Consider the following 72089-nt stretch of genomic DNA (forward strand, 5'->3'; position numbering starts at 1 on the left):
TATCTGTGAGAAAAACATGACTTACATCCAACTAAAACATGGAAAGAAGACAATATATACAAGGCACAAAACATTTCTGAAACCTTATCACCCGTATCGGCAATTGAAGAAAGCATTTAATGGAAACCATGAGATTGAAAGTGTGTCAAAACCTTTAGTTGGACATGAAGTTTATGATCAAATGAAAGACATTGTAACTATCTTTGGTAAGACACAAAAGAAGGATGCATCTGAGAAGAACATTTGGAACAAATGGTCAATATTCTTTGATCTTCCTTACTGGTGCAATCTAGACGTACAACATTGTTTGGACGTTATGCATGTCGAGAAAAATGTGTGTGATAGTTTAATGGGCACCCCTCTTAACATTAAAGGCAAGACAAATGATGGTTTGAAATGTCGTTAAGATTTGGTTAACATGGGTATACAAGAGCAGTTGTATCCACAATCACAAGGTGCATAAACAATTTTCCCCCCAGCATGTCACACAATGTCAACGAAGGAGTTTTTTTTTTTGTCGTTGTCTCAAAAATCTGAAAGTCCCATAAGGATACTCTCCAAATATCAAGAGCCTTATGTCAGTTAATGATTTGAAATTGGTTGGCTTCAAATCTCATGATTGTCATGTCTTAATGCGACAACGGTTGATATTGGCCGTTCGTGGTATCTTGCCTAAAAAAGTTAGGCTTGCCATAACTTGCTTGTGTTTTTTCTTTAATGCTATCTATAGCAAGGTTATTGACCCTCAAAAATTGGATGATTTAGAGAATGAGGCTTCCATTATCCTTTGTGAATTGGAGATGTATTTTCCGCCATCATTTTTTGACATCATGATTCACTTAATTGTTCATCTTGTACAGGAGATTCATTTGTGTAGGCCTATCTTTTTATGTTGGATGTATCTAGTTGAGCGCTACATGAAGGTGTTGAAAGGATATACAAAGAATCAATGTCGAACAAAGGCAAGCATTGTTGAAAGATACGTTGTTGAAGAAGCTATTGAGTTTTATTCAGAGTATATAAATACCATTACACCAGTGGGGCTTCCTCAAAGTCGTCATGACTCCACGATTCAAGGTAGGGGTACACGAGGATTCAATGTTGTAACCATGGATCGATAGCAGCTATCACAAGCTCATCTATACGTATTAAACAACACAGTAGAGGTGATCTCGTACATAGATGCTCACAAACAACATGCCACAGATACTTACCCAAAAATGAGCATGATGAAGTTGTGGCAAGAGCACAATAGAACTTTCATCAATTGGTTTAGACAAACAATCTTCGTAGATGACAATGCTTCAAACACGTTAAGATTGTTAGTTGTTGGTCCAAAGGGTTCATTGTATGTAATTAGAAAGAGGTATGAAGGACTTTCTTTTGTAAATAAAAAAATAGTTTCATAGTCATCAATAATTTTTTTATTGCTTTTGAACTAAATTAATCCATTTTACAAGTTTCTTTTGGTTCCTTGGTAGGATTTCTGCCATACCATAATCTTGCTTCCAAGTGGAAGTTCTTAGCTTTTGAGTCATGGTTAAAACAGAAGGCTTAGATCCATCAATATACAAGCAAAACTCAGGCAGTATTACAAGTTTTGATGCTGAAATTAAGAATTTGTCTCCTGATTCTCCATCATCTCTGGAGATTGATGGTAAAGTTGAAGATTAAATTTGCTCCCTTGATTGAAATTGGAAGATCTTCTAAGGATTTATGACAAAGCGAAAGTTAAGTTCTTATCTTCATTTGTTGGGCAGGTTTGGTATTCAAAACATAAATTCACTGCCAAAATATATTCCTTAAGTTTTACCATAAAATATGGAACTTGAATATTATCGATTTAAGGTGTATGGTCTAGATTAGTTCCTCTGAGAGCATGTCCTCAATTCGGTATCTTTCTAAACTCTTATGTATTTTCCTTTATATCTTTGGTTGCTTATAAGAGAGTGTGTTTTTGTAGCTGTTGTAGTACCTAAAAACAATTTTATTTTTTAGTAGAATCTAGTCTATGTGCCTCGTTATAATTCCATTAAAGCTTTGCAGTAGGGGGGCCTACCAAGTGTGAGTATGAAAAATGAAAAGTAAGAAAGGTTAATCTTGATTATACAATCATACACAACTTGCCCAAATTGGTTTTACTTGAAACTAATCCTGACCATCCATGGAAGATTTAATTGTTGGAACAAGTGGCCTCAGAATAATTAAGAAGGGGGGTTGAATTAATTATGAACGTGTCTTGACTAATTAAAAATTAATCCTTCTTAATGTTACTAGATTCAATTAGGTTTTACTACTAAGTTATGAAAAAGTAAAGAACAGAAACAATAACTTAGACAAAAGTAAAGCGGAAATAAAAAGTGCACAGCGGAAAAGTAAGGAGTGAAGGGAAGAAGAAAGCAAACACAAGTTTTATACTGGTTCGACAACAACCCGTGCCTACATCCAGTCCTCAAGCAACCTCTTGAGATTTCCTTTCCTTGTAAAAATCCTTTACAAGCAAAGAGCCACAAAGGATGTACCCTCACTTGTTCTCTTTGAACAACCAAGTAGATGTACCCTCTACTTGAAGCGAACCACAAAGGATGTACCCTCCCTTGTGTTCACTATTACAACCAAGAAGCTACCCGTTTCTTACACAGAATTCTCAGACGGTTAGTTCTTTAAATTCAGTGTTTGGGCAAAGAATTCTCATACGGTTAGTTCTTTGAATTCTTTGTTTGAGGAATCAAAAGAATTCTCAAATGGTTAGTTCTTTGAATTCTTTTGGCAAGAGGGAGAAGGAAAGAAGAAGAAGAGAAAAACAGAAGGATAACACAGTTTTTGTTTTTGCAGAATTTTCCTTCCTTCAAGGAAAGATTGAACAAACACTTAGAATGAATTTGGCAAAGGTTTTGCAAGAGAAAAACAGTGGAAAGTTCTGTGTAATCAAATGTTTTTCTGTGTTATTGTATATTGTATTGTATTGTATTTAAAATGCATGCCAAGGTCTTATATTTATAGAACCTTGATACCTTTTGAGAAAACCATGTTAAGAGTTATAACTCTTCACATTTTCTTCAAAAACATTCACTGGTAATCGATTACCATAATGGTGTAATTGATTACATAATGTATTTTATGAAAAGTTGTGACTCTTCACAATTGGATTTGAATTTCAACGTTCAGATTCACTTGTAATCGATTACTAATATAGTGTAATCGATTACACTATTTGAAAATCATTTTGGAACATTGCAAAGTATTGAAACCAGTTTGAAAACCATCCTGGTCACTAGTAATCGATTACTACCAAATGGTAATCGATTACCAGAGAGTATAAAAACTCTGGTAACTTAGAAGATTTTAGAAAATCCTTTTTAAAACAAAAAATGTGCTATTTGATGTTTTTTTGAAAAATACTTTTTACTACCTACTTTGACTTGGCTTGATGCTTCTTGATTTCTTCATTTGATTCTTGAATCTTTGAGTGGAATCTTGAATGCTTGATTCTTTAATCTCGAAACAACTCTTTGAGCTTTAGCATCATCAAAACATCTTGGTGAATCATCATGGTAGCTTTGCTTCCACATTAATGGTTAACATTGGCTTTTCTTTTGCTTTTACACTCCACATTCAACTAGAATTTAAATCATCATCTAATTAATTATTTATTTATGGTAAATCTATGATGAAACCTTCCTCTTATTTTCTATTACCTTATGCTGGTAACTGCAGGAAAAGCTTTGGAAGACTTGAGAGCTTCTCTCTTTAATCAATTTCGTTCCTCTGAAGGTGCAAAGTGTCAACAACAGTGCATATATGGTCCAGGCATTGCACTTTCATTCAATTTTCTGGTTGCAGTTGGTACTATTTTCATGAACAAAATGGTTTGTTTACTCTCTTTTTACCTCATATCTGGTTAAGCTGTGTTTTCTGTTGAAATTTAAAAGTATTATGATTTTTATTTGCTGACTTTCTTGGGTTTTTCTTGTTTTGTTTCAGGTGCTTCAAACTGTTTAGTTCAAATTCCCTATACTTTTTACACTAATTCACTATGTATTGAGCTGGTTCTTAATGGCAATACTAAAAGCATTTTCTTTTCTTCCAGCTGCTCCTTTCTCAAAATTAACTTGATTGTCTACTTTATTTACTCTTGGATTTGTTATGTCTCTATCCACTGGCTTTGCTAATGTCAGCTTGAAATATAATAGGTAACCCAAACTATTCACATTTATTATTTGAAATATTTTTTTATACTCTCAATTTAATTTCTATATCTTCAGCATTGGTTTCTATCAGATGGCAAAGATTGCAGTGACACCATCAATAGTTTTAGCAGAATTTGTATTGTATTGTATAAGAAGAAAGTTTCTTTCGCAAAGGTATATGCACTCACTTGGTTTTGCATGCATTTCTAATAATAATAAGTAGAATTGTACGATTCTAGCAGGAATACAAACTTTTATATAATAAAAACATATGAAATATGGACATGTTTTGTACTATGAACTTCTTTAATTATAACATGGATCAAGTTGTTGATGAAATCCTTCGATATGAGGCAAATTGTGCAACCTATTTATAAAGTTTGTCTGTTTAGTGAACACCCTCCTTTATGCTGACATATATATTACACCTGCATATTTGTGGAAGGTAAGTAAATCTGATAGTAGATTTAATGTGATTTCACACGTGACATGATATTATATGTGCTTCTGAGATCCTATGAATGCATTTCAAAATTATGGTTGACTAAAGGAGTCTTGCCACTGGACCATATTATACTGTTTGTGATTTATTAAGCTATATTGTATTGCTTTAGGAACCCTTAGCTTCATCCTTTTCAAATGCTTTGCTTGATTTAGTTGGCCTATGCTTTCTGGCTACAAATGATATGTGAACTCTATATTTCAGGGCAATTGACTTATGAAGTTTTGTGATGTATCGTTTATATAGAGCCGGGGGGGGGGGGGGTCAATTAATTTGTGGTTTTGTGATTTTCTCCTTAGGTTTCGATGCTTGCTAGAATTTTAAAACTTTACAGGCATTAGCATTAACAGTGGTATCTATTGGTGTTGATATGGCAATTGTGACTGATCTTCAGTTCCATGTATTTCTTGCTTGTGTAGCATTGGCTTGGATTGTTCTCAGTATTGTAAACAAAATCTTGTGGTCTAACTGTAGCAGCAAGAGAACTGGACTGCTTTGTTGTGAGTAATTATTACAACCTTTATAACTTTCCTCCTCATCTCCCTTGTCACTCTTTGGTTCTTATGTACATCAAAGGATTTCTTTCTATCAGAACCACACCTATTACTTTGATTTTTCTGGCTGCTATGTTACCCTACCTAGACCATCCAGGTGTTCTCTCCTTCGATTGGAACTTCAGCAATAGTATGGTGATTTTTGCATAAGCTATTCTTGGATTATTGCTTCAATGGTCTGGTGCTTTAGTACTAGGGTAAGTCAGATTTCTAGTTGTTGAATAATTTTGATTTTATTTGGGAGAAGAATTTCAATTTCTTGTAGAGTAGATAGAACCTATTCTGTTGAATTTTATAAATGGGGATCCGACATGATTATCATTTTATTTGTTGTGTGTATTATGGAACACATTGTTGATGTTTGTATTAAGAATGTACTAACCTCCAAAGGCCTAACCAAGCATAAAGTGGCCACTCTTGTTCTATTATAGACTAAGATACATTAATGCTGAAAAAGAAATTAGCTTTCTTCCCCCCCTTTTTAGGGCAGGGCGGGGTGGGTTACAATTAATTAGCTGAGCCCAAAGAGTTGAACCAAGAAACCATGATATGCATTTGATACAACCTTTGTTTCTTCTCCTATCTTTATAATTTCTTGAGGCCTTGTGAATGTAGTACATTTCTCATTCACTTGGAAGCTAAGAGTCTAAATCACTGTTATGGTGGGTTACATTACTGGTTACTTTTACAGTTTTATGAAATATTTAAACCATGAAACTTTTTTTTTTGTTTGGGCCATCAGTATTTGGCTTATAGTTCTAAATATTCTTAACTCAAACATAGTTGCTCTTTTTTTCAACTGCTATTTTTTCTTTTCATTCAAGTTTAGCTCAACAACATCTCCAAGTTACATATTGTTTTAAATTCATTGAACCATCTACCTAAGATCCCAATGAGTAAAAATATTTTTTCAATTTGTATTATATTTTAGTAGTACTGTAGACTACTAATGTTTTCCAAATGTCAGAAGTACTCTTGCAACCTGATAATTACTAATAGAGTGATGACCCATTTACTTTCAACTAAAGTTTACACTAAATGCCTTGCATGATTATCTGCTGAAATTAGTTACTAACATTGTACTTTATGGCCAAGTTTACAACACCCGAATTAAGAGTCAAAACCTTGTAAACTTTTTCATTTTTATAATTTGACAATATTATGATAGATTGTTTACTGAGAATTTTGGAGTAGCAAATTTATTCAAGTCATTCATCATGTGTATTTAAGTGTTATGTTTTGGATGCTATTTCTAGGTAACATTCAGAACGTTATTGCATCTGGCTTATGTTTGGCTTAATTCATTGTGGTTTACTAATCTTTTTGAGGGTTGGTTTTACCCTGCAATTTGCAGAGCTACATCTGCCATCTCCCACGTCGTCCTGGGGTAGTTTAAGACCTGCGTCCTCCTTCTAGGAAACTATTATCTCTTTGGATCCCATCTTGGCAAAATCGGTATTTGTGGTGCATTCACAACTATTGTTGGTATGTTTGTTTACACTTACTTCAATATGAGGCAACAATCAAACAAGCCATCTCCTCGACAGGCTTCTGTTTCGCCAAAATCTAAACTTGCCAATATGAAGCATGTTACTTCTTCATTAGTTGTTTTGATAAATTCACTATTGCTAGGTTGTGGTGTATGTACTTTGTTTATTTTTAATTTTGGCCATCCTTGGAGGAGAAAATAAGGAAAGTGCCATTATCATGTGCTCAAATATCCATGTTGATGTCATTTTTAGCTCTAGCTTGTATATATAGGGCTTTCTTTAATTACACATGACTAAAAAGTTTGAACATTTTCGAAATTATTACGTGGCAATTAATGTAAATGTATTGGTTTGAATTTGTAATATAGGTGGTGTTGAAAATAAATAAATGACTTGTAAAAAAAACAACACTTTCTAGGAAGGTTTTGTCGAAAAAACATCTTAAAATGTGATACATTCTAAGACGGTTTTCGAGATAGAACCGTGTTAGAATGTGATACATTTTAAGACGATTTTTGAATAAGACCATCTTAGAATGTGACACATTCTAAGACGGGTAGGGAACCGTTGTCGTAGATGCGTCGATATTCTACGATGTCCACTACGACGACAGTTAATAATCGATGTCATATCACTATTATATAGTAGTGTATAGACCAAATGGAAGCAAAGCAATGACAAAATTTGGAATAATCATGATATTCCACCAACAATCGCAGTGCAACTTGCTCTCCTTCATCTACAAGAATGGCAGCAAGCACGTGGCTCCAATCATCATCGTCCTCAATTTCCTAATTCATTGGTGAGTTTTGTAAGGAGGCAAGCAAATTTTGTTGCGTATTCTTTGACTAGGATATCAACTTTGTATGTTAGCTCTGAGGTCTTTATTCATGTTTTTTCTAGTTTGTGTCTCTTTTATTATTATGATTTAAATAACATAAGTATCTTTATATAGAAAAAAACATAATTTTCTTGTTTATTATTTTTTAAATGTTTTTTTAATGAAAACACGACCTCTCCTGTTGTGAAGTAATTGAAGCTCCCCGCTCTTGTAGAAGAAAAATTAAGTCACCAGATCGGGCTAATGTCGTATCATGGTATGAAGGAATTTGAGTAAAAATAATTGAAATTAAGGTATGCCATCTTCAAAATCACGATTTTTCTTGAAAAAAAAAACAAAAGTTGTGTAGTAAAATACGACTCCAATTCAAGGTCGTGTATCAATACAAGAATTCTTTAAAATTAAATTAAAAAGTAAAAAAATAAAATTCATATTTTAATTTATGACTTTAGTTTAAAGTCGTGAATTAAAACATCACTTCAACAAAATTAAATTAAAAAAAATAGAAAATTATATTTTAAAACAGGGTTTTTTCATTCAAATTCGTATGTGTAAAATATGACTTATGACTTATTTATTTATGTAATTTTTTGAAATTTACTATTTTTTTAATTTTTGAGAAATAAGTTACCCCTTTTGTGTAAGAAAATCGCTGGGACAAGATCCTTTTATACGGATTAATTCCATGTGTCTTTTGGCTTAGGTAAACCTTACACTATAATGATCCATGGGATTGGGTAACCTAATTTATCTTCCATCATTATAATATAGAACTCAAGAGAACCCCAACAGCTAATTACCCATCAATGGGGGACCTTATTATTGAATTATTGTGACCACCTGTTTTTTGACAGGCTTAGGCTGCTTCGCATAAGCCACAAAAATTAAGAATATAAAGCACAAAAATGTTGACTTAAATACAGAAAGAAACTATAATATATCAGTTTTTTGATCATTCAGAAAGTAGATATATATATATATATATATATATATATATATATATATATATATATATATATATATATATATATATATATATATATATATATATATATAAACTTTGGATTTTTCACTTAAATTTATAAAATTTTGCAAATTAAAATTTTAATTTACCAGAACCGATCACATGTCGATGGGATGTTATCATATTTTAATAAATATTGATATATTTAATTCCTGCACACATTTTTTATGATTATTTTTACAATTTATTTATTTTTATCTATTTTTGTTATGTCATCTATTTTATTTGATACTTTTTTTCTTTTATCTTTCTTTTAATTGTAAAAATTAATAATTGTAAAAAAAGAGTTGAAAGAATAGATTTTTTGTTTTGTTAACCTGGCGCTTTCAGAATCCAGATCAGAAATACCGACTTAGCACATCCAATAGTTGGTGAATTCCTCACTTGAATCACCTTAAAAGCCCAACTTCTCTCATAGTTATATAATCATATATATTTTGGATGTGTTCTTATATACCTAAACCATTTTACGACTGATCTCCCCCACAATTTATTTATATTAACATGCAATATTTGTCTCTTTCGAACGAAGGTTTGTGGCGGGCTTTCATAAATAACAAACTTTACATCAAGAATAATTAAAAATTAAAACAAGTTGTCATTATAAGTGACTATGCAATGCTATAATATTTGTTTATCATGTAGTTTAATATTGTATTTTAAACGGAAAAAGTTCCATGATAATTACAGTCTAATCATTTTACGCATAAATATTATACATTTAAAAAGAAGTCGTTTTTTTATTGCGTGAAAATAGATCAGGTTAGACTTTGGTGGGCTTAAGCCTAATCTATATCATAATTACTAAGTTTGTGCCTAACCTATTTACTTGTTATATGTTAAGGGTTTAGCTTTGATCTAACTTGTTTAAAAGTCTATTTACATGGTATGTTTTATAAAAGGCCTATAAACTAGCCAATAAGCCTAATAGAACCTAAATAGACAAATACACTTATCAAAGTTATTATTAATGTTAATATTAAGAATTATATATATATATATATATATATATATATATATATATATATTATAATATTATATTTATTATTATATAAACAACTCAGGCCAGGCCTTTAGCAAACCAGATCGTAGGCCCCTAACAGGTCACCTAGCTTATTTCCTCCCTTATAATTTATTCAACTAATTAAACATGCATTTTTTTTAAGGGGAGTTGAGTTTAATAAAACATGTTAGGTAATTAAACATGTCACTAAAAGAGGATATTCTCTCCTTGTGAGATGTTTTTCTCTCCCTGGCAAGGTTTCTTTGGGCATGTGAGACGTGTTTTTCTATCTTGATTGTGAGGCAATTGCTTTTCTCGACGATCATGGAAGAAGTCAACATGGAAAACCTATCATTTGAGGCTAAGGAAGATCTGGTTATGACAATGAGGAAGATTGAGGATGTGCAAAATCTATCCCTTTGTCTAGTAGGGCGTTTCCTCACAGAGAGAGCCATTTATGTCCCCATCATGAAGGAACGAATGGCAGAAGTTTGGCAACCTCTTCGTGGAGTCTCTATTAGAGATATGGGAGTCATCACCTTTCTCTTCCAATTTTCCCACCTATAGATATCCAAAATGTCATCAAAGGGAGTCCTTGGTCTTTTGACAAACACTTGATGCTTCTAAGTGCTATCAAAGATGGTGAAATCCCAAACGATATTTCTCTCTTCTGTTAGGTCTGGATGACCACTCTTCTCATCTATCTTGGATTTTGATGAATAATAATAAACATAAATTATTGATGTTCTAATGAGTTTTTGAAAAATGGATAGGATTAACGTGTTAAAGGATTTAACAATGATCGGCACGTATCATCCACACTCCAAGAGAAAATGTTTTGTTAATTATTTAACTAGTGTCCAACGCGCTAAAACCAAAGAGCATTCACTCATTATGACAATTAGTGTTATACAATGTGTTTTGTTAACTTTCGCATATAGCTAGTAAGAGACTCACACATTCTTTTTGAAATGATCAACATTGATCAAAAAGTCTGTGATAGCTGAAAAAAGGAAGTACACGTGTTCTATCTTATACAAATTCATTTTGACTCTCTTTATTTTGAATTGCTAACATTTGAATTTAAGGAAATGACATAATATAAGATATTCATAGAATATTCCTTTGAGGTTGCTTTCGTCTAGGACAAGGAGCACATGACGATGTTTGTACTATCGCTCATTTCCTTGCAAATTAGAGCATGATATGTAGCCTTATCTTCTAGTGTAAGGCAATGGTCTTTTCAAGAAATCAACACTGATCCCAAAATAGATCTTTCACTGAAGTCTATAAAAGACAGTCCCTACTAAAAAAGATGTAAGCAAAAATCATTACAAAAAAAAATGAGAGACTAATTTAAAGTTTTCATTTATTTATCTGTTTCGAAGCAAAGTTATCATGTATTTGAGCTTTATTGTTTATTCGCTCATTGAGTGTTATTGAATCCTTGTATTCATTCAAACTATTGTTTGTGAAAGACATGAGTGACTTAGTGTTAAACAATACTTTGGTTTCTTAGATTTAAGTGGTATAAATAATACTTGTATAGCTAGGAGTGACAAGTTAGAATACTTGTTTGATAATCAAGTTTTGATTAGTGGAACCCTTTACCGTTGAGTAAAGGAGAACTCAACATATCTCAGGTTCAGTGAACCAATATAAACCAAGTCTTTCTACTTCTCGCCTTAAAAGTTTATAAACGTTCTAGTAGTACTCTCTGTCACTTCTTTTATACCAAGTATTTATTTGAAAAGTCATTTTAAAAAAAAATTATTATTAAGTCACTGGACGATCAAACTTGTCTTTATTAAAACTTGTCTTCTCTTTAGTGGACAACTTATCATACATATACATATCTTTCTATATATGTGCTAAAAGTTACAAAAAAAGTTATTATCTTTGATATACACACTACTCAACCCCCCCTTCTAGTGTGATTGTTGTTATTTTAGTTGGTATCAAAGTTTGGCCTTAAGGGTTGAGTATTTGACAATACTAAGGAAAAGATCCAGAATATCAAAGATATGGAAGAAGGATTTTCTACCAATAAACCACCGTTGTTTAGAGGTATAAAATATGATTACTAGAAGGAGTTTATGATAGCTCACTTTGAATCCATTCATATAGATCTATGGGACGTGGTGAAAAATGAAAATTATATTCCATCTGATGATTAGCTGAATGAAATTCTTAGAGGCCAATGAAGTGAGGAGCAAAAACTCAGATTCCTGCTCAGTTCCAAGGCTCAAAATGTGATGTTGTGTGCTTTATTAGAAGAGGAGTACCCCAAGGTATACAACTTCAGAAGTGTCAAACAAATGTGGGACACTCTGGCTGTAACATATGAAGGAACGTCACAAGTAAAGAGGATCAAACTTAGTCTCCTCACTCGTAAGTATGAACTCTTCTCTATGAAAGAAGACACACAAAGTATGTTCGGGCACTTTCAAACCATTCTCAATGAACTAAGATCCTTAGGCATAACTTATGATAATTATGATCATATTGATAGAATTTTGAGAAGTCTGTCTAGAAAGTGGAAACCGCCGGTAATATTGCTAATAACCTTAAAGAATCTTGATTCTATGTTCCTTTAGGAACTTGTTGGTACCCTTAATGTTCATGAACAAGAACTTCAACAGGACAAGGGACAAAAAAAATTCTTTTGTTTTCAACTATCAGAAGAAAAAGAAGACGTCATTGTCCAAAAAACAAGTCTTGAAAAGTTCGTTCAAAGCTCTTAAAGTTGATGATTCTTCTAATGATGAATATGAGGAAGACTTTGATGGAGATGAGCTCGCCTTCATTTCACGAAAGATCTGCAAAATTCTTTCTCTCTCCACAAGAACGTGACATGTTGCATTTTCTCTAGTTGTGAGACAACGATCATATCAAGGCAAGCACAAATCCCATAACAAATCTATTCTATAAAGCTATAAAAGGCGACCCAAGCTATGCTATCAAATGTAAGAATATGAAGAGAAATACGAGCAAGAGCATTTGAAATGCAAATCATTCAAGTCATTGGAAGATATATTACAATGCTTAATTAGTTAATCATTTGCCTAACAAAGTTATGCATTGTATTTGAGCTTAAGTGTTTATCCACTTTATTGAGTGATTTGAATCTGTGTATTCATTTGGCATATTTCATATTATGATCATAAACCTTGTCCGTGCACACAACATATGGAAAAAAAAGGTTCATCTTTGTAGTCATTAGACTCTTACCAATTTAATCCAAGCATCTTGATCTAAGCACCAAACAGACTAGACCTACTAATCTTTTCTCTTTTGAAATGATTGTGAAAAAAATATATCAACTGATCAAGTTTAACATAGTTTCCTTTACCATTTATAGGGAAACAAATTAAGCTTGAATGTGAATTAAAATTGAAGTTACTATTCAGACATAAAACATAGTTTACTTTTTCATTTAATTGTATTGGAAGCCATTTTTATGGACGAATTTGGAAGATCACTTGTTTACTACCACAGTTAAACTAAACTAAGGATCTCTAGTTGTACAACATTCTTACAATTAGTTAGTGCAAGAATTTTAGCAAATGGAATAATGATTGTTATAAAGAGGTTAGACATGATAAATATACACAAAGACGAAAAACTAAAAATAGAAAATAGATATGCACAAAGGCATAGAACTGAACAAAAGTTTGCTTGTACATGACAAATATGCCTAAGGAATAATTGAACAACAATGTGCTTATACATGATAAATATGTATAAGGATGTAGTCTCAGATGTTTGTAAAGGTATTTTCCATTATCAATAGTTTTGACATATGTAACTATGTTCGAACACTTGTACTCAATACAATTTATAATATTATAAATCAGAATTAACACCTATATTGTTATGTTGTAATTACTTAACATAAAAAATGAGTTTATTTGTTTTGATTCTAGTTACACAAAATATCATAACTTTCAACTACAAAAGAAATGCACAAAACAATTTCAATTTATAATTCTTCAAATAGTAGCATATGCACAAAATTCTTCAAACAATAGCAAATGCATAAAGTAGTTATAGCTTCAAATTCTTCCAAATAAAAGCATATGCACGAAATAGTTATAACTTCTAATTCTTTAAGCAATTTATGAAAAAAATGAAATATTTCATTAATATTCATTCATCACTAAGTGACTCCTATAAAATAAAAGTAAAGACAAAATAATATCATAAGCTGCACATAAAGATAATTTTTTGGTTGATAAAAAATATCATACAATCAACTATCTAGTGAAACTAAATTGATTTTCAGTTTCTTGATTGAATTCATGTGGTAGATGTGTCAAATTGAATGTTGCACAATCCACTTGACTTAAAAACTCAATTTCCTTAAATAGTAAACATTAAAAGTTAAAATAATACTTGTAATCAAGGAAAAAGAAAAGTTGTTATAAATATAACTTTATATATCTCAAATCTTTGACTTGGTAAATGTTTCTCAATTTGATTTCTTCATATTATTTAGACGAAACAAAACTCAACCCAACTCTTTATTTGTTTGTCTCTTTAACCCAAGCCAATTTTTTAGACCTCTTTATTTATGTCACATGTTCTCTTGTTAATGTTGGAACATCATCTTTATCAATGATCATTATTTTTTTCTTGTAATTGAATCTTTTATACCAACTTACTCAAGTCACCCGCTCTTTTATCTACAAGTTTGTACTCACTTGTAGAACTTGATACATTGGCTTCCTATTGGAGTACAAGTATGAGGTAAAGTCACATATCATATAGGAATGAGAAGATTGAACATCATATAAGTGAAGACAAGACCTATAAACCTAAGCCTTAAGATTTTGGGTTAAGGTGTGGTAAGTTCACATATATGGTTGCTCATGACCCATTGGTGATAGGCTCGGACGAGTAAGATGGTGACAGTGGATCCTTGGGTTGAGAATCCCTTGTATTGAAAGTCTTCTTGACGGTGGGTCCAAACGGCATGCTCTGTGAGTGAAGCGACGGTGCAAGTATCTAGAGCATGTGAGCTTTAATGACTACCATGAAAATACTCGTGGATGAAAATGACTTCCGCTCGAGGGGACCGAAGACTACCATGTGGATGAGACTCACACTTAAGGCGGGGGGGATGTTGAAGTAAATGTGTGAGATGAAGTCCCACATCGTATAAGAATGAGAAAATTGAACACTATATAAGTGAAGAAAAGACCCATAAACTTGACCTTAAGGTGTTGGGTTAGGATGTGGTGTTAGATGCATTAGCATCGGAGAATGTTCAGATTTCAACTTTGGTATGGTCTTTATGTATGCCTTAAAATTTAAATTCATAAACTTTCACTAAGTTGAATGCTTAACATGTCAATGATAAATGCCTTCCTTCATGTAACATTAACATGCTACCCGTTTTTGCTAGATAACATACATCTATTTCATCCAATTATTTTCATTGACATTAAAATTAACAATCAACTTGCTCTAAACTACCTTAAACATCATTTTCATAATTGTATATACACCTCTCGAAGTCAGTTAAGAAATGCCTCTCTTTTCATCAAGTTACTAAGGTGTTTGATTTCATTTTGCATCAAGTGCCACATACATAACCCATGTATAGTCTTTGACATCACTTTAGTTAGTGCTTTAGTCATTGTTGGTCCTAATTGGTGAATGAAGTTTAAGGTTATTCCCATGTGCTTCAAGGAATGTTTGAAATAACCATTTGAATTATTAAACTATTTCATCATATTAACAATGCAACAACAAAAATGATTGTGCCTCGTAATGGTTGAAGCCTGAAAAACAATTTTAAATGATTAGCGCGGTTGGTACACTATGTTGTATCCAAAGAAAAACACTACCAAAATATCCATAGTCTAAGATTTTTTTTGTGTTAGCCCAAAATACATTTGTGATTTGTTCATCACAATCCATTTGATATGCATGGTAAAATGATGGATTGCCCAATAATAATTTTTGAAAATATTGCATGAGACTACCAACTTCCCACATATCATGGTATGTTGTCTTCTTGCTTGGGGATAATTCTTTGCATCCAATAACCAAATAGTAGCTCTACCTCTCGTGTGTGCACTCACACTGAAATGAATCCTTTTGTATCATTCCAGAGTCCTCTGCCATTTCACTCTCATAGGCTTGGAACTTTTAGATATTTTTTTATATGACGTTGACATTTGTTGTTTCTGCAAGTTGTAAAGGGTGGGTATAGATCTCCATGAACTCATGGAATAAACTTTCCATTCTTTTCAATAAATGCAATTATTGCTTCGCACCCAGTTCTTGGCTCACCATCTGGATTCTTAACCCAGAAGGATCTCTTGTTTGCCATTGGATTACCCTTCTTGCAACAAACAAACTTGTCCGATCAAATAATCGAGCCATCTTTCCTTTTGTTTGGGTAATACTTTCTAACTCCAAAACCATTTTCTTAATACCATATTCAATCCAAAATTCCCAGATTACGTTTACATTGTCAAATTCCCAGATTACATCTACATTGTTAAATTCCATTCAAACACTTGGTATTTTACCCATGGTCATTGTTGGATCAAATTTGTAATGTTCAGCATAAAACCATAAAACTAATGGAAATCTATGACAAAGAAGTAAGCCATTGAAAAAAAATATCTAAGACATCGAATATTCATAAACAAACTCAACTAAACTAAGAAGAAATGGTTTCAATATAAATTAGCCAGTAAAGTAAAACCAGACAAAAAAAAACAAGAAAAAGTTATAGCTTGTAACCTCTCTGTGTTGCAATAGTAGAGTGTGAAAACTGTAAAAAGAATGAAGAAGATTGATTAACAAGATGATTGAATATGAAAAAGATGAATGGAAGCATAAACGATTGATGGATGGTGCTAAAAAGCAAGTTTTATGTGTATGTGTTTGCTAGGTCTGTGGGGTCATTACTTCCTTTTAACTAAAACAAGCGACGTCATTTGACTCTCAAAATTGGAAAGTAAAAATAAACTATTTTGGACCATAAGATTCATCCAATGTTTAGGAATTAATTGACTACGTGTGATTGCATTGAACCCCGATAATAGGGAATCCGAATCCATACATTTATTAGGGTATTTATTACGTGAGGGTATTATTGGAAAATAATTAATACTTAATTTCTTGATATTTTAAAATGAGAAATAAATTTAATTAAATTTTCTAAAAGTGACAATTGACAAATAGAGTGAGATGGGAGAGGAAGCTTCCTGTGCATTTCACAAGTATTTTTTTTTTATTTTAAGTAAAATATAAATTAAAAGAGGAGTACTTGAAATTATAAGAAAAATGTACACAACTTAATTATTCAAATAAATAACTAGGATATATATAAATTTGGTGTAGATTTTTTTCTCCTTCCCGTAGCTTCATTTTTGGGCGTTTGTTTCACCATAAAATGGCCATTGATGTTGCTCTTAAGGTCCGAGGATGTGTTGTTATTTCAGCTTGCAGCCTGTGTGGGGTTACAACTGAGGATTCTGATAAATTGTTTTTGTTGTGTCCTTTTGCTCGAGTCCTTTGGGAGTGGTTGCAAGAGATTGCTCATTTAAACTTGGACTGCTCATCCCTTGTTTCTTTACTAAACTCGGTGGGGACTAGGAATCGTAGCCAGCAGGTTAAGGAGGTGTTGATTTCGACCATAGTCCACATCCTATGGGTGATCTGGTTTTGTCGAAATAGCTTGAGGTTTAGAGACACTAAGATATCTTTGTCCCAAGGTCAAATAATGGTGGTGTTTTCGGTTTCATTGTCAGGTTTCTTGGCAAGCCGAAGCACTTCTAATTCTATTACCGAATTCACTATCTTAAAGACGTTTAAGGTTGATGCACGTCCACCTACAAGTGTTATGATCAAGCAAATAAATTGACACTTTCCAATATGTGGTCATATGAAGTGCAATACTGATGGAGCAACTCTGCTTGTGGTGGCATATTTCGTGATAAATTTGGTGCATTTAGGGTCTATTTTGCTTATTATTTTGGAGTGAAATCAACTCTACATGCATAATTGTTTGCAGTTATTCTGGCTATTGAGCATGCTTTTTTCGTGGGTTTGTCAAAATTGTGGTTGGAGTGTGATTCAACTTTGGTCTTGAAGGCTTTTAAAAATCCTCATCTTGTTACCTGGGAGATTAGGAGCCATTGGAATAGATGTGTCACTCTCACTTCTTGGATGTTTTTTCAGATATCTCATATTTTTAGAGAAGGCGCGAACAAGATTGTTAATTTTGGTATAGAACATAGATTAGAATTGACTTGGTGAGATTCTTTACCTCCTTTCATTCGTAGTATTTTTCATCACGATCGATGTGGTTTACTTGCTTTTAGGTGTTGTTAGTTTTCATCCCTGAGTTTTGACTTAGTCCCCCATGTTCTTCTTGTTTCTTTTTATTTTTCATTTAAATAAATGATAGGACGACATTGCTAATGATCTTTAAGAGGAGGGATACGAACATAATCGGGATGTCTCTTTCCTATTTTGAAGCATTGCCTTTATATAAAAAAATTAGTTTCATTTTATGTTCCTAAATTTTGCCTTTAAAAAAAAGTTCCTAAATTTTAACATTCGTTTGAACCCGGCCCATGAGTTATCATATCAGTCCAATACTCCGCTGCACGTGTTTCCAGCTCCGCCGCCGCGCTCCTTTTTATTTTTGAGTTTATGTTGACTGTATTCATTAATCAAAATATATAAAAATTAAATTAATAGAGGGACGTTAGATATTTCAAAGGGTCCTATCTGCAATTGCAACAACAAGGGGTTAATTAAGTTTCATTGATTAAGAATTATAAGAGGTATTGACTTTGGTGGGGTTCTGTATAACATTCTTTTTTAAAATAATAGCTTTATGTTGAAATTAGAAAGATAATTTAGTATTAAAAAAATTAAACCAATTAAATATTTAACCCTGATTTTCCAAGAACAATATTTGACGGCCTTTAATTAATCAATTAAATTAATTAACAATCTTACATTTGCATATGATTTTGGTGGTGAAAGAAAAATAGAAACTTCTAGTAGGAATATTTTATATAATTTCTCATGACATTCGGTTACTAATTAATCTTCAAATATCATTAGGCGACTGCTATCTATAGGTGTGGAAGTGAAAACTGTTACGATCAGAGGACAATGCTACCTATGTTAAACTACACTAATAGTTACCTTCATAATTCTTTCCTCCCTTCTTATTTCATTACTGTCATTATAAATTTCAACAAAAGATAAGATATGTCATTCCAAAACAGAAAAGGAAATATCCTAATAACAAAATTGCAACAATATCCTAATTGGCTATAACTACTGTGCTGAGCTGTCCAAAGAAAGGAATATCCTAAGGGAAGGAATATCAAGCTTAGTCAAGGAGGTAGGTTGGTGTCGTATTGCTATCATTATCCACCTCTGAAAAACCAACCTTGTCTTTAATGTTGGGCAATAAAAACAAGCAAATACAGGGGGTAGGTGTAGAAAAAATAGGTATGTGAGTGAAATTGCTGGTTTGGGCCCTGCCAATGATAACCTCGAGGGTTTGCAACACATGAAGGTCGAGAGGGTGGGGTTGTGGCTTGCGCCGCAGAGCAAAGAGACAAACCCAGTAGCCATAACAACAGCTAAATTTCTGCGACATAGAGCGAAAAGGGATGTCAAACCATGAATCACACCACCAGGATCAAAAATGAAAATGTTCTTCTCAGCATAATTAATGGCCTTCTTGTCAAGCCCATAAACAATGGCAGCCGTGGTAGACACGTGAATAGTTCGCATCACGTTGAGCCCATAAATGACACTAACATCCTTGGTGGTTTGACGTTGTGGGTCATTGAAGTAAACAGGCACAGGGACAACCATATTCCTTATGGTGGTTTCTGGATACGCCTCTGCGATCTCCTTCATCTTCATAAGAATGGTTGAGTGCTTAGCGGCTTGGTCCTTCACCGCAACGTTGATCAGTTGTTCTGTGTCGAGGAAAGGCACGTCGGGTGGGGTAGTTCGGTGACCCTGATTGTTGGCCATGCTTTCAACACAATCGTGTTGCCAAACGCCGATGCAAGGGTACGTCGCTCGCACAATGACATTGCTAGGAGGATCATCTTCTTTACTAGGCATTGGCATGTGGGGCTTGCTGTTGGCGGGTAGGTGGATGGTGGAGGAAGTGCTTGTATTTTGGTGTTCCAGCGTTTCCGTTGGCACTGCAAAATCCATGGAAGGCAGAGTCGGCATGGTTTGCACAGTTTGCAAAGTCGTGGTACCGCACAAGGCTAGCAAGCGGATCCGGGTACTCTCAAAATCAATCCCAAGAGATTGAGCTGGATGTACATAAGGAGAAGATGTGTGCTGAAACGGAAGGGATGGATCCGATAGAGGTAGTTGCTGATGGATGGCTGTGTGGAGAGAATGCAATGGGAAGAGGTGGGCTGGTGGGTGGTGTGGTCTAGCATGGTCGGAGGCAGCCATGGACGACATGTTGGACCAAATTGTTACAAACAGAGGACAATGCTAGCTATGCTAAACTACACTAATAGTTACCTTCATAATTCTTTCCTTCCTTCTTATTTCATTAGTGTCATATTTATAATGATTTCAACAAAAGATAAGATATGACATTCCAAATGGCCATAACATAAAAGGAAAATATCCTAATAACAGAATTGAAACAATATCCTAATTGGTTATACCTACTGTGCTGAGCTATCTAAAGAAAGGAATATCCTAAGGGAAGGAATATCAAGCATAGTCACAGAGGTAGGTTGGTGTCGTATTGCTATCAAAAACATAATGAGTATGATCTCTGTGGGCAAATTGACCTAACGGGGTCACTTTTACAAACAATTTACCAAATAGGGTCCCTTCCTAAACTATTTACGCACGGGGTCTGTTTTTACATGCATCCCGTCACTTGCATTGGCAATACAGGTAAGCCGCCACTGGCATTGGGGACGTACTGGCTGACGTGGAGGGTGTTTCACCATTGACATTGGTGAAACACATGAAAACTAGATTTAGCCAGCAACATTGACAAAACAGCTACTGGTGTTAGAAGAACGTAGCAGAGCAGGCATGGTCTCGCTACCATGGCTGGCAAAATAGCAGCAGAGGAGGCATGGTCTCGCTAGCATGGCTGGTGAAATAGTTGCCTTGCACTTTTTTTTTAAAATTTTTTTTCTTGTTTTGTGGAACAGTGAATGAAAACACAAAAAAAACAAACATGCACTACAAAATGAAAGGGGCTGGTTGGAAGAGTGGTGGCTCCTTAAATTCACTTGGATTCTTTCTGCAAAATCATTCTCTTTCTCTCTTTGATACTGTGTGATGCCAAAATGAAAAGCAAAAAAATTTTAATCAGAAAGAGAAAGAATGGCAAATGAAAGGACACCGAGCTTATTTTCAGGCCCTACTAACAAAAGCACAGCAGAATACAAAAATAGATTTTTTTGTTTTTAAATTTTTTTTGCTAATGATTACACGTTTTAATTGTAATTTCATAATTTACGTCGGTGAAATTTCATATGGTTTGGTTTCATTTATTTTGAAAAAAAAAATTATTTGTCTTTCTTACTTATGAAAATTTCTTGTGAAAAACAGTATATGATGGTTCTCCTTTGCATTTTATTAGTTTGGAACTTTTAAACTAAGATCTTATTTTTTTATTCTAAAGAAAAACTGAGTTTGATAAAATAATTAATGTGATACACAATATAGGAGTCTTGTAGAAAGAATAGAATCAAAATTAATAAAATGTTCTTATATAAGAAACTTTCATAAATAAGAAAGACAAATATTCTTTTTTTTTTCAAAATAAATGAAACCAAACCATATGAAATTTCACCGACGTAAATTACGAAATTACAATTAAAACATGTAATCATTAGTAAAAAAATTATAAAAACAAAAAAAATCTGTTTTTGTATTTTGCTGTGCTTTTGTTGGTAGGACCTAAAAATAGGTTTCGTGTCCTTTCATTTTTCATTCTTTTTCTCTCTAATTAATAAATTGTTGTTTTTCATTTTGGCATCACATAGTATCAAAGAGAGAAAGAGAGTGGTTTTGCAGAAAGAATCTAAGTGAATTTAAGGAGCCACCACTCTTCCAACCAGCCCCTTTCATTTTGTAGTGCCTGTTTGTTTTTTCGTGTTTGCATTCACGATTCCACAGAACAAGAAAAAAAATTTAAAAAAAGTGCAAGGCAACTATTTCGCCAGCCATGCTAGCGAGACCATGCCTCCTTTGCTGCTATTTCGCCAGCCATGGTAGCGAGACCATGCCTGCTCTGCTGCGCTCTTCTGACACCAGCAGCTGTTTCGCCAATGTTGTTGGCTAAATCTAGTTTTCACGTGTTTCGCCAATGTCAATGGCGAAACACCCTCCACGTCAACCGGTATGTCGCCAATGCCAGTGACGGCTTACCTGTATTGCCAATGCGAGTGGCGGGATGCATATAAAAACATACCTCGTGCATAAATAATTTAGGAAGAAACCCTATTTTAGTAAATTGTTTGTAAGAGTGACCCTGTTAGGTCAATTTGCCGATCTCTGTGCCTTGAAAATTTGTTGGGAAATTGTGAAGTTTTGTTATCCAACATATTATTTATTTTATTCCTTTCCAAAGTCAATTTTATCTAAGTTTAGAGCAATGCTAAATTAAAGTATTTTCAACCATATCCACCATGTAGAGATAGCTTACGTCTGCAAGCTAGTTTCTTATGACTGCAATTATTCTATAATATTCCTCAATCTTAAAAACGACTTATATGATTCAACTTGTGACAAATTATTTTTCAAAATCAAGGAAGATCATTCTGGAATTTATTCAATGACTTAATTTACAAGACATCTGCGAATATAATTTAATATCTACGTTGAAATCATTAAGGTTTGCGAATGTTAATTACCTCTCCAAGATAACAAAAGACTACGAGGAGTAAAAAAATACGCAATTAATGTTAGTATTATTTATTAGCTATAAAGAAAATATTCTTAAAAAAAGAGGACACAAGAATAAAATGCCAAAAACATAGAAATCTTTAAAAATAGAGGGACAGAGAAGTCAAAAACAAGAGAAGGCAGACAAATGTATTTAAAACAAAATTGGGTAAGTTATGATCCAATGGACAGAGCTGCCTCAAGGAACTACGTGTATGTTTGCATGGAAACGTCAATAGTAAAAGTTGTACACAATGGAAGACTTTTTTTGGTCATTTCACCAATAAAATTAGAGGACTACCCAAGAAAGCCATTGCTGGTTTTCCATTCCACATAATCTCCTTCTTAACTCAAACTTGTTTTTTCTATAAAAGAAAATATTTTTTCAGCCACGTGGATAAATGAATATAAGATTATTTTGATTTAACCAATAATTTTTAGTTGAAAATTATATATATATATATATATATATTAAATTAAATATACGAAAGAAATTTTTTGTAAGTAAATTATCCCATTAACAGGGTTGTCTCATAGGATGATACATGAACTTTCATTTAAAAAATTAGGAAGCTAAACAGTTAATTAATTAAGAGTGCATTAATTCTAAACAGCTTTCTCAGAATAATAAAATTGCAACAGTAAAAAAGATGAGAGAGAAAAGGGTGAGATAGCTGGAGATGTAAAAGATCAGAGAGAAAAAGAAGCTTTGTCTTTTGTTTCCAAGCATTCAATTCTATTTTCTCTCTTCAATTACACCACTCTCTCCTCTTCAATTGCTATTTGATCACAACACAAGTTTTAATTATCACCGACTCTCCCATATCCCCTTCTTCTCTCTATATCTCTTTGCGTGGACAAAAGAAATGGTTTTAAGCGGAAAAAACAGAAGGCGGTTTCACCATTAATATGGGGTTCTCCATAGCTGTTGATAAATTAGAAGAAGAAGCACAACAACAACAACAAGAGCAAGAGACAAAGTCTTTAGGTTCCTCTTTGAATATCGTCATGGCTTCTTCAAGTGTTAAGAGCAATACCAACTCAACAACTCAACTTGAACCATTCCTCCCACCTTTACATCTTCATCATCAACAACAACCACCACAACATCATTTTCATCATCATCAAATACCAGACCAACAAATCTCTTTTGGGATGATGCCATCTTCCTCATTAGCTTCTATCCCAGGAAATTTCTTGTGAGTAATAATAATCACTGATAAAAATTAGTGCATGCACTTTCTACAAATTAGCTAAGGGGTATATATCATCCAAATTTACAAGAGAAAATTTTTTATACCAATTATATTATATTGTTTATTTTAATTGATTTTTTTTTCATTTTCTTTATGATTATATTAATACATGTGTTTATGTTATGTGAACAGAAGCAAAGATTCTGGAGCTTATGATTTGGGGGAATTGGATCAAGCCTTTTTTTTGTATCTTGAAGGTCAGGCTGACCCTTCTAGTGTTCAAGACCAAAAACGTGAGCTTGCTCTCTCTCTCTCTCTCTAATACTCACACATAAAGGAATAGAAAAAAAAACTTCTTTTTCCTTTCAACGATCTTCTTCGAAATCAGAAAGAGGGCACTTTCTCTTGCTTTTTTTTTTCATCATTTCAGTTTGAAAGATTCTCTAAGGCCAGGTTTGTTTTGATAACAGCAAAAGCATGTTACAGGAGATCCATATCTTATCTACCGTATAGTACTTTGTTTGACCGGATCCTTGGAGAGAAGAAAAAAAAAACAAAAGGGTGGCAAAAAAAAACAAAAAAAAAATTGATCCTCTCCCGGCCTCTCACTCACTTAGTTTTCTTGATTTTATTCATGATCTCCACATGTACTGAAAAAGGGTACACATAGGGCATGGGTTCTTTTCACCCTTTTTACTTTTTCCACTCTCCTTCTGGCAGAGCTACAAATGCATGACAATTTCCCACACCTCTCTTGCTTCTTATTTGTTTTGTTTAGTAATCATTTTGTCTCTTGTAAGACATCTCTTATTTTTCATTTCCCACAATTTGTCTTTGATCACATGTGTGATGTATATAAGTTAATTTTTTATTCATATAATTTTACATATAGTTGATGATGCTGAATTTTCTTCATGTATGTGCCTCGGCAGAGAACTCATCATCAGGAATGAGGCCACCACCAACTCTCAACATTTTCCCATCTCAACCTATGCACGCAGTGCCACCATCCAATTCCAAGGTATCATAATTAATAATTAATAACAATAATAATCATAATCATATCCCACTCTCAATTGTATATTGTTAATTAAGGCTATATATATATATATATATATATATATATATTATATTATTATCTCATGTGTTAGCAAGCTTCTAATACTTAAGAAACATTTTAATATAATTTTATTTTTTTAATTTGGCAGGTTAACATGGGATTACCCTCCACACAAACCAGCACTGGCTCAAAGAGACAACCAGAGTCATCCATGGCCAAGCCCAATCCACACACTGAAGCCCCTTCTGCACCTGAGCCACCCAAAGCTGTAAAGGTTCACAACCTATATAGTATCTTGAAACATTAAGACAAGAATTTAATGCATTAGCAACAAAATTTTTATCACTAATAATAGTTTTTGTGGTTAATATTAACGTCACTAAAATTTCAGTGATGAATTTTTAAAAATTACATATAAATTGTGTCGTCACTATTATTAAATTCTTTTGTCAATTCTATATAGCAATAAAATTTTCATTGCTAATAATAATTTTTGTCATTACCATTGACGTTACTAAAATTTCATTGATGAATTTTTAAAAATTACATGAAAATTGTGTCTATTAATAAATTCTTTTGTCAATTTTATGTATGTACGTAAAAATATTTAACCATTTTTCTTTCACTAATAATCAACTCTTTAATATGCTCTTGCTATTTCAGCGAGAGGGCAATCGCAAGGGAACAACATCAAGCTCTGAGCAGGAAGCACCCAAAACACCAGATCCTAAGGTTGATTACTCTGATAATTAATTTCATTTCTTTAATAATGTTACACTTTTTTGTTTTGGATTTTGGTAATTAAAGTTGAATAATGTGTTGGTTTCAAAATGGTGTGCAAAGACACTAAGAAGACTTGCTCAGAATAGAGAAGCAGCAAGGAAAAGCAGGCTCAGGAAAAAGGTACATTGAATTCCCCTGAAAGACTATTTTATCTCAGTATTTTGTGTTTCTTCTTGGCAAGACTTGTCAACGGGTCTCTCTTTCTATTTAAATTTTGAGCTATAAATTGCTATAACCAATTTATTTCTCTCTCTCTCTCTCTCTCTCTCTCTCTCTCTCTCTCTCTCTCTCCATTTCAGGCGTACGTTCAGCAACTAGAGTCAAGTAGGATTAAGCTTAATCAGATAGAACAAGAGTTACAACGTTCTAGAGCTCAAGTAAGGAAGAACCTCTTATCTACGGCAAAGACTTGGTGCATTCTTTGAATACATTATTTTTGGAAAAGTATTTTTTTGTTAAAATATGCTCAAAAAGTTGACGAAGGAACGATTATTTATCTTAAATACATTAGACTAGACAAACACACGCATTTAGTATTAAGTATACATTTACAAAGTTTTGAAAAGAAAACCATTATTATTTTTAAAAGAAATTAAATTATCGTTTCTCATAGAAAATGTTATAAATGCGTATGACATGACGGTGTTGCAATAATGCAACATCAAACACTAACACAGTAATGCGTGTTTCTATTTTAGGGCATATTAATGGGCGGAAATACACTTCTGGGTGGGGAGCAAGGCTTTCCTATGGCCATGAGTGGAATTAGCTCAGGTGATCTTTCTAATGCTTATAGAGTTTAATATTTTTATATATTGTAATTATAAATATTTTAAATTATTAATTTAATTTTTAATGTAGTTATTATGAAAATCAACAAATATTTATTATATTTATAATTAAACGAAAATGTAAATACGAGTACTGCATATACTATTTATTTGTAATTATAAATAAAACATGCATTTCTAATATATATTATCTTCTATATATGAATATGACATTTGTTTGTGCCTATGTTATATATAGTTTTGTGCATTTACCAATTAATTTCAGAGGCTGCAATGTTCGACGTGGAATATGCGAGATGGTTAGAGGAGCACCACCGCATAGTGTGCGAGCTAAGAGCTGCACTCCAAGAACACCTTCATGAGAACGAGCTTCGTTTATATGTGGACAATTGCCTGGCTCACTATGACCAAGTAATGAGCCTTAAGAGCATGGTGGCCAAAATCGACGTATTCCACCTTGTTTTTGGCATGTGGAAGACCCCAGCTGAACGTTGCTTCATGTGGATTGGTGGCTTCAGGCCATCTGAACTCATCAAGGTATGAATAAGTGACTATTTTTAAACTCTCCAATTCAGAAAAAATAAACCATTATTAATATGGAGTTTGACCGGTATATTATGTGAATTTTAATGTGTCCCACTTAATAATTTTTTTATGACTTAAATATATTTTTATTTTCTTAAATTTAGAAGTCTGACTTTTTTAGTCCCAAATTAAAATTTATTTTTTTAGTCTCTTAAATTTATAAAATATTTTTTAGTTATAGTTACCGTTGAAAATGATCATAAATTATATATTTAAATTGCTAAAACTTAGTCCAGACTTAGTAGGGACTAAAAATATATTTTCACGAATTTGAAAGATTAAATAAATAAATATTAATTTGAGAAACTAAAAATAATATACTTTAAATTTGTGAGATTAAAAATATATATAAACCTTATTTTTTAAAATTTTTTTGGATTGAAAATTAAATGTTGGTTTTTAAACGGATAGATTTGGAGGACAATTCAAGGAAAGGACAAAGTTGAACAAACTTTGATTGAACATGCATATTATATAGTAAATTGTAAGATTATTAAATATTTTGCTATAAATGAAGTAGACTCCACATATATTTTTTTTTATAAAATAAAAAAAGATGGGCTTCCTTGGGTTCATTCCTAATTTTAGATAACTTTCGAAGAAGATGATCATATGAATCCATTGACTTGTCGGTGGGGGCTTCCAAAGAAAATTTAAGGGCGATGAATTTAATGTCATCAATGAATGGATATGGAGTTAAAGGTACCATAATATCATGAAGGGTTTCCGATATTGGGTATAGTAGGCTTCATTCCCGTTATGCCATAGCTTTCACTTCAATTTCTGGTTGGAATCAGAGACTGACTAAGCAAGGAAATTAAGAGCATAGCAAAGTGGCACGGGTCTTTATCTATCATTGTCTTCTTCCTCTCTAGTTGATGGGAATGAAGTTCCTCAATTTCCATAACACCTTTTTCTTTCTAATGTGGCTAATCAGCAAACAATCCTCCATTGACCATAAAATTGTGTGTCACACATGTGAACAAAATGAACCTAACTTTTAGACAATGACATTATCTTATTATATAAATCTTTTATTTTAATTTGGGGGTAATTGATATATGTTTCATTGATTAATTAATTAATGCGTGTTTATTATTTAGATTATTCTGGGTCAAATTGAGCCTCTTACGGAGCAACAAATACTTGGGATATGTGGGTTGCAACAATCTACACAAGAGGCAGAAGAGGCTCTTTCCCAAGGGCTTGATGCTCTTAACCAATCTCTCTCAGAGACTATAACATCGGACTCTTTGTGGTGTCCTCCAAATATGAATAACTACATGGGACAAATGGTTGTGGCAATGAACAAACTCTCCACTCTTGAAAGCTTTGTGAGACAGGTACGTTACATATATGCTTTGACTATATATATATATATATAGAGAGAGAGAGGGTGTGTTTAAATTTCCATCGAAATTACGTTAAATGAAGAAACTGCACACTTTAATTAATACAAAAATTTCAAAATAATTATATTGTAATTTTCATCTGAAAGTCTGTTAGTGTTAGATTCAACTACTTCCGAAACACATATACTATAACCATATTTTATGGTAACTATTTGAATGTGTGCACATATATAAAATCTTCTAGATGAAAAACCAACTAATGTTAATCATTGCAAGTTGAATTTGTGGTGGTGGTGATTTGGGTAAGTTTTGTGAGCGTGTGATCTTGGTTAACTAGTTTTTGTGGTCCCCGGTGACATTTTTACTAAGTTTAATTCCGTAACAGATCTCGTGGGTGGTAAGGAACGAGAATTTGTTCCTCTTTGAATGGGTAGGGAGACCTACTCCAACCCCTTTTGATGAACAACGCATTGCATGCATGTCTCACCATCTCATGAGGTGGTTACATGGAATCTATATATAAGTGGTGAAAGGAGGCCAGGGGGTGGCGTTGACAATGTTTTATTTTCTCAAAATTTGTTCGTTTAGTTCATTTTATTTGGTTTGCGTTCTTATATTATCGATATATAATTATAATCATATAGTATTACCAAAATTATGTAATAACTCAATAATAATAATAATAATAATAATAATAATAATAATAATAATAATAATAATAATAATAGTTTTAAGTTTTATATATTTTTAAAACAATTATTACATTAATTTTGATATGTATATCAGTAAAGTGTAAAGCATTAAATAATGTTAATTAATCTAAAATTTTACATTTATATATACTGTGTAAGTTGATTTTTCCATTCTGTATGTGTTTGTGTGTGTCCATATATATCTATTGTTTATATTTGTAGTTTAGCTTGAAAGTAGTAGAAAAATCAATGCCCTATTTTAGTTCTTCAGAATCAGGATTAAACACTAATTTATACACCAAGTTTGCAAAAACATATATAGGTTAGTACTTCATTGTTTTAAGAAATGTTTTTGCAAAGGCATCATAGTAAGGATTTATATATATATATGGACGGCCTGTAAGATATTCACAATTTGTTTTGATAAGTAAAATGTGACGATATTAATTGATTACTGCATTTAAGATTGAATTCCTAAGGTTAGTTCTAATCAGCATGTCTACCACATTGGTCACATACACGTACGTGAGTCTATGGAAAATTGTGGTCCCTCTTTGATATGTTCCTCGTGGAAACATAAGTTTAGAATTCCATACCTTTATGATGTCATGGTCGTAACCGTAACTTGAAGACACAACATATATATAGAGCCCTCACCATAGCTTGCTGCTTGGCTATTTCTAACAACTCACACATATATATTTATGGTCTAGCATAATATTAAGTTAAAAATATATTATATTAATTTGGGATTTGCTTGTTTATTTTGGTAATTAAGTAAATACTCTTCTATTTGAACTTCATTATCTTTACATTGATTACGGAATGGATTACTGTCTGAGCTGTTTTAAAATATATTTAAAATTATTATTTGAAAAATGTTTCATATCATATGGTATAGTTTAATATACCGAAAGTAATCTATAAGTGTGAACATGTTTGATCCAAAACTTTCCACTACAAACACTCACCCAAGGAAAACGAAAAAAAAAGAAAAGAAAAGTGGAAATAGATGACTGCAATGGTAAGATGTCTTAAATTTCTTTATGACGTTCATGGTACTAGGTCGGTTCACCAACTATGCTTAATTTCTATGATTAATAATTAATTTTAAGTACAAGTCTCCGAAGAATACGTTTGAAACTATGATAAGTAAGCAATCAAAATAATATCAACAGAAACTAGAGGAATCCTTAGGTAGCCAACATCATCGCAATGATTATAATATGGATTTTATCACAAGAAACCTTTCCCATTATTAATTAGTCTTAAAACTAGTTGTGTCTCAATTTGACCAAGTTGTAGTTTCTGTTTAGTTATGACTAAAAAATTTGTTGTCTACATATTCTGTTCAATCTTGTCTCAACTATAAAACTGTCAATTAATTAAATAAAAATGATCTCTCATGTCTCAACTTTAAAAATATTAATTAATTAAACAAAAAATTATCTCTCTTTTCTTTTCTTATCTTTTTTCTTAGTTGACCGTGGTTTTTTTTTCTTAATTAATAACATTTAATAGGGGATGAGAAGATATAATTGTCCATTTAACACTGGCCACAAAGTTGACTTGAAAATCCTCTTGATGGTCCACGATTTTAGTGTCACTGATTGATTATATATCATTCTTCTTATCATTTAGGATTCAGAAATTAATACAATGTTTTAATAAGATCCTGTCACAAAGTTGAAAAATAACATTCAGCTTCTTTATGTTTCTACTTGCTACTGGCTGCTTTAAATGAAGGAGGTCCCAATCCAACGTTGTCCATATGCTAAAATTTCTCTATGTATAGTTTTATTTGTTTCTAAATTAAACTAGCTAGCTATAGCTAAATTTAATCAATAAATCAGTGGGGACATAGTTAATTTGCACTTTGCAAGTTCGGTTCTAGTTTCAGAACCAGACAAGAAAAGAAGCCACCATTCTAGTATCCCCTACCAGGCTTCTAACAAATTTATCAGTTCATTAGCTCCTAAATTTCATGTAGCTCATATAGTACTTTAATTGCAACATATATCGTGCGATATATGACTATAATCACTTGCATATTTTCACCTAAGCCTATACTTCTCACCAGGTTTTGTGGTCGGATTTTTTACACATCCACATAGTTAGGGCATTAATGAATATTATTAAATGAATCTTAGATGAATCATTTTATTTGGATAAATTTAATTTAAAATTTAAAATACCATACATATGAGATTAAACTGTTTTTGCTTTTTTTTTTTTTTTACAAAAGAGATTTAAACTGCTCAATTTTTATTTATTAGTTTTGACTCATTCACTGTGTGAATGGATGAAAAAAAAATTAATTAATCCAATTTCAAGGTTGATTATCTATTACATAAAATAAATTTATAACTTTTTTTCTATTTCGAACTTCTTTATTAGTTTTACTAATAAAGAATTTAATGAACAAAATCTGAAGAGTGATGAAATTATTTTATGTAATTACTTACAGGCTGATAACCTCAGGCACCAGACAATTCACCGTCTGCACCAACTTCTAACAACACGCCAAGCTGCAAGGTGCTTGGTGGCCATTTCTGAGTACTTCCATCGTCTCAGAGCCCTAAGTTCTTTGTGGTCGACTCATCCTCGCCAAGATCAGTAGTGAGTGGTGGTGGTGATGATAATAACGACATTCCATAACTCAAGCTATGGCTAGATAGCTATATATATATATATATATATATATATATATATATATATATATGGCCTTGTAACTTCTTAATTTCTCTTAAATCATAAGTTAAATATTTCCTTAATTTCATTTTGGTACCACCCTCTTGATTTCTCTCCCTCATGTCTTTCCCATTTGTGTGTATATAGATAAACATTAACAACTTAAAATAAAAGTAACTGTAATGTTGAAGATTTCACATCACACTACAAAAAAAAATAATTTTTTGCGATGTGCTTTTGACACAGTTCCCCAATAACCGTCTTAGTATATAGAGCGATGACAATTTTGTAAATACGAGTTTTTTCAACAAGATGGTTGTATGAAAACTGTCTTGGAAACTACCACTCTACGACGGTTTCACGAAAATTGTTTTAAAATGATTGTCATTCCAAGATGATTTTCAATCGACTAATTATATGACTAAAATAAAGTATCTAAATGGATATTCACTACTAGAAAATAGACTTTTAACATCGATTATTAAGGACTTTCAATACCGTTTATGAACCGATGTTGAAACTACCAACGTTAAAAGTATCAATGTTAACATCGATTATGAAAACCAATGTTAAACTAAACTATACAATATCGGTTTTCCAAAAAACCGATATCGTATCATTAGAAATAAACAAAAAAAAATATAAAATATGTAAATACATATGTCAATTTTAAGAAAAATCGATCTTGTGCTTCACTGGCAACATCGATTTTTTGTAAAACCGGTGTTATATCATTAGAAATAAACAAAAAAATGTAAACTATGTAAAAACCAACATCGGTTCTAAGAAAGATCGATGTTGTGCTTCATTGACAGTATTAGTTTTTCGTAAGATCAATGTTGTAAATGCGCATCAACATCGGCTTTTAGAAAAACCAATGTTGCTTTTTTGGTGAACATTGGTTTTTCGAAGAATCGATGTTTTGTGAACACACGAAAACATCAATTTTTGAAGAATCGATGTTGTTTTCTGCTTTTTTTAAATATCTTGTCTGTTATTTAATTACCCCAAAACTGCAAATTGAAAAGTAGAACCACTCCAGACCAAGCAGTTCAAATTTTGTCCATAATAATTGAATAATTATTATCAATTAAAATAAATATTTAATGTAATGAAAACAATAATGTCAATACATAAAACCATTTGTAACCTAATCTAAATTAACATAACTCTATAATTGTAAAATTATTCAAACACCTAGTGTTTCATTTTTAACTTTTAGATAATATCTTGCCCATTGAATGCGAATTACCTTCATTGTCTCTAGTTCCAATGCTCTTGGATCAGCAAAATACTGCATGATATAATAAAACATAAGTTAATATGTATAAATAATTGCAATTATAACAAATTGAATTATTTTTGAAGTAAACAATTACCATTTTCCAATTATCCTCGAAACCTCCTAGGACTATCGTTGACATCCAATGCACTACGTAGTACCTGTACTCAATGCTTACTTTTTGCTTATTACACTAAATTGAATAGGATATTTAGATATTCAAAGTTAACCAAAAATTAGTGTATAGGGTAATAAAATTTAATTTTAAAGGCATCAAACATTGTTTAAATGACTTACTTTAACTAGAATCCATCTAGTAATAACCTTGGATTTACTTCCTTGACTATCGTTGAATCCCTTCAAAGCACTGATCAAGAGAGACATGCATGTGTATTATACAATTAAAATATTGATGTCAAATACTAATGATAAAGTAAATGTATTATAAAATATAACTGACCTATTAATAATTCCTTTCAAGCAGTTGTCGGGCCTATTGTGCAAGGAACAAAACCATATGGCAGCATTGTCCTTAGGACATAGCGACCATTTGCCAATGTGCACTGCATTGGAGAAAATTTAGTTATTATAGTGCATACATGATTTAAATTGATTTGTTTAGTTTTACTTACCCATTCAAGTAGGCTCCTAGGTAGACATATCTCCGTGAATTCTACATCCATTTTTTAATATAATCTTCTTATTCAAATTATGATTTCTCAAATCTCTGTATGGATTGTGGCTCGAGGAATCCATACATAGAGGCATTCTGTTAATTGCTATTCATGAGTATTAAATGCATTAAAAATAGGAGAAAAAGTAGCAATGTACCTCTAATTTATGGTTTCTTTTGCGAGATTTGTAAATAATTTATTCTTGTGTGAATTTATACAGTGCAAACTCCATTTTTGATGACTAATGTTGAACTTAATTAGATTTTTAGGCTAAAGAAGAGAAGATTTTGAAATGTTGCTGAAGAAGGGATCGCTCAACGAGGAGGATTGGCTAAGCAAGGCTCAACCGCTTAGTGAGGAAGTCAGCTCGCTAAGCGAGTACAAAACCCTAGAGAATGTTGAGCCAAAGAGCAGCAAACTTAGCGCGCAGCCAGCCCGCCTAGCGAGGACGTTGTCTCTTCTCACGCTTAGCGCGTCCAAGCCCGCTTAGCGCACAACCACTAACTCTCGCTCAGTGAGACATGCTCGTTGAGCGTGCCTTCGTAAGCTAAGAAACCCAAAAGTCTTTAAAATATTGAGAAAGGAAGGGAAATGAGGAGAAAAGCAACATGTGAAAGAAGGAAGAAGGCACCAAGGCTGAAGAGAAGATATTTTCTTCACATCTTTACCATTTTCTTTCATTCCTACATCATTTTCACCCTTGTATTAAGCCCTCCTTGCTAATGGAGGGCTAAACACTTCATTGTTGGGGAGTTTTTCTACTGAGCACTCTTGATGTAAAACTTCTAACTATCTATTTAATGTTATTGCTAGTGTTCTCTGCTTCTATCTGTGTTTATTTTAGATATTTATGGCTTGATTACCCATTTATATGCTTTGTTAGGTTTTGAGTATTGGAAAATGCTTAAAGTCCTTAGAACTTGGTAGAGCAACTAGAAGTTTGTATTTCTAGGAATAATGTGCAGTAATCTAGTAAATATTGCATCTTGTGCATTGTGCAACTCGCTTAGAATGAGTTTGTTAAGGAATCAAGAACGAAACTAGGAGGGTTAGGCTCTTTCATGTGAGGAATTACGGTTAGAGTAATTTAACGGTGCAAGAACATTAGAGTAATATTAAATAGAGAAAAACTTATTTAGTTACGTCAAGAGAAAGTTCAGTAGAATACTCCCCAACGTTTTCATCTTGATATTTGTTCGATTATATAGCTCTGTGTTTGTCTTGTTATGCGTTTTAAATTTCAAAAAACTAATTCAAGAAATTGAAACATGAATGAGTTCCTCTAATTTATTTTATTGCAATTGAAATTGTTACAAACTGAATATGCAGCATCTAAGTATAACAAATTCTCTGTGGACACGATACTCGGACTTACCGTTTTAATTACTACTTGTGCAAATTGGTACACTTGACAATTGATTTTGAACAAGTTTTTGGCATCGTTGCTGGTGAATTTCTTTTTACTTGGTGTGTATGTTACAGTTTGGAAATAATTATTCTTTATTCATTAATTATTTTTATACTGTCAACTATTTTCAATTTGATTTAATCTCTTGTCTTGGTTAACTACTCTGTAGTAGCTTGCTTCTTGTATGCGAGGTAAAACTCCAGCAGGGGACTTATCTCCATTGGACTTGGAGATTGAAGCTACTTGTAGAAAAAACAACGCAAAAGAGAAAATAAGAAAGTTATAGGATAAGACAGTTAACCTCAGTGGCGAGAGAATTCTGTCATCTGAATCTTCTTCATCATTCCCTACTGAGTTGAGAGAAACTAACGTTGGTGCATCTGAAGCAAACATAATGGCAGAAGATCAACCACCAAGGGTCACTCTTGAAGATTATTCTAGTTCTACTATGCCGCAGTTAATCACTAGTATAGCATGGCCAGAAGTTCAAGTAACAAACATTTTATACCTGCATTCCTTAATTCAGATCATTCAAGGAAACCTCTTTCATGGTTTGCCAAATGAAGACCCCTATGCTCATTTAGCCACATACATTGAGATATGCAACACTGTCAAGATAGCAGGAGTTCCGGAAGATGCCATCAGACTGAATTTATTTTCATTTCCTTTAGCTGGTGAAGCCAAGAGATGGCTACAGTCATTTAAAGGAAATAGTTTGAAGACTTGGGAAGAGGTGGTTGAGAAATTCTTGAAGAAGTATTTTCCTGAATTGAAGACAGCTGAAGGAAAGGCAGCGATTTCCTCATTCCATCAGTTCCCTAATGAATCTTTAAGTGAAGCCTTGGAGCGCTTTCGTGGTTTGCTTTGGTTGACTCCAACTCATGGGTTGACTGAGCCTATTCGGTTTAATATATTCATTGATGGTCTGCACCCCCAATCTAAACAATTGTTGGATGCTTCAGCTGGAGGAAAGATAAAATTGAAGACCCCTAAGGAAGCAATGGAACTGATTGAGAACATGGAAGCCAGTGACCATGCCATCTTGCGTGATAGAACGCACATTCCCATAAAAAGAAGTTTATTAGAGCTCACATCACAGGATGCTTTGCTGATGCAGAATAAACTGTTAGCTAAACAACTTTAATCACTCACAGAGACTTTAAGCAAATTGCCAACACAGTTGCAGGCAGCTCAACCTACTCATTCAACAATTATGCAAATTGGAGGTTGCAGTATATGCGGAGAAGCTCATGAGTCTGGTGGCTGTATGACTCAAGATGATACATCCAAAGAAGTTAATTATATGGCAAATCAGAATAGGCAAGGATTTCATCTAGGAGGTTTTGCAGGATATCAGCAGGGAGGAAACTTTTCTCAGAATCAAGGTCAAGGTTGGCGGTCACACCCTAGAAATCAGTTTAACAAAGACCAAGGAGGTTCTTCTAATCGGTCTCCCCATCAAGGGCCTAATCTATATGAGTGGACCACCAAATTAGAAGACACACTGACTCAATTCCTGCAGGTTTCAATGTCCAATCATAAGAGCACAGAGTCAACAATCAAGAATCTGGAAATTCAAGTGGGACAACTGGCTAAACAGTAAGCAGAAAATTCCTTAAGAAATTTTAGAGCAAACACTGAGAAAAACCCAAAGGAGGAATGTAAGGCTGTGATCACTAGAAGTCAAGGAAGAGTGCTTGTGGATGATGAGAGTAAAAACAGTGAAGGAGAGCTAGAAGCAGAGGAAAAACAGGAGGGAGAAGGAGAACAAATGAAAGAAAAAGAAATAAGTGAGAATGAGGAAACATAAAATGAAGAAAAAAAAAAGAGAGAGATCGAAAGAGTGGAGAGAAAAGAGACTGGAGAAAGGAGGACCAAAAATGAGTAGGTTAGAGAGTGAAAGAGAGAGGCAATCCCCAACACGGTTAAGGAGGCTCCATACCCTTTGGTGCCATCAAAGAAGGACAAGGAGCGATACTTTGCTCGCTTCCATGATATTTTCAAGAAGCTGGAGATTACATTCCCTTTTGGAGAAGCCTTGTAGCAAATGCCACTTTATACTAAGTTCTTGAAGGATCTCCTGACCAAAAAGAGCAAATATATCAATAATGAAAGTATAGTGGTGGAAGGAAATTGTAGTGTTGTTATTCAAAGAATTCTACCACCAAAGTTCAAGGATCTAGGAAGTGTAACTATTCCATGTTCAATAGGGGTTGTGTCAGTGGGAAAAACACTGATTGATTTGGGAGCTAGCATCAATTTGATGCCACTTTCTATGTGTAGAAGAATTGGGAATTTGGAAATTGCACCCACAAGAATGACACTTTAGCTTGCAGACCGCTCAATCACACGACCTTATGGCATTGTGGAGGATGTGTTAGTCAAAGTCCGTCAATTTACATTTCCTGTAGATTTTTTCATAATGGACATTGAAGAGGATGCAGACATTCCATTGATTTTAGGCCGTCCCTTCATGTTGACAGCGAAATGTGTAGTTGATGTGGGCAACGGTAACTTGGAAATGAGTGTTGATGATCAGAAGGTTACCTTTAACCTATTCGACACAATCAAGCATCCAAATGACCACAGGGCATGTTTCAAGGTGGAAGCAGTTAAGCATGGAGTTGCCATGGTGGTTCAAGGTATGACATCTCAATCTCTATTGGAAAAAGCACTGATAAATGCCATTGATTGTCTCACAAAAGAGGAAGAGAAAGATTTGAGAAAGTGTCTAGAAGAGTTGGATGGCTTAAAAGTAAGCCCATCAGAGGAATATTCATTTGAAGAGCTAAAGAAAGACCCTCATGCACAGAAAGCCAAGGTGGATTTGAAGGTCCTTCTAGAGCATTTGAAGTATGTATTTTTGGAGGACAATGAAGCAAAACCGATTGTGATCAGCAACTCCTTGTCTCATGAGGAGGAATCTCGATTAGTGGAAATCCTGAAGAAACATAGGGCTGATATTGCATGGCATATATCCGACCTCAAGGGAATCAACCCTTCATATTGTATGCATAAGATCATGATGGAAGCTGAGTACAAGCCAGTAAGACAGCCACAACAAAGGCTCAATCCTTCGATGAAGGAAGAGGTGTGTAAAGAGGTTCTCATGTTGATGGAGGTAGGACTCATTTATCCGATTTCTAATAGTGCTTGGGTGAGTCCAATGCAAGTAGTTCCTAAGAAGGGTGGAATGACTATGGTGAGAAATGAGAAGAACGATCTTATCCCAACAAGAACAGTCACAGGCTAGCACATGTGCATTGATTATAGAAAGCTAAATGATGCAACAAGAAAAGATCATTTCCCTCTTCCATTTATGGATTATATGCTTGAGCGATTGGCTAGACAATCATTACACTATTTCTTGGATGGCTATTCAGGGTACAATCAAATTGTTGTTGAGCCCAATGATCAAGAAAAGACTGCATTCACTTTCCCATTTGGCGTATTTGCTTATAGAAGAATGCCCTTTGGGCTGTGCAACGCACCAGCTACATTCCAGAGATGCATGATGGCGATGTTTGTTGATATGGTAGAGAAATGTATTGAAGTATTCATGGATGGCTTTTCAGTGTTTGGATCATCATTTGATTGCTGTCTGACTAACTTGGAGCTGGTATTACAACGTTATGAGGAGACAAATCTATTACTCAACTGGGAGAAATGCCATTTTATGGTCCAAGAAGGGATCATTTTGGGGCACAAGATTTCTTTCAAGGGAATTGAGGTGGACAAGGCCAAGATCGATGTTATTGAGAAATTGCCTCCACCGATCAATGTAAAAGGAGTAAGGAGTTTTTTAGGACATGCTGGATTCTATCGGCGATTCATTAAGGACTTTTCAAAGATTGCCAAGCCACTGAGTAACCTACTCAACAAGGATGTTTTGTTTTTATTTGATGAAGAGTGCTTAAGGGCATCCAACACTCTAAAAGCCAAACTAGTATCTGCTCCTGTGATTACAGCACCAGATTGGAGTTAGGAATTTAAGCTAATGTGTGATGCAAGCGATTATGCAGTGTGCGGTGCTGGGATAGAGAAAAGACAGGGTATTTCTTTCCATTTACTATGCAAGCAAGGTCTTGAATGATGCTCAATTGAATTATGCTACTACTGAGAAAGAAATGCTTGCCATAATTTATGCACTGGAGAAATTTCGATCATACTTGGTGGGATCAAAAGTCATTGTGTATACAGATCATGCAACTATCAAGTATATGCTAACAAAGGCGGACTCTAAGCCAAGGCTAATTAGATGGATCTTGTTGCTTCAAGAATTTGATCTAGTCATTAAAGACAATAAGGGATTAGAAAATTTGGTAGCTGACCACCTATCAAGACTAGTTAATGAAGAAGTCACACTGAAGGAACTAGAAATCCGTGATGAGTTCTCAAATGAATTGCTGCTGGTTGTAAATGAGAGACCATGGTTTGCTGACCTTGCTAATTATAAGGCTGCAGGAATCCTTCCTAAGGATCTTAATTGGCAGCAGAAAAAAAAAATCATGCATGATGCTTGCTTCTATATTTGGGATGACCCTCATTTGTTCAAAATTGGAGTTGATAATTTACTGAGAAGATGTGTGACCAAGGAGGAGTCTAGAAGCATACTGTGGCATTGCCATAACTCTCCATGTGGGGGTCACTATAGTGGGGACAAAACAACAACAAAGGTTTTGCAATCGGGTTTCTTTTGGCCTTCAATTTTCAAGGATGCACATAAGAATGTAACTCAATGTGACCAATGCCAGAGGACAGGAAGCATATCAAGGAGAAATGAGATGCCTCTGCAAAATATCATCGAGGTAAAAGTTTTTGATTTCTGGGGTGTTAGTGCTTAGCTCTACTGAGTTTTAAAAGATTGGCTAAGATTTTGTTAAAACATAAGCACTTAGACAATGAAGGAAAGCTGGAGTTGCTGCACATGATGTCCAACGTTATGTCAAGGAATCAGATCGGGCTGCACAATGCACAAGGCAAGATGAAATGTCAAATGAAGAATTGAAGCTGCAGGATTCACGATGTCGGATACAATGTCCAGGACATCCTGCCCGAAAATACTGGAGTTGCTGCACAATGCACAATGCAGGATCCACGATGTCGGATACAATGTCCAGGACATCCTGCCCGAAAATACTGGACACATAAATCTGTTATATCTTTAACAGATTATTGTGCAGTTAGCAGCAGATAAGATGATCTATCTTTAGGAACGAATTAAAAGATAATTAAAGTTCGAATTACAAACTAGAAGAGTTCGTTCAGGGAATAAAGATTAAAGATAAAAACTAAAAGATCAAACTGTATCTTTTAGATCTTTAAGTGCAGATTTTTTTTCAGAAGAATGATAGATCTCATCCAGCACAAGTTGTTGCAGCCCAGATACACACACTGCTATAAAAACATGGAGGCTGCACGAGTTCTGTACTAAGTCCGAGATTGAAAAGTTATTTTGTGAGTTTTTGGGACTTGAGTGTTTTGTGAGCCACCTTGATGTTACTCTAACATCAAGTGTCGGACCTGAGTGTGTAGAGTTGATCTCTTTTGTTCAGAGAGCAATCTCTGGTGTGTCTTTGATTCATTTGTAAACACGGGAGAGTGATTGAGAGGGAGTGAGAGGGGTTCTCATATCTAAGAGTGGCTCTTAGGTAGAGGTTGCACGGGTAGTGGTTAGGTGAGAAGGTTGTAAACAGTGGCTGTTAGATCTTCAAACTAACACTATTTTAGTGGATTTCCTCCCTGGCTTGGTAGCCCCCAGATGTAGGTGACGTTGCACCGAACTGGGTTAACAATTCTCTTGTGTGATTTACTTGTTTAATCTGTTCATACTCTCAAATATAATCTGCATGTTCTGAAGCATGATGTCGTGACATCCTGTACGACATCTGGCATTGGTATCAGAATTTCAATTGGTATCAGAGCAGGCACTCGAAATCACTGAGTGAGATCTAGGGAGATAAATTCTGATGAACATGGAGAAAGAAGGAGGACTAGTGAACAGACCACCAATTCTGGATGGAACCAACTATGAATACTGGAAAGCAAGGATGGTGGCCTTCCTCAAATCACTGGATAGCAGAACCTGGAAAGCTGTCATCAAAGGCTGGGAACATCCCAAGATGCTGGACACAGAAGGAAAGCCCACTGATGGATTGAAGCCAGAAGAAGACTGGACAAAAGAAGAAGACGAATTGGCACTTGGAAACTCCAAAGCCTTGAATGCCCTATTCAATGGAGTTGACAAGAATATCTTCAGACTGATCAACACATGCACAGTGGCCAAGGATGCATGGGAGATCCTGAAAACCACTCATGAAGGAACCTCCAAAGTGAAGATGTCCAGATTGCAACTATTGGCTACAAAATTCGAAAATCTGAAGATGAAAGAGGAAGAATGTATTCATGACTTCCACATGAACATTCTTGAAATTGCCAATGCTTGCACTGCCTTGGGAGAAAGGATGACAGATGAAAAGCTGGTGAGAAAGATCCTCAGATCCTTGCCTAAGAGATTTGACATGAAAGTCACTGCAATAGAGGAGGCCCAAGACATTTGCAACATGAGAGTAGATGAACTCATTGGTTCCCTTCAAACCTTTGAGCTAGGACTCTCGGATAGGACTAAAAAGAAGAGCAAAAATCTGGCGTTCGTGTCCAATGATGAAGGAGAAGAAGATGAGTATGACCTGGATACTGATGAAGGTCTGACTAACGCAGTTGTGCTCCTTGGAAAACAGTTCAACAAAGTGCTGAACAGAATGGACAGGAGGCAGAAACCACATGTCCGGAACATCCCTTTCGACATCAGGAAAGGTAGTGAACACCAGAAAAGGTCAGATGAAAAGCCCAGTCACAGCAAAGGAATTCAATGCCATGGATGTGAAGGCTATGGACACATCAAAGCCGAATGTCCCACTCATCTCAAGAAGCAGAGGAAAGGACTTTCTGTATGTCGGTCTGATGATACAGAGAGTGAACAAGAAAGTGATTCTGACAGAGATGTGAATGCACTCACTGGGAGATTTGAATCTGCTGAAGATTCGAGTGATACAGATAGTGAAATCACTTTTGATGAGCTTGCTATATCCTATAGAGAACTATGCATCAAAAGTGAGAAGATTCTTCAGCAAGAAGCACAACTAAAGAAGGTCATTGCAAATCTGGAGGCTGAGAAAGAAGCACATGAAGAGGAAATCTCTGAACTTAAAGGAGAAATTGGTTTTCTGAACTCTAAACTGGAAAACATGACAAAGTCAATAAAGATGCTGAATAAAGGCTCAGATTTGCTTGATGAGGTGCTACAGCTTGGAAAGAATGTTGGAAACCAGAGAGGACTTGGATTTAATCATAAATCTACTGGCAGAACAACCATGACAGAATTTGTTCCTGCCAAAAACAGCACTGGAGCCACGATGTCACAACATCGGTCTCGACATCATGGAACGCAGCAGAAAAGGAGCAAAAGAAAGAAGTGGAGGTGTCACTACTGTGGCAAGTATGGTCACATAAAGCCCTTTTGCTATCATTTACATGGCCATCCACATCATGGAACTCAAAGTAGCTGCAGTGGAAGGAAGATGATGTGGGTTCCAAAACACAAGACTGTTAGTCTTGTTGTTCATACTTCACTTAGAGCATCAGCTAAGGAAGATTGGTACCTAGATAGCGGCTGTTCCAGACACATGACAGGAGTTAAAGAATTCCTGGTGAACATTGAACCTTGCTCCTCTAGCTATGTGACATTTGGAGATGGCTCTAAAGGAAAGATCACTGGAATGGGAAAGCTAGTCCATGATGGACTTCCTAGTCTGAACAAAGTACTGCTGGTGAAGGGACTGACTGCAAACTTGATCAGCATCAGTCAGTTGTGTGATGAAGGATTCAATGTAAACTTCACAAAGTCAGAATGCTTGGTGACAAATGAGAAGAGTGAAGTCCTAATGAAGGGCAGCAGATCAAAGGACAACTGTTACCTATGGACACCTCAAGAAACCAGTTACTCCTCCACATGTCTAGTCTCCAAAGAAGATGAAGTCAAAATATGGCATCAAAGATTTGGACATCTGCACTTAAGAGGCATGAAGAAAATCATTGACAAAGGTGCTGTTAGAGGCATTCCCAATCTGAAAATAGAAGAAGGCAGAATCTGTGGTGAATGTCAGATTGGAAAGCAAGTCAAGATGTCCCACCAGAAGCTTCAACATCAGACCACTTCCAGGGTGCTGGAACTACTTCACATGGACTTGATGGGGCCTATGCAAGTTGAAAGCCTTGGAGGAAAGAGGTATGCCTATGTTGTTGTGGATGATTTCTCCAGATTTACCTGGGTCAACTTTATCAGAGAAAAATCAGACACCTTTGAAGTATTCAAGGAGTTGAGTCTAAGACTTCAAAGAGAAAAAGACTGTGTCATCAAGAGAATCAGGAGTGACCATGGCAGAGAGTTTGAAAACAACAAGTTTACTGAATACTGCACATCTGAAGGCATCACTCATGAGTTCTCTGCAGCCATTACACCACAACAAAATGGCATAGTTGAAAGGAAAAACAGGACTTTGCAAGAAGCTGCTAGGGTCATGCTTCATGCCAAAGAACTTCCCTATAATCTCTGGGCTGAAGCCATGAACACAGCATGCTACATCCACAACAGAGTCACACTTAGAAGAGGGACTCCAACCACACTGTATGAAATCTAGAAAGGGAGGAAGCCAACTGTCAAGCACTTCCACATCTTTGGAAGTCCATGTTACATTTTGGCAGATAGAGAGCAAAGGAGAAAGATGGATCCCAAGAGTGATGCAGGAATATTCCTGGGATACTCTACAAACAGCAGAGCATATAGAGTATTCAATTCCAGAACCAGAACTGTGATGGAATCCATCAATGTGGTTGTTGATGATCTAACTCCAGCAAGAAAGAAAGATGTCGAAGAAGATGTCAGAACATCGGGAGACAATGTAGCAGATACAGCTAAAAGTGCAGAAAATGCAGAAAACTCTGATTCTGCTACAGATGAATCAAACATCAACCAACCTGACAAGAGACCCTCCATTAGAATCCAGAAGATGCACCCCAAGGAGCTGATTATAGGAGATCCAAACAGAGGAGTCACTACAAGATCAAGGGAGATTGAGATTGTCTCCAACTCATGTTTTGTCTCCAAAATTGAGCCCAAGAATGTGAAAGAGGCACTGACTGATGAGTTCTGGATCAATGCTATGCAAGAAGAATTGGAGCAATTCAAAAGGAATGAAGTCTGGGAGCTAGTTCTGAGACCCGAGGGAACTAATGTGATTGGCACCAAGTGGATCTTCAAGAACAAAACCAATGAAGAAGGTGTTATAACCAGAAACAAGGCCAGACTTGTTGCTCAAGGCTACACTCAGATTGAAGGTGTAGACTTTGATGAAACGTTCGCCCCAGTTGCTAGACTTGAGTCCATCAGATTGTTGCTTGGTGTAGCTTGCATCCTCAAATTCAAGCTGTACCAAATGGATGTGAAGAGCGCGTTTCTGAATGGATACCTGAATGAAGAAGCCTATGTGGAGCAGCCAAAGGGATTTGTAGATCCAACTCATCCAGATCATGTATACAGGCTCAAGAAGGCTCTCTATGGATTGAAGCAAGCTCCAAGAGCTTGGTATGAAAGGCTAACAGAGTTCCTTACTCAGCAAGGGTATAGGAAGGGAGGAATTGACAAGACTCTCTTTGTCAAACAAGATGCTGAAAACTTGATGATAGCACAGATATATGTTGATGACATTGTGTTTGGAGGGATGTCGAATGAGATGCTTCGACATTTTGTCCAACAGATGCAATCTGAATTTGAGATGAGTCTTGTTGGAGAGCTGACTTATTTTTTGGGACTCCAAGTGAAGCAGATGGAAGACTCCATATTCCTCTCACAAAGCAAGTATGCAAAGAACATTGTCAAGAAGTTTGGGATGGAAAATGCCAGCCATAAAAGAACACCTGCACCTACTCACTTGAAGCTGTCAAAGGATGAAGCTGGCACCAGTGTTGATCAAAGTCTGTACAGAAGCATGATTGGGAGCTTACTATATTTAACAGCTAGCAGACCTGACATCACCTATGCAGTAGGTGTTTGTGCAAGATATCAAGCCAATCCTAAGATAAGTCACTTGAATCAAGTAAAGAGAATTCTGAAATATGTAAATGGCACCAGTGACTATGGGATTATGTACTGTCATTGTTCAGATTCAATGCTGGTTGGGTATTGTGATGCTGATTGGGCTGGAAGTGCAGATGACAGAAAAAGCACTTCTGGTGGATGTTTCTACTTGGGAACCAATCTTATTTCATGGTTCAGCAAGAAGCAGAACTGTGTGTCCCTATCTACTGCTGAAGCAGAGTATATTGCAGCAGGAAGCAGCTGTTCACAACTAGTTTGGATGAAGCAGATGCTGAAGGAGTACAATGTCGAACAAGATGTCATGACATTGTACTGTGACAACTTGAGTGCTATTAATATTTCTAAAAATCCTGTTCAACACAGCAGAACCAAGCACATTGACATTAGACATCACTATATTAGAGAGCTTGTTGATGATAAAGTTATCACACTGGAGCATGTTGACACTGAGGAACAAATAGCATATATTTTCACAAAGGCATTGGATGCAAATCAGTTTGAAAAACTGAGGGGCATGCTGGGCATTTGTCTGCTAGAAGATTTATAGCAATTACTGTTATCTGAACGTGCTCAAACGTTAATAGCGCGTTCTCTACTGGGCCAAAACAAATTCGACCGTTGCTTCACACGTCCCTCTACATTCCTCATTCAAATTCATATTTTAGTGGTAATCTCGTTTTCAGCATTCCCTAACAGCTCTCAGAAATTTACGAAAACATTCCAAAGGCTCTGCTTCTCCATGGCTACCTCACCAAAAGAAACTTCAGCTCCTGGTTCACCCTCTGTACCATCATCTCCATCACCTACCAAAGCACCATCAAACCAGGAACAGCCTGAATTCCATATCCAACCCATACAAATGATCCCTGGTCAAGCCCCTGCTCCTGAGAAACTGGCCCCCAAAAGACAACAGGGAGTGAAGATTTCTGAAAACCCTAGCCTTGCAACAAGTCCTAGGGAAGTAGACCCGGAGATGGATAAGAAGATCTGCAGTATTGTGAGCAGCATTTTGAAAAATGCTTCTGTCCCTGATGCTGATGAAGATGTTCCAACATCTTCCACCCCTAATGTTTCTGTCGCTGATGCTGATAAAGATGTTCCAACATCTTCCACACCAAATGCTGAAGTCCTCTCTTCACCCAGCAAAGAGGACTCAACAGAGGAAGAGGATCAAGCCACAGAGGAGACCCCTGCACCAAGGGCACCAGAACCTGCTCCAGGTGACCTCATTGACCTAGAAGAAGTAGAATCTGATGAGGAACCCATTGCCAACAAGTTGGCACCTGGCATTGCAGAAAGATTACAAAGCCGAAAAGGAAAAACCCCCATTAAGAGGTCTGGACGAATCAAGACTATGGCACAGAAGAAGAACACTCCAATCACTCCTACCACATCCAAACGGAGCAAAGTTGCAATCCCTTCCAAGAAGAGGAAAGAAATTTCCTCATCTGATTCTGATGATGATGTCGAACTAGATGTTCCCGACATCAAGAGGGCCAAGACATCAGGGAAAAAGGTGCCTGGAAATGTCCCTGATGCACCATTGGACAACATCTCATTCCACTCCATTGGCAATGTTGAAAGGTGGAAATTTGTATATCAACGCAGACTTGCCTTAGAAAGAGAACTGGGAAGGGATGCCTTGGATTGCAAGGAGATCATGGACCTCATCACGGCTGCTGGACTGCTGAAGACTGTCACCAAGTTGGGAGATTGCTATGAAAGTCTAGTTAGGGAATTCATTGTCAACATTCCCTCTGACATAACAAACAGAAAGAGTGATGAGTATCAGAAAGTGTTTGTCAGAGGAAAGTGTGTTAGATTCTCCCCTGCTGTAATCAACAAATACCTGGGCAGACCAACTGAAGGAGTGGTGGATATTGCTGTGTCTGAGCATCGAATTGCCAAGGAAATCACTGCCAAACAAGTCCAGCATTGGCCAAAGAAAGGGAAGCTTTCTGCAGGGAAGCTAAGTGTGAAGTATGCAATTCTGCACAGGATTGGCGCTGCAAACTGGGTACCCACCAATCATACTTCCACTGTTGCCACAGGTTTGGGTAAATTTCTGTATGCTGTTGGAACCAAGTCCAAATTTAATTTTGGAAACTATATTTTTGATCAAACTGTTAAGCATTCAGAATCTTTTGCTGTCAAATTACCCATTGCCTTCCCAACTGTATTGTGTGGCATTATGTTGAGTCAACATCCCAATATTTTAAACTACACTGACTCTGTGATGAAGAGAGAATCTCCTCTATCCCTGCATTACAAATTGTTTGAGGGGACACATGTCCCAAACATTGTCTCGACATCAGGGAAAGCTGCTGCTTCAGGTGCTGTGTCCAAGGATGCTTTGATTGCTGAACTCAAGGACACATGCAAGGTGCTGGAAGCAACCATCAAAGCCACCACAGAGAAGAAGATGGAGCTGGAACGCCTGATCAAAAGACTCTCAGACAGTGGCATTGATGATGGTGAAGCAGCTGAGGAAGATGGTGAAGCAGCTGAGGAAGAAGAAGAAGCAGCTGAGGAAGAGGAAGATGCAGCAGAGGATACTGAATCAGATGATGATGATTCTGAAGCCACCCCATGACCATCAGACCTTTATTTTTGCTTTTTACTCTTACTAGCTATAGGGGCATGTCCCTTTGAACAATGGATTACTATTGGTCTGTAATATTTGCACCTTAAGTTCATGCATTCTACTTTTGTCAAATTCTGTCTAAAAAGGGGGAGTAATGGTATTAATGGTATTATGCATGATTTTGAGAAGTAGGATACTATGTATGCAATAGCAGTATTATGCATGATTTATGAGAAGTAGGATACGATGTATGCATGATTCATGATTTTAAGGGGGAGTTGTATGTATATGATTTTGAGGGGGAGACTGCTGCTGCTGATGAAAGCTGATGTCACATGAGATGTCTTGACATCCTGGAAAAGACTAGTAGCTGATAGAAGATGCTGCAGTGAACTGCTTCACAGCAGTAGGAGCATGGAGACAGGGGGAGCAGAAAGCTGATGTCACGTGAGATGTCTTGACATCCTGGAAACGACTTGCAACTTGCAGAATTTTGCTGTTACCACTACAGATACCGCTGTGCTTGATTACTCTGATAATGAAAGTTGCTGATCCCACTTGCATAACTGCTCATACCTGCTCAGGAAGTGTCTAAGTATGTTTTAGACAAAATTTGCCAAAGGGGGAGATTGTTAGTGCTTAGCTCTACTGAGTTTTAAAAGATTGGCTAAGATTTTGTTAAAACATAAGCACTTAGACAATGAAGGAAAGCTGGAGTTGCTGCACATGATGTCCAACGTTATGTCAAGGAATCAGATCGGGCTGCACAATGCACAAGGCAAGATGAAATGTCAAATGAAGAATTGAAGCTGCAGGATTCACGATGTCGGATACAATGTCCAGGACATCCTGCCCGAAAATACTGGAGTTGCTGCACAATGCACAATGCAGGATCCACGATGTCGGATACAATGTCCAGGACATCCTGCCCGAAAATACTGGACACATAAATCTGTTATATCTTTAACAGATTATTGTGCAGTTAGCAGCAGATAAGATGATCTATCTTTAGGAACGAATTAAAAGATAATTAAAGTTCGAATTACAAACTAGAAGAGTTCGTTCAGGGAATAAAGATTAAAGATAAAAACTAAAAGATCAAACTGTATCTTTTAGATCTTTAAGTGCAGATTTTTTTTCAGAAGAATGATAGATCTCATCCAGCACAAGTTGTTGCAGCCCAGATACACACACTGCTATAAAAACATGGAGGCTGCACGAGTTCTGTACTAAGTCCGAGATTGAAAAGTTATTTTGTGAGTTTTTGGGACTTGAGTGTTTTGTGAGCCACCTTGATGTTACTCTAACATCAAGTGTCGGACCTGAGTGTGTAGAGTTGATCTCTTTTGTTCAGAGAGCAATCTCTGGTGTGTCTTTGATTCATTTGTAAACACGGGAGAGTGATTGAGAGGGAGTGAGAGGGGTTCTCATATCTAAGAGTGGCTCTTAGGTAGAGGTTGCACGGGTAGTGGTTAGGTGAGAAGGTTGTAAACAGTGGCTGTTAGATCTTCGAACTAACACTATTTTAGTGGATTTCCTCCCTGGCTTGGTAGCCCCCAGATGTAGGTGACGTTGCACCGAACTGGGTTAACAATTCTCTTGTGTGATTTACTTGTTTAATCTGTTCATACTCTCAAATATAATCTGCATGTTCTGAAGCATGATGTCGTGACATCCTGTACGACATCTGGCATTGGTATCAGAATTTCATGGGGTATTGACTTTGTTGGTCCACTTCCCTCATCATATGGGAATGAATACATCTTGGTGGCTGTTGATTATGTTTCTAAATGGGTTGAGGCAATGGCTACTCTGAAGAATGATGCAAAGACTGTTGTCAAGTTTTTAAAGAAGAACATCTTCTCATGCTTTGGGGTACCGAGAGTCCTGATCAGTGATGAGGGCTCCCATTTTTGCAATATCGAACTTCAGAAGGTGTTGGGGGCACTACAGTGTAACACATAAGGTGGCCTCACCTTATCATCCACGGACGAATGGTCAAGCTAAGGTCTCTAACAGGGAATTGAAGAAGATACTGGAGAAGACTATGGCCTTTACAAGGAAAGACTGGGCTCTCAAGCTAGATGATGCTTTATGGGCTTATCGGACTTCTTTCAAAACTCCCATAGGACTATCCCCATTCCAAATGGTCTATGGGAAAGCTTGTCATCTACCAGTACAAATGGAACATAAGGCATACTGGGCCTTAAAGTTTCTGAATTTTGATGAAGTTTTGTTGGGGGAGAAGAGGAAACTGTAGCTCTTGGGGCTAGAGGAGATGAGGTTGAATGCTTATGAGTCATCCAAGTTGTATAAGCAGAAGGTGAAGGCCTACCATGACAAAAAGTTGTTGAAGAATTTTTAGCCAGGCCAGCAAGTCTTGCATTTCAATTCAAGACTCAAGCTATTCCCAGGCAAGTAGAAGTCCAAGTGGTTTGGACCCTTCACCATCAAAGAAGTAAAGCCTTATGGAGCAGTGGAATTGGTGCATCCTCAATCAAATACTCTAGAGAGAAACTGGGTAGTGAATGGTCAAAGGTTAAAATTGTATCATGGTGGAAGCATTGAGAGGTTAACCACCATCCTACATTTACAAGACCCCTAGAGGTGACATACATCAAGCTAGTGCATTAAAGAAGCGCTTACTGGGAGGCAACCCAACTTTCTTACTCTTTTAACATTTATTTTTATGTTTTAATGCTTAATAGTGTAGATTTAATTATAGCTAATACTGGTAGGATAGAAGAATGGAAGGGAGTGAACTTGAGGAATGGGGTTGGTCACAAGCTTGTTTGAAATCTCAATGGATTAGTTAAGTTTTAGAAGAAATCAGTTCATCCAACTCGCTCAGTGCGACACTCGCGCTAAGCGAGATATATGCTACCCGTTGAGGGGGTGATACTCTCGCTAGCGCACCAACCCCTCATCCACTGGCAGAGGGTTCCTCACTGAGTGAGCCCATGCGCTGAGCCCAAAACCTTCTCGGGTTGTGGATTTAATTGAATTGGGCTAAGCGAGACATTCTCGCTAAGCGCACCACATGCCTCGCTAAGCGCACCTATATGTTGGGCCCAAAAACCTCTCTGTAATGGCAATTGCGCTAAGCGAGATCACCTTGCTAAGCACCCTAACACCACTGCACTCACTCTAACTTAATCCGCTAAGCGTGCCATGGCTCGCTTAGTGAAATTTGCAGACCAATCACAACTGTAGATCTCGCTAAGTGCGCATACATGCGCTAAGCCCAAAAATCTCTCGGGTTGAAAATTTGGATAATTGGGCTGAGCGAGCATGTCTCGCTAAGCGTGTGTTTTTAAATTTTGAAAATTCAAACGTCACAAAGTGCTTGCTTAGCGCGACACTCATGCTTAGCGAGCAAATCGTAACTGCAAAAAGAAGACATAACTGCCTTTAGGCAGTTACTTTCAACTCTCACTATAACTGTGCCTTTTCTTCTCTGCCCTCATTATTTGCATTCTGCTAGCACTGCATTTTTCATCCATTATCTGTATTCCAAGTAAGTTTTCTTCTTCTCTATTTCCAATTTCTGTTTATGTAAAACCCTAGGGTAGAAGACATGTTTAATTTATTTGCTTCTTTTGGTGTGTATGCTTTGATTATTGTTAGTTTAATGTTTATGTACTGAGTAGTTAGTGTCGTTGTATGTTGCATTTTGTTGTTAAGTTGTTTGGGCTTAGCCTCAAGCTTCTAAGCCTGTATAGTGGCTTAAGTAGTTGAGGCTGGCAAGCCTCAATTTCTGAGTTTGCGATGAACTCACTAAGCGAGATTGTTCTGCTAAGCGAGTTCATACATTTCAATGAATTTCTGGGTTTTAGGATGAACTTGCTAAGTGTGCCCTGTGTGCTAAGCGAGTTCATGAAGTTTGTTTGATTTTTTGCATTTTGAGGATAAACTCGCTAAGCCAGAGCCTTAAGGCTTAGCGGTTCTATGATGTTGCTTGAATTTTTCTGGGATTTGATGAACTCGCTAAGCTGACCATCCGCGCTTAGTGAGCACACTTAAATTAGTCTGGCTCTTTGAGGCTTTCTGCATTCCAATAGTGGCTTAGCACGACACTCACACTAAGCCCAATTTCGCCTCTGTAATAAAATTGGGCTAAGCGAGCCTATCTCGCTAAGCCCAAAGCAATTTGAATTTCTGGATGTTTGTTCATGCGCTAAGCGCGCCATGTGCGCTAAGCGCAAATACCTCTCTGTTAGGAATAAGGCTTAGCGAGTCTCCCTCGCTAAGCCCATGTTGTTAGCTGTAGTTAGTCTCACTAAGCTCCCACTGGCGCTAAGCCTATGTCTTTTTCATTCCACTGAGCTAAGCATGCTTTGCGCGCTAAGCACAATTCCTTCTCTGTTTGGAATAAGGCTTAACGAGTCACACTCGCTTAGCCACTAGTGTTTTCTAGCTAAGCGCGTTGCTGGCGCTAAGCCATTGTTGTTGTTATTCTGTTGTCGCGCTTAGCGCGCGCCTTATAGTTATTTCTGTAAGGTATGCTAAGCGAGCCCATCTCCCTTAGTGCCACACCCTATGTTACTACTTGCTTTGTTGAGTTAATTTTCAATAAAATTCATGACTAACTTCAATCCTTTTCTGTGTTTTGGTACATATGGCTTCTAAAAAGAGGTGTGCATCATCTTTCAGGTTCTAGGATCCTTATGATACTTCTAGATTTGTGTATGAAATCGCTTAGGAGCGATATGAGACCAATGTTCATCACAGGAACATCCTTCCCGACTAGAATGTGGAGCTAGCCTACTCGCATTATGATGAATTCCTTTAGGAATTGGAGCGCCGCCAGTGGCACAAGAACCTCACAAGACAGATGGAGAACCACATTGACCTGTGATGTGTCATTATTTTCTCCTATTTCTTAACCCTTTTGTCACCAATTTAATTACTGATTTACTCTAATTGTTAAATTTATTATTTAGTTTTATCAATTGGGCCCACTTGACTAATTTGATGTTTTTAATTCAATTTTAGGATAATTATAAGCAATTGGGCCGAGCCAGATTGGACTTGAAGAGAGAAGACAATTTTATTAGATTTCGTCTAATTTCATTTTATTGCGTTTAGTTTTTTATTTACTATTTTTATTTCATTTTAGGCTAAAATAATGTAATCAGGCCCAGTGACTTTGAATGACCCTTATAAATAGCTGCCTTGGGATTCATGGAGGCTATTCGGTTATTCTATTGTTCAGGAGTTTTAGGGTTTTACGTTTTGAGCTTGATATTACTGTTCACGTGAATGCAATTTTCCATTCTCTTCTTCTAATTTCAATTTCGTTTTTATTCCTTCTTCCGCCTTTAGCTTCATTTACATTTTATGCCTTTAGCTTCATTTACGTTTTATGCCTTTAGCTTCATTTACGTTTCTGCTTCTAGTTTCATTTATGTTTGCTGCTTTTGTTGAACTTATGGAAGGCTAAAATTCTAGTGTTGTTTCCCTCTGAGGATGAAGCACAATTCTCTTTGAGGTTCTGTTTTTAATGTTGCTCTCTTATCGGTTTTCCCTTCACCAATTAACCCACATGCGTTCTGTTAATCTGTGCACGCTTCGTGTTCGATTAATTGCCTATGTACTTAAATTACGTTCGTGCTTAATGAACAAGGGGTTAATTGGTGTATGTGTTGCTTAATCACATATTGATATCCCTAAATTGATTTTCGCTTAGTAAATTAAATCAGGGTTGGATTAAGTGGTTAACTACTAGGGGTGAAATCCTCACAACCTAGGATAAGAGAATAGCTTCTGAATAAGAGGAAACAACACGTTTTAATACTATTAATTTCATATTCCAATCTGCTTGTTCTTAAATTCACAAAACAAACCCCCCCCAATCATTACCGTTACTGTTATAACGAAGCATATTATGAACAATTGGTTAGTCATTGCTCGTTGGGAAACAACCTAGGATCACTTCCTAGTTACTGCATTTTAATGTTTATTTAATTCGGGTACGACCTCGATCAACCTGGCTTTGGTTAAGGAGTTCTACTCCAACTTGTATGACCCAGAAGATCGCTCCCCCAGGCAGTGTAAGGTGCAGGGGAAGACGATTAAGTTCGATGCCGCCATATTGAACACCTTTCTAGAGACCCCAGTGGTGCTTGAGCCAGGGGAGAGATACTCGGCATACTCTCGCTACTGCCACACTCACCTGACCATCAGGGTATTGCATCCAAATTATGTTTACCTGGGCGGGGGTTTGTTCTTAACGCTAAGGGGGCTCTGTGGAAGCTTTTGAGGAAGGACCTGACCACCAGGGTATTGCATCAAAATTGTGTGTTAGTAATTGTGGCATGTCAATAAAGGTTGGGAGGTCAAAGAAAAGGTGGTTAATGGGTGAATGCTCTCCTAGAATCTAAGTTTTGCATCCTAGAAAAACCATGAATTGTTCTTAGCCCAACCTCATTACAAGCCGAATAAAGTCCTTCAGATCCACATTGTGTGTACATAGGTGTATGAAATGAGATGAAATGCAAAAGTTGGGAATTGTGTTGGTTGTTTATATGAAAAAAATCACCTGGAACACTTGTGCGTATGAGAGAAACAATGGTCGTGAGGATAAAGCTTGGTTAACCTTCCTTGATACTTGTCATGCTTGCTAATCTATTTCACTTTTGTTGTTTAATACACATACTCATGTCTCTAAATGCATTGCACTCTAATTCGAAAGGTTGTTGGTTGATGCATGTTCAGTCATCTCTGTTAATGTGATTGATACTAATCAGACAAGCACCATTTTGATTAACCACTGTTATTTTCTTTTGCTTGAGGACAAGCAAAACTGTAAATTTGGGGGAGTTTGTTAATTTCTATTCATGAGTATTAAATGCATTAAAAATAGGAGAAAAAGTAGCAATATACCTCTAATTTATGGTTTCTTTTGCGAGATTTGTAAATAATTTATTCTTGTGTGAATTTATGCAGTGGAAACTCCATTTTTGATGACTAATGTGGAACTTAATTGGATTTTTAGGCTAAATAAGAGAAGATTTTGAAATGCTATTGAAGAAGGGCTCGCTCAGCAAGGAGGATTGGCTAAGTGAGGCTCATCCACTTAGCGAGGAAGTCAGCTCGCTAAGCAAGTACAAAATCCTAGAGAATGTTGGGCCAAAGAGCAGCGCACTTAGCGTGCAGCCAGCCCGCCTAGCGAGGACGCTGTCTCTTCTCGTGCTTAGCGCGTCCGAGCCCTCTTAGCGCACAACCACTAACTCTTGCTTAGCGAGATATGCTTGTTGAGCGTGCCTTCATAAGCTGAGAAGCCAAAAAGTCTTTAAAACACTGAGAAAGGAAGGGAAATGAGGAGAAAAGCAACATGGGAAAGAAGGAAGAAGGCACCAGGGTTGAAGAGAAGACATTTTCTTCACATCTTTACCATTTTCTTTCATTCCTACATCATTTTCACCCTTGTATTAAGCCCTCTTTGCTAATGGAGGGCTAAACACTTCATTGTTGGGGAGTTTTTCTACTGAGCACTCTTGCTGTAAAACTTCTAACTATCTATTTATAGTTATTGCTATTGTTCTTTGCTTCTATCTGTATTTATTTTACATATTTGTGGCTTGATCACCCATTTATATGCTTTACTAGGTTTTGAGTATTGGAAAATGCTTAAAGTCCTTAGAACTTGGTAGAGCAACTAGAAGTTTGTATTTCTAGGAATAATGTATAGTATTCTAGTAAATATTGCATCTTGTGCATAGTGCAGCTCGCTTAGAATGAGGTTGTTGAGGAATCAAGAATGAAACTAGGAGGGTTAGGCTCTTTCATGTGAGGAATTACGGTTAGAGTAATTTAACGATGCAAGAACATTAGAGTAATATTAAATAGAGAAAAACTTATTTAGTTACGTTAAGAGAAAGTTTAGTAGAATAGTCCCCAATGTTTTCATCTTGATATTTGTTCCATTATATAGCTCTGTGTTTGTCTTGTTATGCGTTTTTAAATTTCGAAAAACTAATTCAAGAAATTAAAACATGAATGAGTTCCTCTACTTTATTTTATTGCAATTGAAATTGTTTACAAACTGAATATGTGACATCTAAGTATAACAAATTCCCTGTGGATATGATACTCAGACTTATCATTTTAATTACTACTTGTGCAAATTGGTACACTTGCCAATAGATTTTGAACTCATTCCCAGCTCGCATACTTGTCTCAGTCATATGCCTATTATTGTTAAAATAAAGTAGATTATGCATGAATTTAAAACAATTAGTTAGCTAATATACAATAATGTAAAGTGACTTACAGAATCCATATTTTTATAACAGAGATGCTAAGACATTGACTACCGTGTGCTATTTTAGAAAGATCTTCATGCTTTATGTACAAGGGGAAGTTATCATTGTATACCACAAACATGGTAGCATCCTATGAAACCTGCAAAGGCTTGAGGAAAGGCTGCAAGATGGCTAATGTCATCAGGTATAGGGGATCGACATCATGATCTAGTCTATCTACAAGTTTTGATAGTCCTTCAGGTCCCTATTTATCCTACACAATTAATAAACATATGTGAATGACAGTCAACACTTTTTTTTAAGAAATCCTTTTTTAATTAATAGTAACAAATACAACAAAATGAAATACTTGTTTTGAAAAAGGTAGTACAAGATGTATCGGCCAAGCAAGGAATGTGTTAAGATTATGCCCAACAAAATGAACCTCTTGAGTGGGTACAGGAATGCGAGCATTAGCATCTCGAACTTCCTCAACACCGACCTTCACTTGATCATTGCCCAAAGGGATGTCGTGGACGGTTATAGATCCCTCATAAACTCTTCCAAGGGTAACTAGGCAAGGAGGATTCTCATCAAAATACAACCCACATTTCTTTGAGTCATCCATGTCTGGGTTCTGCCCCGAGGGATCAACATAGCTTCCCTTTGTGCTGACATGAGCAGCAGAGGGACCAACCTCAAGCTCAGGAGGCAGTACGAGTTTATGTGATTGCATCTGCGACTGCATCTAGGACTGCATTTGGCTGAAGGACAATATTAGTTGTCGAGTCACTTTTTCAGTGATCGACTCCTTTAGTTGGTCCTTGATTTTTTGTGTCAACTGCTCCAGGGCTTCAAGAGTCATGGACGTAGATGTGCGGAAGCTTCTTGAAGTTGGTCCAAAGTATTGTTTATGTTGAACAAGTGGCCTCAGATATCTTAAGAAGGGGGGGTTGAATTAAGATATCACAAACTATTCCCCAATTAAAAATTCTACTTTGATTTTAACCCAAGTCCCAAGATTCCTTTTAAAATGAATTTCCTAAATAATAATTCAAATTAAACTTATTGAATAGAAACAATAAGCAACAATAAATAAAAGAGTTTAAGGGAAGAGAAAGTTCAAACATAGTTTTTATACTGGTTCGGCAAAGTCCGTTGCCTACGTCTAGTCCCCAAGAAATCCGCTTGGGAATTCCACTATCTCACAAATCCTTTACACCTTCTGAAACACACAAGGACAACCCTTCCTTTGTGCTCAGATGCTTTACAACAAGAGACTCACAATGTCTTAGCCCTTTTTCAGAAGTAAGAAGAAGAAGAAGAAATGATCTCTATTGAAAGAGACAGATGTTACAATGAAGCCCTCAATTCCTTATTGAATAACACAAGTGTTTGGCCAAGGAATTTTTTAAGATAAGAAATTTTTGTTTGATAGGATTATGCCTTTTGTGAACAGTGAAAACTCTGAAGAAAATTCGTGCCCAAGTCACCTATTTAAATGCCTTTGATGGCCATTCAAAAATCCAATGAAAAGTTGTGACTGTTGGCAGATTTTCTCAAAAATCCTTTCTAGTAATCGATTACAGCATTGGCGTAATCGATTACACAGTTATTTTTGTTCAAAATTCAAATGTCCAACGTTCAAAAGCTCTGGTAATCGATTACACATTACAAAATCATTTTTAACCATTTTAAAGCATTGGTAATCGATTACATAGTTTTGGTAATCGATTACAGCTTTGAAAACTTTGAAAATAACTTTGATAACATTTCCAAAAAGCTTTGTGGCCACTGGTAATCGATTACAACCTCTGGTAATCGATTACCAAAGAGTAAAATGCTTGGAAAAGTTTTTGTTAAGATAGAAACTCACTTGGCCAATCATTTGTGCTTTTCAAAAACTTTTCTAAGAGTCTATGTTAATTCTTATCTTAAGATCTTTGCTTTGCTTGACATCTTGCTTTCTTCATCCTTGAAATTCATCTTGAATGATCTTTCAAACTCCTTGGCATCATCAAAATAATTCTTAAATTCCTTGGCATCATCAAAATAATTCTTCAAGCTTTGCTTCTACAATCTCCCCCTTTTTTATGATGACAAGTCCTGAAATCAAGATAGTATATACAAATATATACAAATACTCCCCCTTTCTTTTGGAGATTATACTCCCCTTTTCTTTAAGCTCTCTTGATTTCTAAGTTCTTTAATTTTTCTCCCCTTTTGGTAACATCAAAAAGCCAAAGTGCGGGGAAATTTAAAACATCAAACTCAAGCAATCAGTAAACACGAATGTTTCAATCAACCAATCAATCCTTATTTATCCAAATCACTAACATCTAAGAGGCCTAATTCTCTCCTAATGGCAAAGAATGTTTCCTTAGGGAGAGGTTTTGTAAAGATATCAGCAAGCTGATTCTTTGTATCAACTAATTCTAGAACACAATCTCCCTTCAGAACATGATCTCTTAAGAAATGGTGCCTAATTTCTATATGCTTGGTTCTAAAGTGTTGAGCGACAAAGCTTCCCTGTGAGGCCTGCTCTTCCAAGGAATCTTGCAGTCAACAGATGAAAAAAAATTTGGTTTCGGACCTATTATTATTATAAAAAATGACCACTGATATAAAAAATGTCACTTGCAATCCTATCTACAATTTCTTTTGTTGCCTCATACGTCATTTGACCAGATTTTTTCGTGCGAACCATCTTCTACTTCACATGTCATCTAATGAGAGGTGGCTGATCAACAATTGTGCCAGTGCTCCCAGATTGGGCTACTTCCTCCAATCGTTTCTTTTTCTTATCCTCTATCAACTTTTCTTCTAGAAAATCATAACCCCCACGAGACAACACGTGAAGGGTAGTGTTTTGTTTATGGATGACCTGCACCTTCTTTTAAACATCCTGTAACAATTACACATTAGGCTAAGTTAATACACTTGACAATAATGCGCAAAAATGGAGTTCCAAAAAAAATGAAAATCAACTAACCTCCCATGAAGGGTGTTAGTTGCCTTATACGACTAACTTTTGTACATAAATCATTTTCCAAAACTTGTATAGTTCCCCAATTTATGGTTATTTTGTAGTGATTTTTGTAAATAATTTTTTTTTATGGATAAATCTCTCTATAATATGTCCATTAGATTTAATGATGCAATATGTGCAATTTCAGGTGAAAAATAGGCTAAGTCATGAAGTGCCAAAAGTGATAGTTGAGCTTAGCTCATCAGTGGGCTAAGCGTGCATCCACCGCTAAGCGCAGCTTTAGCGCGCTTAGCGAGAAAGAAGAATCTGGCAAGGCATTAGCATCAAGGCCACACGCTAAGTGCGAGATCAGTGCACTAAGTGCAGCAGGTGTCTTCAGCCAGGCTCAACGCACGACTAACGCTAAGCCCGAATCCACTTACTCGCGCTAAGCGCAAGGGTGGCGCTAAGCGCAACGTTGCGAATTCAAAACCTATTTAAAGCCTGTCTTGTGCAGAATTAGGGTACAGACTTGAAGCAGATGATTGGCACAGATTCCAGAGCATACCACAGTGCCTATTTCGGGAAAAGAGCTCTGGAGGCAGCATGAGGAGTAGCTTTTGCAGAGATACTTTGTAAGCTTATTATTGTTAGGGTTTATTCTGTAATGGCTGGCTAAACACCCTAGTTGGGGATTTCTAATGAACATCTGATGTAAATACCTAATATCTAATTGATTATGTTTTTTGTGTTCAATACTTCCTTCAATGCTTAATGTTTGTAAGCTTTTGGTCTGATCATCCATTTGTATGCATAGTTAGGTGACTTTAGCATTGGGAAATGTACTGTTGCCTTAGAACTTGATTGAAGCAGGATCAAAACTTAGTCTTACAAGAGGGATCTACGGATTAAGTTTTGGTTTTAATTATGTTGTTACAATAATTTTGTTTAGTCTAGGCCTAGTCTTAGAAGAGGGATCTGCGGACGAAGCTTGGGCTAAATTAGGCTAAACTTTTGTAAGCTGCTTGAGTTGAGTCTAGTCTTATAAGAGGGATCTGTGGACGAAACTCAGTTTAAGTTAGTCTATACCTAAGAGGGTTGTCTCAATTGGGCCTAGTCCAACAAGAGGGATTTGAGGACGAAGCTTAGATTGATTCAGTCTGACGAGGGATCGAGGTTTAGTAATTTAGGCTACAACATAGAACACAAGAGCATGAATGATTAGAGAAATATATTTATATGGATCAGCTTGTTTGTTAGAAAGACCCAACATTTCTACCTACTGCTGTCACTTTTACTTACTTTGCATTTTGTAGTTTTTAGCATTAAAACTAGTTTAAATTCTATTTGAAATTATCAATCATACATGTTTTCTCAACAATGCTTCATTTCTAAACTTAATTCAGGCTAACATTAGTTCCCTGTGTTTGATACTCGGATTCATCCGTTTTAATTTTTAAATACTTGACAATCTGGTGCGCTTTCTAGCAAACCAGATTTCCCTTGAATATATTTGAACGAAGAAAAAGTGGAACAAAAATCAACAGCAGGGGAAATCCAACAAAGGGTCTTTGCAGCTCTGACAAAACTGGTTCCACTTCTCTTTGCTTATGTCGTACTTTTCGCATACTTTATCATCCTCGCCCTCCTTTCCTTGAGCCAGAGCCCATTTGGAGGTCAAAATTGACTTAAACTGTGTCCATCACTCTCCTACCACTTAAGGATTTTCTTCTTCGTCTTTTGGTTGAACACTTCTGGAATATCAAATTCAGCTTGCGATACAAAAAATATATTTAGTATTTAGTCAATAACATTCAACATTATATGATTTTTTGTACAACCAATTACAATAACATTCAAGATCTAATTCAAATACCTGAATGTCTTCCCAAATCAAATCCTTTTGAGTTGTAGGAGCTTTTTTCCAGTTAGCAAATGTAATGTCCACCCTGTCTTGAGCAAAGATCCCCAAATATGTCCTTAATTTCTTTCTATGGGGACCATCGACTTTCCCAATGGTAGGATCCACATGAACTGTGACACCCTCTACCCCAACATGCATATAAATGGAATAACATATAAAACACAAAATCTAATTAAATCAATTTTATTCAATAAAATCGTAAGTAAATCCACATGGGTAAAAGGTCCACATTCACTTCACTGTTACCAAATAAAACTTCTCAGAAACATTTCCAGCTCAAAATAATGTTGTTGAAGTTTACAAAAGAACTCAAGTTTAGCAACAAAATAAAATAAAGTAAAATAACATGTTCAGAACATCATGCAATTAAAACAAAAACTCATACCCTAATGTCACATCCCATCAAAGCATTGTGTCCTGGCGTCCTCCAGCAAGAGGTTCCTTAACGCCATCCACCTAGCCATTTGCTCACACAAACACAAGGTTCAAGATCATCACAGGATCCAAACATAAACAACACACGGGGAATGAGTTATGACATTTCTAAATAAAATACAAATAAACAAAGACATAAGCAAAATACATTATGGAAATATTTATCAGATAGCTCAACTTAATACAATCCACGTCACTTCACCACTTTATCATTTAAAATTCATTTTTCAATCATCAATCACATTACACATGAATCACACGCTCAACTCAAGACGTAACAACACTCACCAATTTCATAATAAACAATTCACATGCATTATGCAACAATTATACTAAGATTCAAACCTATAAGCAATGTAGTTCCATGTTAGTGAAAAACAATACCAGGGCGCCTAGGAATACATAACAAGACACGCCACACAATTAGTGTGTCAGGTCACTCTCACTAAGTGAAATCATAAGGTGACCAGTCAGGGTCACTCTGTTTTGGGAGAATGCTCTAAGCATATGAAATCAACATAGGCTTAAAGGAGTACTCAAACCAAGTGTATTTACCCCGAAGGCCTAGACTTCGAAGAATCTGTTAGGGTTTCACCTTCCTGATTCAAGTCCAACCCCTAAAATAACTTTTGCACGCAGACATTGCTCATGAATTATACAATACCAACAATCTCACACTTGTTTTCAAACACTTTTAACACATTGCGCTATAATTTAACACCTCAGGTTCCTAACTTAGACCCTACACTTTCCTTTTAACACATTGCGCATAAACACTTTTCTTGAGGTAAACACCAGTCGGGTTATTACATAATTCACAATTCACAACACAAGTAATATCACATCAAGGATTGACCAAACACTTATTCATAACCATATCTCATGTCCACAATTTAACATCTCACAACATCACAATCCATTGTCACATTTTCACGTGTATCTCACAAATTAATACATGTTGAATTTGTCACTTATACTCAATCTCAATCACATAATCCCAAAATCACATGTCATTACGCCTCAAGAATCATATACACATCACACAGTAGTAATATTTACATGGCACAAAACATATATATATATATATATATATATATATCATACAATAGCAATCTTCCAACATTTAAGGCATATAATCATTCATTCAGTTATTCGTTCGGTTAATAGCAACCACAATACATGTATAGTAAACAAGTATATCCTTACATTTCCTCCTAGTTACTACGACCTCTGTAGAGTAAAATAAAAGTACATGGGATGTACTAATCTTATTAAGTTCATACTTATCTTGTTTGAAAGCTAAGACAATCATCCACAACTCTTATGTTTATCACAAAAACCGGTTTGACCATTAACTATGTCTATACCTAAGGTAAATATTAGATCATTGCTTAATCCTGACAACACGACCTTTGCTCAGTAATTTGACTCTCTAAGGGACTATTCAACTCTAAATTGGGTGGAACCAACAGAATATGTTAGCTAACATCAGGGCTACAACTTTCATGAAGACTACAAAACCTAATTCAATTATTTTCTTAGTCATTTTTTGGCTACAAGTTAATTCACGTTGTTAGGAAAATAGCACGACCTTAAAACAACTAATTTTCACTAAGCATGGGTGTGCTCTCATCAAGCACGGCCGTGCTTCGCTAAAAACCTTTGTTTCATGAAGAAAAAGAGGCATAATTTAGACCTCAAAACACACCCAAATTCAAAACGAATAATATAGAACAGGTGATCACATCATGGGGAACAAAACCGCTTAATCAATTTCAAGAAAACATGCAAGAATCAAGAATTTCCAAATTTCTAAGCTTCTAACATTCAAAGCCAAACACTCAATTAAACCATCCAATTCGCATCAGGGCATCAATTAACCCGTCAAACATGAGCAATTCATATTTATCGTTGTATGGGCAAAATTAAAACCCATAAAACACCCCAAAATTAACCCCAATTTGATCCTCTAAGGATCCCTACACATGTTCACTCTAACCCCAATTGTGATAAACTCATCCTTTACCTTAAGTGGGCTAACATGTGTAGTCTAGGAGCGATAGCAGCGTCTCTAGCGGTTCCATAAAATTCCTTAAGCTTTTCCTCTGGTTACTCTGCTAGGGTTTCAAAGTGTTAGAGAAAAGGAGAAGGGATTGAAACCTTAATTTTACTGTCTTCGCGAGAAATTGAGTTCTGAAGATGGTGTCCAAATTTCAGTACAATCCAACGGTTAACGAGTTTGGGATCATAGTTTTACTGGGACAGATTTGGATGTATGCGGGAAAAAGAGAAGGTTTTGGGAGAGGAAGAAAGGAGAATGGATTTGGGATGAAGAAAGAGGGTAGAGACGTATCGTAATTATAAAAACTGACCTAGTATTCTCTATTTATAGCTAGGGTACTCTGAGCTTATTATTTACTCTTTTTCTCTTTATTTTATTATTTTATAAAAATGAACTCTATTTTGCTCTTTCATTAAATAAATAACCAATTAAAACATCCATTTATTTTCCAAAACATCATTGTACTCTATTTACTTTCTAATACTATGAAACCCTTATTTTAATTAACAAAATCCCTTTCCTCTCATTTATTTAATTTCTAAAAACTCTATTAATTTTAATTAAAACTCTTTTTATTTATTTTATGGAAAACAGGGTGTTACATGAAGCACTGGTCTCTCCACCCTAATAGGTCTGGTAGCCAACGATCTGAGTCGTGTTGCTTTTCTTGTCTTCTTCGCGTAGATGGTGAAGGTGTTGATAACTCAGGAGGAGGAGGGGAACTAGGTGGTGTAGCCATGTGCTTGTTAAAAAACAACATTAATTAAAGTCAATTCAAAACTATATTAAGTTATGTAATTGAAATTATGAAAGTAAGTAAATATATAACAAATTACATTATACGATGTTAATTAATTCTCCTTCATCATGATCATTATGATTTGCATTGACGTCATCAACTTTTTATTTTCCACTGACGTTAGACGGCATTTGTATGAAGAATGGACTAACACAAGTATCAACAGTTGAATCATCATGTTCAACATTAATACCAATGGTTTTCTCGTGTAGAACCACTGACCATTTTTCATCACAAGGATCTTGAACAAAAAACACATGTTTAGCTTGTTTTGCCATGATGAAAGGCTCATTCTAATAAGCAAGCTTCTTCAGATCTACCAAAGTAAATTCGAAATCACCGGTTTGCACACCGATATCGCTATCAACCCACTTACACTTGAAAACACATACACTAAATTTGGCATAATTAAGCTCCCAGATTTCTTCAATGACTCCAAAGTAAGGCATGGATGCCTAATGGGGATTGTCATCATGCACAGTAGAAAAGTGTTGAAATTCAACCCTTAGACTAACCCCACTATTTTGCATTATACTCTAGTCGTCATGTAATTTCGTGCAGAATGAATACTTGTTGATATCGTATCCTTTCCAGGTTATAACATTTCTTTTAGGCCCATCTGCTAACTTCCTAAACGTTTCAGAAGCATTATCATCACCAAAGATTATATCTTTAAAGCAATTTAGGAAAGTCTTGTTGCTCTTTCAACATCCTATTCTTGGTCAGTTTTGGGTTACTTTCCTTGACTAAAGCTTCGTAACAAACTATGTATGACAAAACTTCATTATTGTTATTCAACATATACAAATGAGCTTGCTGCAAATCTTCTAGACTTGGAGTGATAACATGCAGTCCTCTTGAACTCTTATCTCCCATTCTTTTTTCATGCCGAGACTCGGGAAGCCCAACAAGTTTTTCCTTTTCAATGTACTATAAACAAAACTCAATAGTTTTTTCTGCAATGTACTTTTCAATAATAGATACTTCAGGACGGTGTAGATTCTTTGAATACCCTTTTAAGACCTTCATGTATCGCTCAATTGGGTACATCCACCGCAAATAAATGAGACCAAATAATTTAATTTCCTTCACCAGATGAACAATTAAGTGAACCATGATGTCGAAAAATGAAGGAGGAAAATACATCTCCAACTAACACAAGATAATAGTAGCCTCGTATCCTAACTCATCTAACTTGATAGGATCTATGACTTTGCTACATATGGTACTAAAGAAAAAGCACAAGCGAGTTATGGCATGCCTCCCTTTGTTAGGCAAAATGTCTCGTATCGTCACGGCTAACCGTTGTTGCATCAAGACGTGACAATCATGAGACTTTAAGCCAACTAACTTAAGATCTTTGAACTGCACAAGGTTCTTAATAATTGAAGAGTATCAACCGGATGACGAAGCGTTCCATCACAATTTCTCCCATCTGCATGCCATGTAAGGTCTTTTGCATCATCTGCATTAGCAATCAGACTCTTGAACCTTGGAATGATCAGAAGATATCATAACACCTTCATTGGGGATCTTTCTTTGTGCTTTCATCACTTCTACACTCATCATCATCCTTTATTTTGTACCGTGATACCCCACATCTGGGGCATTTATGCATTTCTTCATACTCATGTCTATACATTATGCAATCATTAAGGCATACATGTATTTTCTAATACTTCATACCTATCGGACATACTATCTTCTTCGCTTGATAGTAACTTTTTGGCATCGTGTTTTCCTATGGAAACATATCTTGTACTACCTGAAGCAGTGAAGTGAAGCTTTTTTCACTCCACCCATATTTGGTCTTCACATTAACTAGACTTAACATCGCTGACAACAACATCAATGAATTCTTGCATCCTAGATACAAAGGCTTCTTGGAATCACTTTCCAATGTATCATGCATAGGGGCATATGCTTGTTGAAAAGACTCTTGTAAAAGATCACGAATCATTTCCTCTAAGCGATCTTCCATTTCTACATCAACCGGTTTTGATTGGGACCCCCTCTGCATGTCTGCCAATTCACCATGTCATATCCATGTCGTATAATTCTTCTTAATCCCTTCACACAAAAGATATTCCTGTATGTTGTCAAGTACTTGTCGTCTCCCATTCAAACAGTTTATACAAGGACAAAAATATTTTCCATCCTTATTTGGTCGACTTTTTTCGAAAGCAAATTGTTCAACGCTTTCCTCATACGTAGGGCTGTTCAATGCTTTCCTAACATTATTAAAGAACTGTTCAAGCAAATTGCTAAGATCCACTCATTATGAACGTAACTTGTATATAAAGCAATAGTACATCATTAATCACATAATAGAAGTTATGAAAGTGTTCATAATAAAGAAATCATGAAAAGAGTATGACAAACATTCGTATCTGTGATAATGGTCACTAACAATCTCTAACAATGAATGTGGTGATCACGATCGAAACAGAAAAAGAAAAAATACCTACAAATTACAATTACAATTATCATAACAGAAAGAAATAACAAACTCAAAATACCTTAACATCGGTTCTCTTAGAAACCTGCTTGGAACTCAAATCCATATATTAAAAGACCCCTTGAAAGCACTTGTAACCAGAAAACAATAGTTTCTTTTTCTATGCAATTACATGAGTGGCTATTAATGGCTATTAATTGTTAACCAGAAAGTTCCATTTATACTATTTATTGGAAATTATAAATCTAAACGCGTGCCATCTACCGATACAGACAGTTCCATTCATTTTTCAATCCTAAATAAATAAATAAAAAAATAGACCGAAACCCATCTAAGTCTGCACATATAATATTTGTTTACCATCATTTTTTTTTCCAAAAAGGATCTTCTTGGCCTATTTCTGATGTCACTTACAAATTACGATGTTAAAATTAATTAATGTAAATTATGGTTATTTTATCGTAATAATTGCTTAAAGTTAGAAAGCATTTACTATTTTGCCAATTTTAGAGTCCTAGGCTAAATAATTATATGAATATGTTTTATTAGATTGAATAAATAATAAATTAGTTGAAATACGATAAACTAACTCAAGTATCACTTGATTGTAATTAAAATATTTCAACTCGATTAAAATTTCCTTATGTTTTGAGATTTAAAATTACAAGGATATACAAAAACAAATTAACTTTTAAAACTCCTCCCCTCCTCTTACGGATCAAACAAGAAAATGACTATTTTTCCTCCTCTCAAGCATAAATAATTGTTTACTAACTTTTTTATAAAAAAAAACTCTCTTTCTTTTTCTTCTCATCCTCTGCATTAAAATTTCCTTTTCTTTTTTCTTTGAGCCAAAATGATCCCAATTGTTTGGTAGAGAAGAAATTGGAAGGAGTAAGAGAGATGAAAATTATTTGATTGTTTGGTAGGAAAAATCTAGAGTGAAAATGATTTTATTTCTTAAATGTTTTTTTTAGTTAAATTTTCACTTAGCAGTAGTCTAATACGCTTTATATGTATATAACTATCGTTTATTTTTACTAGGAAACTGAAAGGTGGCTTCTCCATGTTTGATGGTTTTGGGGACGTGATGCCAATAGAGTGGCTCAAAGGTCATAGCCTAGCTAATATCGGAGGGAGCAACCTCATGCTACCTTGTATGCTTCCCTGCTTGGTGATGGCATAGGGTAGTCTGTTCTCTTTGTTTTAATTTTTCCACCGAAGCAAAAAAATATTACGCGTTTTGTTTTCAGTTTACATTCCCAATGGACAGATCTTGTGTCGTTGAGTTAAATGACCATTTGAAACTTCTGAGCAGGAAATTAAACCCAACATTAACATTAATTAATCACTTCATCGATTTATTAATTGATTTAATTTTAAAGACATCAATGAAGTTACTACGAATACCAAACAGATATGCATAACAACTTCAAACTCTACAAAATCTCAACCACAATATACATGCACATACTTATTCATCTTTGCAAAACATAGAAGGGTGAAGTGCATAACATCAAAGTGCAACTGTCCTAAATTCTTCAACCAGCTCATCTACACAAGTTTATCAAATCCATAATATTCAATCCTATCCATTAACTACTTTGTGGTCTAGGAATCAATATACAAAATCAGTTGTTTCATAAGATATTCTACGATAAGCACTTACACATACGGACTGTCATCCACACATACACATACACAATTCGTCAAGAGACTTCAGTTTGTTTATATTGTGTCCAGTGAGACTGAGACGGACGATGAGGAGAAAGGAAACGATTCAGGTTAGTGACTTCAAATAACAGTATGAGAAGGAGAAGAAAGTAGAGAAAGATGAAGATAGAGGCTAACCTTTCGTGACCGACAGTGATCGAGTTTGCAGCGCCACGAGAGTGACATCAACAGTGAGGTTGCAGTGCTAGTGATGAGGGAGTTTCAGCACCGCGAGAGGTTGCAAATGAGAGTGAGAAAGCGTTTGAGTGAGAGTGGGAGTCAGAAAGGTTTCAAAGTGAGGGAGCTCGAGGGTTTTCAGCCCCAAGCAATCATTATAAAAGATCTCACAACATCGGTTTTTAAATAAAACCGGTGTTAACAATAGCTCAACATTGATTTTTGGAAAAATCGATGTTGAGATTTCTCTATGTTTTTCAATGACATCGGTTTTTTGAAAAACCAATGTTAACACGAGTTTGTTAACATTGATGTTAACAAACTCACCTTAACATTAGTTTTTCAAAAACTGATATTAACGAACTCGTGTTAACATTAGTTTGTCAAAAAATCAATGTTAACAAACTCGTGTTATGTACAAGTATATCACTGCATTTTGGTTAACATTAGTTTTATCAAAAATTGATGTTAACATAACGATGTTAAAACCATTATTTATAATAGTGATTACTCTTATCCGGAAATAGTTTTTGGAATTGAGTTTGATCCGAATCCAAAGATGTAATAAAAATCTAAGGAATATTTGGCAGGACATGATAAAGAATGGAAACACAATTTTATTGGAAAATAATAACAAGAGAAGGTTTTGGTTAATTGTGTAGAAGTTAATGTTAGTCAGAATATTACCTTCACTCCTGCCGTCCTTCAGAGGACAAGAAAACAAAGACTTGAAGAGTTGAACTGAACTTTCCGTCAAATTGCCCCCTGTGGGGCACTTTTAAAAACTTTTTCCCCAGATGGGGTTATTTGCAAACATTTTCCACCAGGGGGCTATTTTGCACGTAAATTGCATGCAAGCCCCAAGCAAACCGCCAGTCAAACTGGCGAGTTCGCTGGCAGTGAAGAAGCCGCCATCCCCATTGGCGATTTCGCCATGCATGGGGGAACCACCAGTCAAACTGGCGAGTTTGTGGCAGGAGAGGGCAGAGAAGGCCAGGCTAGTTGTAGGGCTACGTCACGGGGGTGCAGGTGAACGTTGCAAGGACGCAGCAGGGACATAGGAATCGCCATTGGTGCTGGCGAGTTGCAAGAAGAACTCGCCAGTTTGACTGGCGAGTTAAAGTTCAAATTTTTTTTTATAAAATGCAACGTGAGGGGCTCCCGTATGCATGCATTCCTTTCTTCTGTTTGTATCCCCTTCACTGCATTCGTTTCTTCTCTTGATTCCTGCTTCCATTGCATTCTTTCTTCTCTTGGTACTACGTGTTCTTGTAAGTATTTTGTTAACTGAAAATTTTAAATTTTTTTGTGTTATATATATGTTAAGTTAAGTTTAATTGATATATCAATTTTAATTGAGAAATTTTTTATGTGTCCTAGGTGAAGTTTTGAATCCTATTTGCGATGTCCTACACTACACTGTGTGGTTGCTATTCTTCATACGTGCTTTGGGTTGCTATTCTTAATACGCGCTTTGGGTAAGTTAATTTTTTTTAATCCTGTTTGCCCTATACTTTTGTGTTATATATACATGTGTTAAATTAATTTCAGTTGACATATTAATATTATTTAGGTTAGGTTAGGTTTATGTTAGGTTAGTTTTAGTTGATTTATAAATATTATTTTAAGAATATTAGTTAGGTTAGTATACATATGTTAAGTTAGTATTAATTGTGCTTTCGGTTAGTTTTTGATAATATTATTTTGTTTAGATTTTGTAAATTAGTATGGTATTATTTGTTTTATATATGTGAAGATGTTGATTAGTATACATATGTTACATTTGTTTAGCTTAGGTGGTAATTTCAAATTTTAAGTAGTACCTTAAAATAAGAAAATGATTTGTGTTATATGTGTATGTTATAATTTTAGTTGGTATCTAATTATTTGTGTTATACGGTACATTAGTTGTAGTTAATTTGTTAATATGAATTTGTTGAAGTTTTTTTAAATTGGTATGTTATTATTATTTGGTTTAGATTTTTTAGATTTGTATGGTATTATTTATGTTATATATATGATATGTTAGGTTTAGTTAGAATGTTAATATTATTTAGTTTACTTAATTTTTTTTATTGAAATATATGATACGTTGTTAATTGTATATATATTTAAATTTTTGTTTCCATAGTATTTTTTGGATTTATTTTAATTTATTTGTGTAATATATGTAATTTAATTTAAATTTTATTAATCGAAAAAAAAATTGGTAATTTATTTAAATTTATGTATGTATTTAAATTTTTAAATTTGTTATTTGTATAGTATTTTAGTTAGTATTTTATGTTTTTTATGTAATTTAATTTATAATTTTATTATTTGTATAGTATTTTGTTGTTCAAATTTATGTATTTTGTTATTTATTGAGATTTTAATTAATTTGTTGTAAGTGAAATTAATTTTTTTATGTTAAATTTTTGTCAAGGTCAAGAAGAAATACCTGAGGAACATGCTTGGAATGGGGAACCAGACAGAAAATTGTACATCCGACAAAATTGCCCTTATTTTAATAATAAAAGTACTTATGGTAATTTTTAACGTATTTGGATAAAGTTTTTTTTAAAAAGCATGTTAAAAATAAACTAAAATCTGCTTATTTTGATAAGGTAGTCAGAGTTACTGATCAAAATAAGCAGACGCAAAAGTGAAATCAGTGAAAACACTTAGCTTGATTTAATGAAATTTTGAACAAAAATACCCTTGTTTTTAAGGACGAGTTTACACATAGCAGCCGCTTCCACCTTTCTTTCGTCTCCATCATTTCTCATCATGACCTATCTCTAGGCATCCCTTTGTAGAAGTGTTACACTTCAAATGGAGTGTAGGATCTTCGTGAAAGACTCCAAATCTTTGTGCAAATCTTCTAGCACCTCATGGAGGTGCTCCACCATGCCATTCTCCATTGCACAAGCTTTGGATCTGGCATGGCGAGGTAGAGGTAGAGGTAGATTTGTACCGGCGATCATGTTAGTGAGTGGCTTTGGAAAAAATGATGACAACAGGCAGCGTTGGGAAGAAAATAAAATTTGGTTTCAAATTCAATCACATTTTCCCCCAAATCTCAGAGATCGAAAATCATTCTCGCCGTTGCAGAGCCTCGAATGCCTTCACTCATTGCAAAACCAAGTGTCGGTGCAGATTTCGTCTATGAAAAGGAATCCTTGATTTGTTGGATACCATTTTACTATATCTTTTCATTGTATGCATCAAACTTGGGACCTGTTAACTCATTGACAAGTGCACTAATTTGTCTTAGTATTTTAAAACAGTAAAATCAAGTATCGTTTCTATAGGGATTTTGTTTGTACTCGAGATGGTGTATATCCAATATTTGTGCAATTAATGAATGGATTTAAGAAGTGCAATTTGAATCATTTTGTTTGTAAATCAGATAATTATATGATTCTACACTATGATTGAGCAAGGAAAACAAACACTGGGAATGACGAAGAATTGTGAACGCAGGAGTTGAATATGTTGGGGGCTTCCTACAGAAACTTCTCTTGACGT

The 72089-nt window shown here is 35.4% G+C and overlaps 3 protein-coding genes and 1 pseudogene across 4 annotated transcripts; all 4 read left to right on the forward strand.

Moving 5' to 3' along the window:
• Window positions 1-1536: 1536 nt before the first annotated feature.
• Window positions 1537-7542, forward strand: LOC100799525 (nucleotide-sugar uncharacterized transporter 1-like; annotated as a pseudogene).
• Window positions 7543-23157: 15615 nt separating this feature from the next.
• On the forward strand, window positions 23158-31886 carry TGA11 (bZIP transcription factor 11). 2 transcript variants are annotated; one of them, XM_006588847.4, is made up of 11 exons: window positions 23158-23742; window positions 23932-24032; window positions 24672-24760; window positions 24948-25067; window positions 25463-25531; window positions 25643-25702; window positions 25882-25959; window positions 26281-26356; window positions 26639-26910; window positions 28062-28301; window positions 31470-31886. In XM_006588847.4, exons 1-11 carry the CDS (start codon window positions 23453-23455, stop codon window positions 31620-31622), a joined length of 1548 nt encoding a protein of 515 aa, XP_006588910.1. In that variant the 5' UTR covers window positions 23158-23452; the 3' UTR covers window positions 31623-31886. The 2 variants fall into 2 exon arrangements, with proteins under 2 accessions (XP_006588910.1, XP_003537178.2); XM_003537130.5 differs by having other exon boundaries at window positions 23159-23742; window positions 24948-25073; window positions 31470-31884.
• A 3565-nt stretch (window positions 31887-35451) lies between these two features.
• LOC102665737 (uncharacterized) lies at window positions 35452-36660 on the forward strand. Its single transcript, XM_006589856.1, has 2 exons — window positions 35452-36103; window positions 36212-36660. The coding sequence occupies exons 1-2, from the start codon at window positions 35452-35454 to the stop codon at window positions 36658-36660; spliced, it is 1101 nt and encodes a 366-aa protein (XP_006589919.1).
• Window positions 36661-49694: 13034 nt separating this feature from the next.
• LOC102666000 (uncharacterized) lies at window positions 49695-50057 on the forward strand. The gene has a single exon (XM_006589857.1). It carries the CDS (start codon window positions 49695-49697, stop codon window positions 50055-50057), a length of 363 nt encoding a protein of 120 aa, XP_006589920.1.
• Window positions 50058-72089: the final 22032 nt, after the last annotated feature.

Source organism: Glycine max, chromosome 10, assembly GCF_000004515.6.
Source record: "Glycine max cultivar Williams 82 chromosome 10, Glycine_max_v4.0, whole genome shotgun sequence".
In the NCBI taxonomy this organism is placed as follows: domain Eukaryota; kingdom Viridiplantae; phylum Streptophyta; class Magnoliopsida; order Fabales; family Fabaceae; genus Glycine; species Glycine max.

Excerpts from the sequence above, each read along its gene's own strand:
- TGA11 (XM_003537130.5), top strand. The coding sequence starts at position 23,453 with ATGGGGTTCTCCATAGCTGTTGATAAATTAGAAGAAGAAGCACAACAA. Across the intron at positions 26,911-28,061 it reads GGCCATCTGAACTCATCAAG|ATTATTCTGGGTCAAATTGA; the intron begins GTATGAATAAGT and ends TTTATTATTTAG. Across the intron at positions 28,302-31,469 it reads TTGAAAGCTTTGTGAGACAG|GCTGATAACCTCAGGCACCA; the intron begins GTACGTTACATA and ends AATTACTTACAG.
- LOC102666000 (XM_006589857.1), top strand. The coding sequence starts at position 49,695 with ATGAGGGCTCCCATTTTTGCAATATCGAACTTCAGAAGGTGTTGGGGG.
- LOC102665737 (XM_006589856.1), top strand. The coding sequence starts at position 35,452 with ATGGCAGAAGATCAACCACCAAGGGTCACTCTTGAAGATTATTCTAGT. Across the intron at positions 36,104-36,211 it reads CAGTGACCATGCCATCTTGC|AGACTTTAAGCAAATTGCCA; the intron begins GTGATAGAACGC and ends AATCACTCACAG.